Raw genomic sequence first — 54,071 nt, forward strand, 5'->3', positions numbered from 1 at the left:
TGATGACGCACACAGGTTATTGGACAGTGGAGACATACAGGTGGAGGGTGTCCTGGGCACCTTGGACTTCCCACTGTTAGAACCAGAGATGCAGGGGCCTATGCCAGTAGCCAAGGGACCCTCAAAGGAAACCTCTCCATCCGTCGCTCAAGAAGATGTCCCCCCTTCCCCTGCAACAGAGATTCTCAATAGACGAGACAGGGTAATAAGACCAGTAAAACGGTTAAATTATGATGCACCTAGGGTGCCTAGTGAGGAACCAATACGTTTAGCACACATGCTCGTGGAAGCCATAGTGGGCTTCCTGAGGCCTTTGGAGGGAACCAATGAGTTGGTATAATACGGAGTGTGATTTGTCGGGATGACAAATTCTCGGTTGGGGGAGGATGTAAGCAGAGTCAGAATGAGCTCTCTCCTGACATCTGGTGGTGAGCTGTGGAAAAGGACTTCAGGGGCTGATCTCTTTTGCATGAGCACACCCACCCTGTCTAGCATGATGGACGGCTTGCCCAATTGGTCACTTTGGCTGCTGTGGGATCCCCAGTCTCTTTGTTCTTGGGGCAGGAGTAATAAAGTGTTATCCTGGTTATGTGAATCAAGGACAGATTCCGTTAGGAGTCTTGTTATTGCTGCAGAGCTGAAATCGTTAATTCCTAGGTCTAAGCATTAGTCCTACTTTGGGCTAGTGGTTCTGATTGTGTCAGCACTGAAGCTCCCTTACTAAGAGCGGAAATCACTGAGCGCTGCGTTAAGAGGGATGACGTTGCTGAGCAGCTAGCAGGATGGCTGGTGCAGAGGAGTGGCGAGCAGGATGGCTGGTGGAGAGTTGCGGCTGGCAGGGAAGATTGCAGCAGAACCCCATGGAGACCTGTGGCCATCGGCCGTCGACCCAAGCAGCGGAGCATGTAAGGTGCCCCCCATACCTCCCCCCTTCCTCTCAGGCTGGGAGGCAAACTCTGCAGATGAACTCTGGGGCTGCACTGACCAAGGACAGAAACAGTGGGTGGGGTGACTGTTCAGTTGCTGGACTTAAGACCCGGAGGGGAAAAGGACACCGCCCAATGTACTTTGGGGGTGGGTCCAGGTCCGCTTCAACCTTTGGCCTGATGGCATATGGCACAGGTCGGGGTTTCAGGTATTTTGGTGGACTGTCAGGTTTAATGTCCAGTGTCACAGTGATTCCCTTCATACTTCCCAGATCCTCTCCAAAAGCAGCAGCATGTCTCCTTAGTACAGTGGGCAGACTGGTTTCTTCTTTAGTCACTCGGTGCACTTCTGACCAGTTCAGCTGGATCTTCCCAAGCCAAGACCTACTCATTAAGGCTGGGTAATTACCTCTCATTACAAACAGTGGCAATTTGGCAGCGTGTCCATTGAGCTCCACCTTAACATCCGTAGTGCCCAACATGGGCACAGCTTCTCCCGTATACATCTTCAGCACTGGTTTTGTTGCTTTAAGCGAAAGATGCTCTAGCTTTTCTTTATACACAGTCTCAGAGACCAGCGAGACGGCTGCACTGGTGTCCAGTTCCATGCGTATAGGTTTGCCAACCAACAACGGGGTTACCCAGTATTCATGTGAGCCCACTGCCAAAGACAAAACATGGAGTGGCTCTTCTTCTTGTGATAAGGTGTCTCCTGGGTCTGCTCTAGGGTATGCAGGGTTCCCTTTTTGGACGGCCAGACCACAGGCCTCTTTTTCTTTTGTTTACAGACACACTCAATGTGTCCCTTTTTGCCACAGTGTCGACCCACCAGGTCCTTACACCAGCATTCTGATGCCCGGTGACCCGGCTTACCACAGCGGTAACATTCCTGACTCCCCACAGTTTTGTGGGTAGGTTCTCATGACACCTTATGCACGATGGATTGCGCCTCCTTTGTTGCCAGTTCCATTGAGACCGCAATGTCAACAGCCTTCTGTAAGGTAAGCTGAGCCTCTGTCAATAGGCGCTTCCGAATAGCTTCACTGTGCAGGCCACACACTAACCTATCACGTAGGGTGTCATTTAGCATCTCCTTAGATTCACAGTGTTCTGCAAGCTTTCTCAAAGTTGCTACAAATTGTACAACTGTGTGCAGTTCTAGTCTCCCATGTTTAAGAAAGATGAATTCAAACTGGAACAGGTGCAGAGAAGGGCTACTAGGATGATCTGAGGAATGGAAAACCTGTCTTATGAAAGGAGACTCAAAGAGCTTGGCTTGTTTAGCCTAACCAAAAGAAGGCTGAGGGGAGATATGATGGCTCTCTATAAATATATCAGAGGGATAAATACCAGGGAGGGAGAGGAATTATTTAAGCTCAGTACCAATGTGGACCCAAGAACAAATGGATATAAACTGGCCATCAGGAAGTTTAGACTTGAAATTAGATGAAGGTTTCTAACCATCAGAGGAATGAAGTTCTGGAACAGCCTTCCAAGGGGAGCAGTGGGGGCAAAAGACATATCTGGCTTCAAGACTAAGCTTGATAAGTTTATGGAGGGGATGATAGGATGGGATAACCTAATTTTGGCAATTAATTGATCTTTGACTATTAGTGATAAATATGTCTGATGGCCTGTGATGGGATGTTAGATGGGGTGGGATCTGAGTCTTGCCCACATGCTCAGGGTTTAGCTGATCGCCATATTTGAGGTTGGGAAGGAATTTTCCTCCAGGGCAGATTGGCAGAGGCCCTGGGGGGTTTTCACCTTCCTCTGCAGCGTGGGGCACGGGTCACTTGCTGGAGGATTCTCTGCACCTTGAAGTCTTTAAACCATGATTTGAGGACTTCAATAGCTCAGACATAGGTTAGGGGTTCGATACAGGAGTGGGTGGGTGAGTGGGTCTGTGGTCTGCGTTGTGCAGGAGGTCAGATTAGACAATCATAATGGTCCCTTCTGACCTTAAAGTCTATGATTCTATGTCAGGGTAGAGCTCATTCTGACTCTGCATACACCAGTAACATTTGGTGCCCTGCACGGGAGTGAAGTGCAGAGGTTCCAATGCTAGTAGGCATCTGTGTTTGCTACGTATGATGCACCGACTTGCAGTGCCTGTTGCTTTCCTGGGCTATGGTCTCTTTTACTTAATGCAATAATAAAGAATGTTTTCAAAGCCAAAGAATTCATTGATTGAAAAGAAACAAAACTGCTGGGGAAACAGAAAGGGTATGACACATCCGTGCTGTGTGGGAGGAGGGAAGGGGACGGGGTGGGGAATGTGATACCAGTTATCGCCTGTCTGACTCATGAGGGACACCCCGCCCCCTCTCCCGGTCTCTGCTTGAAGATCAATCAGAAAAAAGCCTTGCAGAAAGCAATGAAGGGCGTTGGGAGACACACCTAGACCCCTCCTGACAAGGATGACAAAATTAAGACATCTCATTTGCATACAGAATGGAGAGCAAAGACAACTCCCCTAGCCTCATCTGCATAAAAGATGGGACAGGGATTAGCACACAGAATGAAGAACAGAGAACCGCACTGAACTCTGGGACCAAGAAAAGCAGGGAAGCACTGCATCATGGGAATAAACATACGCCTGACCATGCCCAGCTCAGCAGTTATCAGACCAATTCTAGTAATGAATCCTTGATTAATATCCAAAATACTGAAGCAGCCTAGTAACGGGCAGATCTGGTAACAAATTGGTGGAGAATGCGGGCGTCATATGACCCTAATCACATGGTAATTGTTAAGTAGTTGCTGTGGAGTAGGAAAACTGAGGCACAGACCTGAGTAAGCTTTCTTTCTTTTCCTTTTTCAGACCAAGCTCCTTTAGCAAGGTCTCTCTCTCATAGACTATTTGGTAACCTTCTGTTAAGAATCATGCTTAGAATACCTGTAGAACTGTGCAATAAGAAGTTAAGAGTAGTGCCTTAAAAGTAAAGGTTTTAGAAAGAGCTGTTGGTGGGGATCATTAGTGAAATAAGGAAATAGAGATGGCTGAAAAAGCCCTTTCTGCTGCTCGCTTGAGACAGAAGAAAACCGACAGGTTAGAGAGATGGGTAATGAAGAAGGGAAAATGCCCCTGGGAAAGGGGGTGTTTTAAGGGTGAGAATCCCCTGACTGAAGCTGGTCTGAGCTTTGAACAGTACTGCACAACCTTTAAGCCACATGGTAGTGCAAAGGATGCAGCTGTGTATGAATCTACTTTGTTTTAGAAGGATCCAGGGTGGAAGCCATCCCTACTAAAACCAACACTGCCGCTGTCACTGCTAAGCAGCTCTTTACACACACCTGGGATGGCTGCAGCTCTATTGTGAATCGGGCCAGCCCCAGTGTGTGTCAGGTAGAAATCCTGAATGGGAGAAATGGAAAACCCTGGCGGAAATGGTTTCATTCTTCACAGCTCAAAGAATGGAAGGATAAACCACCTGACCCTCAAGACTGTCTTCTCCATCCTGTCGGCCACCCTTCTTGGCCAGCAAGAAGGAACGGTTTTGAGCTGTTGAAAAATACGCATCAAGTGGGCTGGTCAGTGCCTACCCCGATGTTGAGACAGGAAAAGTCCAGAAAAGTTTTACTTATTAGGGCCACCCTCTCGTAGGTCACTGCTTCTTGTTCACCCAGTAATATTGGTCCCAGATTCTCCCAGTATATATGGGGGGAGTGTGGGAAGTTGTTCTCTCTTCTCTGCCCCCTCACAGGTCTTGAACACGAGCCATGACATCTCACCGGTGCACCAGCACCCTGCTGTTCATAAGTGTCTGGAGTCTGATGCTGTCCAGGCTCTGTGCTGTACCTGTGATCCCTCTGAACCTCGGGAGGTGTTTGCCAGCGGAGCCCAGGAAGTAAAATTGCGGTGCCACATGCATGGATTCTATGGGAATGGGAGCAACCCCCTGGCCCTGCAGCGTTGCTACCAGTTCTACACTGTTGGCAACTCCTTGGGTTGCCCCTGGGAAAGCATTGCCAATTGCACACAGAGTGCCACTGGAGAGTCACTCAAGTTTTGTTATGAAACTACGACCACCCCAGACTCTGTCCCATTCTTCTGTAAGCCATTGTGGTCTTGAACGGGACGTACACCTTCAAACACACCCAGTGACAGCCTCCGGGGTGGCAGAAGGTGCAGGGTAACCCTGGTTTCCTCTGCTGTTTGGAGAACTACCACCCTCCTATGTGTCATCATTATCATTGGAACTCGGACACCTCCGTTACCTAGAGATGAACTGCAGCTGTCTCTGATCACGCCAGCAGGCAAAAGTATCACACGGTTCCTCATAAACTGGAAACTGCTGAACTGAACTTTATCTGGACATGACTTGATTCATCAAGGTCCCCCAGACTGGGTAGTTCCATTAAAGGGCACACATGGTAACAAGCTCATGCCAGCAATTTGGTTTAAATTTTATGGGCATATTGCCATTTCGGAGGGATTTCATGAGCCCGGTTGGTACAGAGTGGAATTGGGACAACAACAACCATTTTTTTTTAAATTTTCAACCCTCTGATCACAAACCTTCCTCCCCGCCGACATTTCAGAGACCCAATTTCAGGACCCCATGTGTGGATCAACAAGAACATTTGGTTCTTCAACCTCAGACTTCTCTGAAGGAGGTTCAAATCCACTTAGAGGGCATGAATATCTCTCACATTGCCCCTGTATGTGCTCCCTTGATTGGAACTAGCCATAAGGGTTGGGGCGAATGGGTAACCTGGGAATAAGTCTCACTGTTCCTTCAATGTTATCCAGGAAGAGGGGTCTGTTATTGTCTATGTTGGTAAAGCATATGTGTGTGTGAGGACAAGATGCAATATTGTATGGATTGATGGACATTGGATCCAACCCATGGTGGCTCACGTTAATCGCTGTTTCTGTAATGTAACCACCATTGTTAGTTGTGATATTAAGTGTACTGTGCCGATATGGACTGTACAACATCTAAATGCCGATCCTGAGCTCTACAAGGAGGTTTCCCCCATTTCACTGGGAATGGGTCTCACTGCCATTAAGGGACTATTACCTCATCCCTCCTTACAGGCTGAGCGGCAAAGGCTCCGAACTTTGGGGGCGAATGACAAACTCGAGATTCAACATCACAACCAGGAGATCTCTAGGCTGGCAGCCACAGTCAGAAACACAGGCCACCACTCCTGGTGGGAGACTTTGCTTGGGTGGAGCCCCAGTGCAACAGGTCTTTTGAATATCATGCTTCACCCCATTGTGGTGATCATCGGTTTCCAAATGATACTAGCAATTGGTCTGGTTCTGCTGGTTTGTTGGATACAACGACTGATGCGGCGGCTACAATGGACGGAAGATCAGACCCGGTACCACAGAGTAAGGATGTGATGGGGATACTCGCTCAGCGCAAGCACCCCATCAACGGGGGGACTTGATACCAGTCAGCTCTGTGTTTTTTGGAAAACCAGGGCGCAGTGTCTGGCCTGTCTGACTCATGAGGGACACCCCGCCCCCACCCCCGGTCTCTGCTTGAACCAAGACCAATCAGAAAAAAGGCTTGCAGAGAGCACTGAAGGGTGTTGGGAGACACACCTAGACCCTTCCTGACAAGGGTGACAAAATTAGGACATCTCCATTTGCATACAGAATGGAGAGCAGAGACAACTCCGCTAGCCTCATCTGCATGAAAGATGGGACAGGGACGTGCTGAATCTGGGACACAGAAGGGTGGCAGCTTGAAAGTGCTGCTTCATCCAGCCCATTGAGTCCAGGGACATATAAGGGGTCAGCTTGAAAGTGCTGATTGACCCGGTCCGCTCAGACTTTCTCTGTTAGAGAGAGAGAGAGAGAGAGTGTGTGTGTGTTTTCATCCGGGTCCGGGGCTGGAGGAACGTAGCCCCGGGGAACCTCGGTCCTGCAGGGTAGCTCCATTGGGAGGGGACTTGCAGCAGGGAGAAGTAGAACTCCATATAAAAACACAAGTGACCCAAGCAGTACATTGATAGAATTACAGAACCCCCCCCACCCCCAGAAGAGTAACCCAAATAAATGAGCGTACCCCAAAGTAACGGGCAGATCTGGGAACAAACGGGACAATCACAGATTTGCGTATGTCCTGTCTGGAGTGCCGTGCAATAAGTGCTGCACTTCAGGCTGGCTAAAATGCATGGTGATGGGAGTTGAGTGCAGTGGGTAAGGGTTGTAGTTTGCCGGTTGGCTGGTGAAGCTACAGGTGTTCGAGGCAGCTGGTGACGATAAGAAACCCGATGTTGGGGGAAGTGGGTTGGCAGTGACATGGGGGCACAAGGGAAAGAGTTTTGGGACAAGGGCTGCGGGGGTGGGGGGTGGGCGAGGATCTGCTCCGTCTGCAGTGCTATGAGCGCCTGGATTGAGTCTGCTTGGCGCTCCACGATGCTTAGGAGCTGCTCCGTGCTTTGGTGCCAGCGATCCGCATTCTTCGTGCGGAGCCTCCTTTCAGTCCTCTGGCTCTGGGCCCCCCTCCTCCTCAGCACCCTCGCTCCCACGTTCCTCCTCCTGCCTTGTTGAACTCTGGGCTGCTACGGACTCTGAAGTGTCCATGGTGCTCTTCGGCGTGGAGGTGGGGTCGCCCCCAAGTATCACATCCAGCTCTTTGTAGAACCGGCAGGTTGTGGGGGCAGCACCGGAGCGGCGGTTTGCCTCGCGGGCTTTGCGGTAGGCGTTCCACCGCTCCTTCACCTTAACCTGCTCTGCACTGCATCCCAGTCATGGCCCCTTTCCATCATGGCCCCTGATATCTGCTCAAAGGTATCGTAATTCCTACAGCTGGAGCTCAGCTGGGACTGGACAGCTTCCTCCCCCCAAACACTGATGAGATCCAGCACCTCGCATTGCTCCATACTGGGGATCGCCTGGCGCGTGGAGGCATGGTCACTTGGAAAGATGTGCTGAGAGCACTCCACGCCAGGCTGAGCAAACAGGAAGGGGAATTTCAATTTGCCAGAGAATTTAAAGGGTGGGTCTGACGGTTGGTCACCTGAGGCCAGGGCAGTAGAATTCAAAGTGATGACCAGAGTGGCTAGAACAGGCATTGTGGGACACTTCTGGAGGCCCATCCGAGCGCATTAACAGACCAGGGCGTCCACACTGGTGCTGAGGCACTCCTGCCGGGGTGCAGCAAACTCTATGCTTCTCGTGGAGGTGGATTACCAGGGGTGCTCCAGCCGCAGGATCCGGGCGCTCTACGTGCCTTGCCAGTGTGGACGCCTCAGGAGTTATGGCGCCTGGGGCTGATTTAATGCGCTCTAACTTGCAAGTGTAGCTGAGGCCTAAGGAGCTGCTTCTCAGCTTCTAGCCCCAAGCTGCGTTAGCCAACGGATCCAAGAGCGCTCTCTGGCTTTTCCCTGGGTCACACTGAGCTCACAGGGCTCTGCTTGGTGTCCCAGGTCAGGGCAACTGCCCCTGTATTTCCCCCATATGGTCCAGCAAGGGCTCCCATTCGAGGCTCCCAGCTCCTCGGCCGTCACCTCTCCTGGACACACACCTGTGTCTCGTTTCCTCCTGGGTATTTCCAGGCTGCACAATTCCCTGCCTACACTGTGAATTCACCAGCAGGTCAGACGGTCTCTGCAGGCCTGCGTTGCCTTCTCCTCAGAGGCTATAACCAGCGTCAGTGCCCACAGGTACACCACCCAGCAAGCACATTTATTCTTAAGGTGAAAGCGTTACACAGAAAACGTATTGAGAACAACACAAGAACCTTCACGCGTGCAAATAAGCTACCCAGAGATGACCCGAACCCCAACCAGGGCTTGGGAAGGTTTTTAAGGCACACCCGGGGGTTTGTTTGTGGTCACAAGTTCATAACAGCTGTTAGCTCAGAAGAAGAACCCCCCGGAATCTGAGTCTCTCCTTTCATCCACTCAGGGCTCAGGTCTTGTCCTCCCGTAGCAGAAGATCAGCCGACAATGGATTTCTCCTCTGGAGGTGAGATGTTGCCTTCCCGTCCTCCGAAGTATCTCCTAGGGATCCCTCTCAACTGACAGTTCATCCTTAGCTGGCCCGTTGTTCCAGAGTCTTTCAAACACTTCCCAGAGTTTACGTTAGCCAGGATCCTTCTAGAGCGGGTCCATGCAATCCCACAAGAATGCGGAAACATCTGCCTGTTTAATACCATGAACTTCTAGGGTACTTCAGTAAGGTTTGTCCAGGGTATTGCAGGAAGTGACCGTCTCGGTCACACCTGGCTTTCTTGCTTTTTGCCTCCGCTTCTCTCTCTGTTCTATGTGTTTTCCTTTCACACACACATGGGGCAGGGCTCATCCCTCCAGCAGGAGGCAGTAGGACAGAGAGATCCACACACACACACACACACACACAGAGCAGGACTCATCCCTCCAGCAAGGGTCAGTAGGACAGACAGATGGACACACACACACACACACACACTACTCACTGAGTCCAAACCCCTGATGGTGGGGGGCTTGCGATCCAGTCCTCCTGAGTTATATTAGCTGAAGGGTGTGTTCCCACCCAGTCTCCAAGAGGACTGTGATCAATGCTGTCTCCAGGACTGTGAAGCAAAACCTATCCCTATTTTATAGATGCGGAAACTGAAGCCTAGAGCAGGGATGGCGCTTGATGACAGTCACATAGGAAGTCTGTGGCTGAACCAGGAATAGAACCCAGGAGTCCAGGCTCCCAGCCAGAGCCGCCCAGAGGATTCAGGGGACCTGGGGCAAAGTGGGGGAGCTTGTACTCACCGGGCGGCGCTCCAAGTCTGCGGCGGCATTTCGGCGGCAGGGGGCCCTTCAGTCGCTCCGCATCTTCGCCAGCACTGAAGGACCCGCCACCGAAATGCCGCCAAAGACCCGGACTGCGACTGGGTGAGGAAAGGGATTCTTGGCCAGGGCTCATGGGGCCCCTGTGGGGCCCGGGGAAAATTGCCCCACTTGCCCCCCCCCCGGCGGCCCTGCTCCCAGCACCCCCCTTGCCTAGGTCCAGCCTCTAGGTGTCTGGCTCTGTCCCCTTATAGGTGCCAGGCGATTGCTGCAGTACTGATGAGCAGAGGGATCACGGCTGCAGGCCGCAGGGTGGAAGAGGAGCTGGGGGTGACTCGGAGGGCTGCCGAGGCCTGCACTTGGCGATTCCCAAGGCTCTGCAGAGGCCGGTAGTTGTTCTGCAGCCGGGGCCCAGCATCTGAGTTTGTGGAGCGGAGGATGGAGGGGAACGCAGCCACCTGTGGGGAGGGAGTCCGATTAGTGGGGGAGGGGCAAATTGAGGGGGGAGGCAAACTTGGGGTGTCCTACTTAGTGGAGAGTAGGACACCCCGTCAATGGAGAGAACTGAGAAGGTTCTGACGGGGATCACTTTGGAGCAGAGAGAGTGGGGGTTTGAACAGGAGAGGGGAGGTGAGCTCCCTTCCCCCCACACTCACACTCACCACGCCAGAGAGACTGGGGGTTTGAACAGCAGAGCAGAGGTGAGGTGGAAAAAGGACCCAGGAGTCCTGACTCCCAGGCCCCTCTGCTCTAACCCACTGGGCCCCACTCCCCTCCCAGACTTGGGGAGAGAACCCAGGAGTCCTGACTCCCTCCCTTCCCCCCACCCCCACACTCAGCCTCACACTCACCACGCCAGGAGGCACCAGGATGGGGCTGGGGAAGACAGTCCAGACCACGACTTCGTCACAGTAGGGGGTGGTGAGGGAGCCGTGGTAGCGGTAATAGCGGGCTAGGTCCACCGAGCCCAGGAGCCCGCGCAGGGAGAAGGAGCCGTCCAGATTCGTTTTCTTCTCTGGAGGGGCAGAGGGAGAGTGCCCAGCTCAGCCCCTCCCAGAGTTGGGGATAGAACCCAGGAGTCCTGGCTCCCAACCCCCCTGCTCTAACCCACTAGATCCCACTCTCCTCCCAGCTTTAGGGACAGAACCCAGTAGCCTGGAATCCTTGCCCCCACTCCCCTCCTCTAATCCATTTCTCTCTCTCACCCCCTGGTGGCACAGAGCTGTACTGTCCCCAGCCCCAATGCTAGGCCAGCCATAATCCACCTCTCCCGCACCCCAGTTCAGGGGATACTCACCCTTCAGAGCCACGTTCTTCAAGTGCCGGGTGAAGGAATCCCAGGAGCGGGAGGGGCGTGCGTGGGCTGTTGCCTGAGGGACAAGATCACATGAGTACAACAAATAGGGAAACTGAGGCGTGGGGAGGCTGGGAGTCAGAGTGACTCAGAGTAAGACTCCAGTTCCTCCTCGAATCATTAGATACCACTTGCCATCCAGAGAACCCAGGAGTCCTGATGCCCAGCCCCTGCTGTTCTAACTTACTAGACCCCGCTCCCTGTCCCGAGCTGGGCATAGAACCCAGGAGTCCGGGCTCATGGCCCCGCACTGCCTCACCTGGAGGAAGAAGGCCAGCACAGCGATTCCCTCGGGATCCTTGAGGGCGTCAGCCATGCTCAGGTTGTTCTTGGTATGAACAATATGGAGCTAAAGGGGGAGAGAGAAAAAAATTGGAGAGCGCCCCCTACGGAGCCCTGCCTGCTCCCTGCAGGACAGCGCCCCCTGCTCATCCCTTGCCCACCCCCTCCAGCACAACGCCCCCTGCTGAGCCCCCCGCCTGCTCCCTGCAGCACAGCGCCCCCCGCTGAGCCCCCCGCCCGCCCCCTGCAGCACAGCGCCCCCTGCTGAGCCCCCCGCCCGCCCCCTGCAGCACAGCGCCCCCCGCTGAGCTCCCCGCCCGCCCCCTGCAGCACAGCGCCCCCCGCTGAGCCCCCGCCAGCCCTCTCCAGACCGCACAGCACCCCCTAGCTCTGCACTGGGGCATTGGGGCCAGCGCTGTGCCCCCTGCCTCTCTCACCTCCATGGAGAACTGTTTGTGATTGATGAAATGCTCTGAGCCAGGCCGGGCTGCCCCCTGGCCCCAGTGGAGGTGGAAGGATTTGGCTGTGTAGATAGCTGGGAGCCCCTGGGCGCTGAGATGGAGCCCATCCGCTAAATGCACCTCCACTGTAGCGGGGGAGAGAGACCGATGCAGGGAATGGGACCCAGGCGTCTGGAGTGGCAGCACTGGGCACTCACCCCTGGGGGAGAGACCAGGGTGGGGAATGGGACCCAGCAGGGCTGTAACATGGGCGGGGTGAGCGGGGCCGCCACCCAGGTGTGCCCCAGTGTTTGCAAACTGTCACCTCCTGCCAAGAGCCAGGAGCCAGGAAGCTGGTGGGCCCCTGGCTCTCTGAGCTGTGAGAGCCCGGGTGCTGGCTGGATGTCAGGCGCCCCGCCCTGCCCTGTGCACCGAGCCAGGCCACCTCTGCACGGCCAGGTGCTCCCCAGGCAGCTCCTCTCCCCTTCTGTGCTAAATGGAAGGCAAAATCGGGTGGGGGGCACAAGCCCCCTGCCTGTCCCCCAATGTGTCGCCTCTGGGGGGCACAAATATGTTTGCTCACAACAGGTGCTAAAATGCCTAGTTCTGGCTCTGGGACCCCGGCATCCGGCATGGCAGCGCAGGGTGCTCGCTTTAGGGATCAGTCTGTACCTACCTGTCGTCCCCTTGTTTTTCATGTAGATAAGCTTCCTGGCATCCCCATAGCCAGCGAGGGACACAGCCCCCAAGTGGGGATTGTGGACAGCTGCAGGGGTGACGATGTTGATCGGGGACTGCCTGGTGCCGTTACAGTGCCCCAGAGCTGCCCATGTCTCTGGACCTGCCGAGAGGGGAGGAGCCAACAGGGAGGGGGAAGGGCCAGAGAAGGAAATGGGGGAGGAGTCAGAATGTTAATCAGCTGCTATCACCCACCCCAGAGGTGGCTGCATGATGCAAATTTTAGACCTGGAGTCAGGATTCCTGGGTTCTGTCCCTGACTCTGGCAGGGGAGTGGGCTCTGGTGGGATAAAGTGGGGGAAATGGGAATCAGGACTCCTAGGTCTTTGCTGCAGCTACTGCCGAGGAATGCTGTCTAGTGAGTTAGAGCAGGGGAGTCTCCTGGGTTTTACATACAGCTCTGGGAGGGGGTTGGAGTCTTGTGGTTTAGAGCAGGGGGGTGGGGCTGGGAGTGAGGATTCCTGGGTTCTATCCCTGGCTCTGGAACGCTGACACTGCCCTTCTCTGTGCCTCGGTTTCCCCACCCATCCAAATGTGGGAAAACAATAATTAACTCCCGCACTGGGTGAGGTCAGAGAGTGGATGTCTGTGTCGCAGGGGATGGATGGGTTCTCTTACCGCATTTTGGGTCTTCGTAGCACCAGGTATCTGCAGAAGAGAGAGAGAGGTGGGGGAGGGGGTCAGAGTTGGGAGATGGCCAATAAATAACCACATCCTGCTGCCCCCTCCCCTGGGCTTGGCCACAGCAGGGAGGGTCACTTTAGAGCAGGATCAGGGGCGGGCTGGGGAGCAGCGTTACCTGCTGTATCGGTACTGGTGTAGCCGGCTCCCAGCAGCGTCTCCAGCACAATGAGGTGCGGTACCCAGGCGAGATTCATGTCTCCGATGTCACCTACTGAGAGCAACTTGGAGGAAGGATTGGAGAGACTGGATTCAACTCCCCTGCCCTGAGCCAGCCAGGCCCCACTCTGGGGCCAGATTGGAGCCGGTGCCCTAGAGGGGACGGGCCCCATGCTCCATTTCCCACACCTAGGGCCAGTAGCGCCCCTGGGGGAGACGGGCTACGTGCCCTATTTCCCACCCCGGGAGCTGGTGACCCTAGAGGGGACAGACCCCATGCCCCATTTCCCACTCCTGGAGCCTATGCCCTAGAGGGGACGGGCCCCATGCTCCATTTCCCACACCTAGGGCCAGTAGCGCCCCTGGGGGAGACAGGCTACGTGTCCTATTTCCCACCCCTGGGCCAGTGGCGCCCCTAGAGGGGACGGGCCCCTAGGGATGCTCAGCAGCGAGTAGCTCTCACCTGCGCTGTGTCTGGTGGAGGAAGGTCACACTGCAGGGGTGAAGGCTCCTCGCAGCTCCTTATATACACGGGGTCACCGCCCAGCCCAGCCCTGCCCAGCCCAGTGTGGCCGGGGGTGGAATTACAGGGAAGGGATGAGTTACATCCACGGGGTGGGGCAGGGACAGAGAGAAGTCGGGGAGGGAGGGAGAGAGAAAACCAGGGAGCAGAAAGAGAAAGGAGGGAAGGAAAGAGGGGGACGGTGGGAAAGAGGAGAAAGGGGCCCCAGCCTGGGTGTGTCTCCCTTAGGGTGCCAGCCCCCAGTGCCAGGGCCACCCCCTGGGAGGCCGTGGGCACCCCCTGTAGGAGGAGAGCTGGTCCCAGATATCCACGTTGACTTTCGCTCTTCTTGGAGGGGATGTGCGGGAGAGATGGCGCAAGAACTAAGTGACACAGGGTAGCCCGGCATGGGGCACAGCACGTCCCCCACTGCTGGAAGGGCACCTCGCACCCACCTTGGGGTGAACGGATGTCCCTGAACCACTGCCCTCAGTGATTGGCACTCAGAAGATAGAGAGCGCCATCTATTGAGCCCCTCCCACCCCATTCCCTGCAGCACAGTATCCCCTAGCGCTGCACTGGGGCCTTGGGGTCAGACTGATGACAATGGGGGAGCGCCCTCTACTGAGCCCCCACTCTGTTCCTTGCAGCGCAGTGCCCCCTAGTGCCACTCTGGGGCATTGGGCCGGCACCCGTTGTTCCAGAGTCTTTCAAACACTTCCCAGAGTTTATGTTAGCCAGGCTCCCTCTAGAGCGGGTCCATGCAATCCCACGAGAATGCAGAAACATCTGCCTGTTTAATACCATGAACTTCTAAGGTACTTCAGTAAGGTTTGTCCAGGGTATTGCAGGAAATTACCGTCTTGGTCACACCTGGCTTTCTTGCTTTTTGCCTCTGCTTCTCTCTGTTCTATGTGTTTTCCTTTCACACACACATGGGGCAGGGCTCATCCCTCCAGCAGGGGGCAGTAGGACAAACGAGAGGATGGACACACACACATGAAGCAGGGCTCACGCCTCCAGCAGGGATTAGTAGGACAGATGGATGGACGCACATACACACCACTCAGCAAACCCCCCTGTTACGGGTTTGGTCACAGGGACCTCTTGGGACTGTCACCTGATGTGCTGAAATTACCTCCGAGTCCATTTTCCCTGCCAGCTTGGGACTCCAGAACCCTGCCTTGTTGAGCCAGACATGCCAGCCTGCTACAACACAGACCCAGGTCTGAACCACGCCCTCAAAGCTGCAGACTTTCACCAAAAATTGCTCAGCAGGTTTCCTATCTCCAGCACCCAGAAACCCAGCTCCCAATTCAATCCAAACCCCAAATAAATCCATTTTACTCTGTATAAAGCTTATACAGGGTAAACTCATAAATTGTCTGCCCTCTATAACACTGATAGAGAGATATGCACAGCTGTTTGCTCCCCCAGGTATTAATCACTTACTCTGGGTTCATTAATAAACAAAAGTGATTTTATTAAGTATAAAAAATTGGATTAAAGTAATAACAGGCAGAACAAAGTAAGTCACCATGCAAAATAAAGCAAAAACACACAGTCTAAGCCTAATACATTAAGAACCTGATTACACATACTATCTCACCCTCAGAGATGTTCCAATGAGCTTCTTACACAGATTAGACTCCTTTGTAGCCTGGGCCCAATCCTTTCCCCTGGTACAGTCCTTGTTAGTTCCAGCACACATCTTAGGTGGAAAACAGGGGCTTTCTCATGACTGGCAACCTTAGGTGGTAAGCAGGGCTGTTCTCATGACTGGCCTTCTTTGTCCTGTTCCATCCCCTTTTATAGCTTTGGCACAAGGTGGGAATCTTTTGTCTCTCTGGGTCCCCACCCCTCCTAAATGGAAAAGGACCACATTTAAGATGGATTCCAGTATCATGTGACATGGTCACATGTCCTGTAAGACCTCATTCTTCATTACCCAGGGTCTGCCCTATACATACACAGGAAGGCTTGCAGTAAATAAACCATCTACAACCAATTGTCCTAGTCAATGGGAGCCATCAAGATTCTAAACCACCATCAATGGCCCATTACAATAGGACCTCAAAGTTATACTTCATATTTCTAGCTTCAGATACAAGAATGATACATGCATACAAGTAGGAGGAATATATTCAGTTGGTTATAACCTTTGTAAGACACATGCATCTTTTGGATCACAGGCCTGTTCAGGAAGCTGCAAGCCGGGACTTTCTTCCCAGACCAGAAGATCACTGTGAGGGAAGTCAAAATGCCCATTGTGATCCTTGGAGACCCGGCTTACCCTTTAATGCCATGGCTCATGAAACCCTATACAGGGAGCCTAGACAGCAGCAAGGAGCGGTTCAACAACAGACTGAGTCGGTGCAGAACGACTGTTGAGTGTGCTTTTGGCCTTTTAATGGGCCACTGACGCTGTCTGTATAGGAAACTGGACCTGGCCGATGACAACATCCTCACGGTTATAGCCTCGTGCTGTACCCTCCATAACATTTGTGAAGGGAAGGGTGAAAGCTTCACTCAGGCATGGACCGCGGAGGTTCAACACCTGGAGGCTGAATTTGAACAGCCAGAGAGCAGGGCTATTAGAGGGGCCCAGCGCAGGGCTGTAGGGATTAGGGATGCCTTGAGGGAGCAATTTGAGGCTGAAAGCCACCAGTAATGTTTGGTGCCCGGCACGGGAGTGAAGTGCAGAGGTTCCAATGCTGTAGGCATCTGTGTTTGCTGAGTATGATGCACTGACTTGCAATGGCTGTTGCTTTCCTGGGCTATGGTATGTTTTACTTAATGCAATAAGTAGAGTGAGAATGAGCTCTCTCCTGACATCTGGTGGTGAGCTGTGGAAAAGGACTTCCAGGGCTGATCTCGTTTGCACGGGCACACCCACCCTGCCTAGCATGATGGCACTGCTTGCCCAAATGGTCACTTTGGCTGCTGTGGGATCCCCAGTCTCTTTGTTATTGGGGCAGGAGTAATAAAGTGTTGTTATCCTGGTTATGTGAATCAAGGACAGTAGAACTGTACTTGGCATTTTATGATGGAGGGATTCGCCCTCAACTAAGTAACGCTTGCTAGGCAAGGGACATGGGTTCCAAAGCCCAGTGAATTGAAAGAGGTTGGGTTCTGTTATCATATTCAGCCTTCCTCCCTGGAGCGTTGTGTAATGAGTGCTGCATTTCAGGCTGGCTAAAATGCATGGTGATGGGAGTTGAGTGGAGTGGATAAGGGTTGTAGTTTGCAGGGCTGGGTGGTGAAGCTACAGGTGTTCGAGGCAGCTGCTGGTGATAAGAAACTGGATGTTGAGGGAAGTGGGTTGGTGGTGATATGGGGGCACAAGGGAAAGAGTTTTAGGACAAGGGCTACAGGGGAGGGTGGGCGAGGATCTGCTCTGTCTGCATTGATACAAGTGCCTGGATCGAGTCCACTTGGCGCTCCACGATGCTTAGGAGCCGCTCCGTGCTTTGGTGCCGGCGATCCGCATTCTGCTGCCAGAGCCTCCTTTCACTCTCCCGCCACTCCTGTACTTCTTGATTTTCAGTAAGGGAGAGCTCCATGACTTCATGCAGCAGGTCCTCTTGGGTTCTTCGCGGACCCCTCCTGATTCTTTGCAGTCTTTCGGCCGGTGACCACAAGGACGGCTGGGATCTCAAGGTTGCTTCTGTAAAGCCAAAATGCAACAGTTAACAGAGGCAGCGTTGTTCATACTAGACAGAGCGATGATTCGGCCGTATTTAAAGACAGTGTACACAATAGCAGAATTTGCCCGTCCCAAAGCGAGCGCGCATAACCCAAAGGAGCCCCAAAATGGTGAGTGAGCACAGGGGCAAGGGGGACTGATTGTTTCAGGGCCGCACTGTCCTCTGGGGTTCTGTGCCTTGGGGAGAGCCAACAGCTGTAGGGAGCCCATATACTGAACACTGTCCCCACATTTTCCACAGGATGAGTTAATCCTGGAAGATATTACACCTGGCTTTCTTGCTTTTTGCCTCTGCTTCTCTCTCTTTTCTATGTGTTTTCCTTTCACACACACACGGAGCAGGGCTCATCCCTCCAGCAGGGGGCAGTAGGACAGATGGATGGATACACACACATACTACTCAGCAAAACCCCCTGTGATGGGTTCAGTCACAGGGATCATCTTGGGACTGTCACCTGATGTCCTGAAATCACCTCTTAGCCCGTTTTCCCTGCCAGCTTGGGACTTCAGAACCCTGCCTTGTTGAGCCAGACACGCCAGCCTACCGCAACACAGACCCAGGTCTGAACCACTCCCCCAGAGCTACAACTTTCTCCAAAAATTGCTCAGCAGGTTTCCTATCTCCAGAACCCAGACACCCAGTTCCCAATGGGATCTAAACCCCAAATAAATCTATTTTACTCTGTATAAAGCTTATACAAGGTAAACTCATAAATTGTCTGCTCTCTATAACAGTGATAGAGAGATATGCACAGCTGTTTGCTCCCCCAGGTATTAATCACTTACTCTGGGTTCATTAATAAACAAAAGTGATTTTATTAAGTATGAAAAGTAGGATTTAAGTGGTTTCAAGTAATAACAGACAGAACAAAGTCATCAAGCAAATTAAAGCAAAAACACACAAGTCTAAGCCTAATACATTAAGAAATTGATTACAGGGAATATCTCACCCTCAGAGACGTTCCAATAAGCTTCTTTCACAGACTAGACTCCTTTGTAGCCTGGGCCCAATCTTTTCCCCCGGTGCAGTCCTTGTTAGTTCCAGCAGACATCTTAGGTGGAAAACAGGGGCTCTCTCATGACCGGCAGACTTAGGTGGTAAGCAGGGCTGTTCTCATGACTGGCCTTCTTTGTCCTGTTCCATCCCCTTTTATAGCTTTGGCACAAGGTGGGAATCTTTTGTCTCTCTGGGTCCCCACCCCTCCTTCTAAATGGAAAAGCACCAGATTTAAGATGGATTCCAGTATCATGTGACATGGTCAAATGTCCTGTAAGACCTCATTCTTCATTACCCAGGGGCTGGCCCAAATGTACACAGGAAGGCTTGCAGGTAAATAAACCATCTACAACCAATTGTCCTAGTCAATGGGAGCCATCAAGATTCTAAACCACCATTAATGGCCCACACTTTGCATAATTACAATAGGACCTCAGAGTTATACTTCATATTTCTAGCTTCAGATACATGAATGATACATTCATACAAATAGGTGGAATATATTCAGTCAGTTATAACCTTTGTAATGATACCTTACAAAAGACCTTTTTTCATAAACCATATTCCAGTTACATCATATTTACATTCATAAGCATACTTTTATACAGCATATGGAGTGCAACGTCACAGCCCCTCTGCCCACTCAGTCCAAACTCCTGGTGGTGGAGGGCTTGCAATCCATTAATCCTGAGTTACATTAGCTGAAGGGTGTGTTCCCACCCAGTCTCCAAGAGGACTGTAATCAATGCTGACTCCAGGACTGTGAAGCAAAACCTATCCCTATTTTATAAATGGGGAAACTGAGGCCCAGAGCGGGGATGGTGCTTGATGACGGTCACATAGGGAGTCTGTGGCTGAACCAGGGAAGGAACCCAGGAGTCCAGGCTCCCGGCACCCCCCTGCCTAGGTCCAGCCTCCAGGTGTCTGGCTTTGTCCCCCTATAGGTGCCAGGCAATTGCTGCGGTACTGATGAGCAGAGGGATCAAGGCTGCAGGCTGCGGGCTGGAAGAGGAGCTGGGGGCGACTCGGAGGGCCGCCGAGGCTTGCACTTGGCTATCCCTAAACCTCTGCAAAGGCCGGTAGTTGTTCTGCAACCGGGGCCCAGCATCTGAGTCTGTGGAGTTGAGGATGGAGGGGAACGCATCCACCTGCGGGTAGGGAGACAGATTAGTGGGGGAGGGGCAAATTGAGGGGGGAGGCAAACTTGGGGTGCCCTGAGTGGAGAGGAGGACACCCCATCAATGGAGAGAACTGAGAAGGTTCTGATGGGGATCACTTTGGAGCAGAGAGAGTGGGGGTTTGAACAGGAGAGGGGGGGTGAGCTCCCTTCCCCCCACACTCACACTCACCACGCCAGGAGGCACCAGGATGGGGTCGGGGAAGACAGTCCAGACCACGACTTCGTCACAGTTGGGGGTGGTGAGGGAGCCGTGGTAGCGGTAATAGCGGGCTAGGTCCACCGAGCCCAGGAGCTCCTGCAGGGAGAAGGAGCCGTCCAGATCCGTATCCTCCCCTGGAGGGCAGAGGGAGAGTGAGGACCCAACTCGGCCCCTCCCAGAGCTGGGGATAGAACCCAGGAGTCCTGGCTCCCAACCCCCCTGCTCTAACCCACTAGATCCCACTCTCCTCCCAGCTTTAGGGACAGAACCCAGTAGCCTGGACTCCTCACCCCCACCCCCCTCCTCTAATCCATTTTTCTCTCTTGCCCCCTGGTGGCACAGAGCTGTACTGCCCCCAGCCCCAATGCTAGGCCAGCCGTAATCCACCTCTCCCGCACCCCAGTTCAGGGGATACTCACCCTTCAGAGTCACATCCTTCAAGTGCTGGGTGAAGGAATCCCAGGACTGGGAAGGGCGTGCGTGGGCTGTTGCCTGAAGGACAAGATCACATGAGTATAATAAATAGGGAAACTGAGGCATGGGGAGGGCTGGAAGTCATAGAGTGACTCAGAGTAAGACTCCAGTCCCTCCTCAAATCATTAGATACCACTTCCCTCCAGAGAACGCAGGAGTCCTGATGCCCAGCCCCGGCTGTTCTAACTTACTAGACCCCGCTCCCTGTCCCGAGCTGGGCATAGAACCCAGGAGTCCGGACTCATGGTCCCGCACTGCCTCACCTGGAGGAAGAAGGCCAGCACAGCGATTCCCTCGGGATCCTTGAGGGCGTCAGCCATGCTCAGATTATTCTTGGTATGAACAATGTGGAGCTAAAGGGGGAGAGAGAGAAAAATTGGAGAGCGCCCCCTATGGAGCCCTGCCTGCTCCCTGCAGGACAGCGCCCCCTGCTCATCCCCCGCCTACTCCCTCCAGCACAGCGCCCCCTGCTGAGTCCCCCGCCTGCTCCCTGCAGCACAGCGCCCCCTGCTCAGCCCCCTGCCCGCCCCCTCCAGCACAGCGCCCCCTGCTCATCCCCCGCCTACCCGCTCCAGCACAGTGCCTCCTGCTGAGCCCCCCACCCGCCCCCTGCAGCACAGCGCCCCCAGCTGAGCCCCCTGCCCGCTCCCTGCAGCACAGTGCCTCCTGCTATGCCCCCCCAGCCCTCTCCAGACCGCACAGCACCCCCTAACTCTGCACTGGGGTATTGGGGCCAGCGCTGCACCCCCTGCCTCTCTCACCTCCATGGAGAAACTTTTGTAATTGATGAAATGCTCTGATCCAGGCTGGGCTGCCCCCTGGCCCCAGTGGAGGTGGAAGGATTTGGCTGTGTAGATAGCTGGGAGCCCCTGGGCGCTGAGACGGAGCCCATCCGCTAAATGCACGTACACTGTAGGGAGGGGAGAGAGACCAACACAGGGAATGGGACCCAGGCGTCCAGAGAGGCAGCGCTGGGCACTCACCCCTGGGGGAGAGACAAGGGTGGGGAATGGGACCCACCAGGGCTGTAACATGGGCGGGGTGAGCGGGGCCGCCACCCAGGTGTGCCCCAGTGTTTGAAAACTGTCACCTCCTGCCAGGAGCCGGCGGATCAGAAGCTGGTGGGCCCCTGGCTCTCTGAGCTGTGAGAGCCGGGATGTTGGCTGGCTGCCAGGCGGCCCGCCCCGCCCTGTGCACCGAGCCAGGCCACCTCTGCACGGCCAGGTGCTTCCCAGGCAGGGTGGGGGCACAGCTCCTCTTCCCTTCTGTGCTAAATGGAAGGCAAAATCTGGGGGGGGGGGGCGGAGGGCCACAGGCCCCCTGCCTGTCCCCCCATGTGATGCCTCTGGGGGGCGCAAATATGTTTGCTCACCACAGATGCTAAAATGCCTAGTTCTGGCTCTGGGACCCCGGCATCCGGCATGGCAGCGCAGGGTGCTCGCTTTAGGGGGCAGCCTGTACCTACCTGCCTTCCCTGTGTTTTCCATGGAGATAAGCTTCCTGGCATCCCCATAGCCAGCGAGGGATACAGCCCCCAGGTGGGGATTGTGGACAGCCGCAGGGGTGACGATGTTGATCGGGGACTGCCTGGTGCCGTTACAGTGCCCCAGAGCTGCCCATGTCTCTGGACCTGCCGAGAGGGGAGGAGCCAACAGGGAGCGGGAAGGAAGGAAATGGAGCAGGAGTCAGAATGTTAATCAGCTGCTGTCACCCACCCCAGAGGTGGCTGCATGATGCAAATTTTAGTCCCGGATGTAGGATTCCTGGGTTCTGTCCCTGCCTCTGGCAGGGGAGTGGGCTCTGGTGGCAGGGCTGCCCAGAGGATTCAGGGGGCCCAGGGCATAGCAATTTCAGGGGCCCCTTCCATAAAAAAAAGTTGCAATATTATAGAATACTATATTCTCGTGGTGGCTCCTCCGGGGCCGGGGGCCTGGGGCAAATTGACCCACTTGCCCCCCCCCTCTGGGAGGCCCTGTCTGGTGGGATAAAGTGGGGGACCTGGGAGTCAGGACTCCTGGGTTCTTTCTGCAACTAGGGCCGGGGAATGCTGTCTAGTGCAGGGGTCGGCAACCTTTCAGAAGTGGTGTGCCGAGTCTTCATTTATTCACTCTAATTTAAGGTTCCGCATGCCAGTCATACATTTTAACGTTTTAGAAGGTCTCTTTCTATAAGTCTATAATATATAACTAAACTATTTTGTTGTATGTAAAGTAAATAAGGTTTTAAAATGTTTAAGAAGCTTCATTTAAAATTAAAATAAAATGCAGAGCCCCCCAGACCGGTGGCCAGGACCCGGGCCGTGTGAGTGCCACTGAAAATCAGCTCGCATGCCGCCTTCGGCATGCGTTCCATAGGTTGCCTACCTCTGGTCTAGTGAGTTAGAGCAGGGGAGGCTCTTGGGTTTTATACACAGCTCTGGGAGGGGGTTGGAGTCTTGTGGTTTGGAGCAGGGGGTTGGGGCTTGGAGTGAGGACTCCGGGGTTCTATCCCTGGCTCTGGAACGCTGACCTGTCCCGTCTCTGTGCCTCAGTTTCCCACCCATCCAAATGTGGGAAAACTGTAATTAACTCCCGCACTGGGTGAGGTCAGAGAGTGGATGTCTGTGTCGCAGGGGATGGATGGATTCTCTTACCACATTTTGGGTCTTCGTAGCACCAGGTATCTGCAGGAGAGAGAGAGGTGGGGGAGGGGGTCAGAGTTGGGAGGTGGCCAATAAATCACCACATCCTGCTGCCCCCCCCCCCCTTGGGCTTGGCCCCAGCAGGGAGGGTCACTTTAGAGCAGGATCAGGGGCCGGATGGGGAGCAGCGTTACCTGCCATATCGGTACTGGTGTAGCCGGCTCCCAGCAGCGTCCCCAGGACAATGAGGTGCCGGACCCAGGCAAGATTCATGTCTCCGATGTCACCTGCTGAGAGCAACCTGGAGGAAGGATTGGAGAGACTGGATTCAACTCCCCTGCCCTGAGCCAGCCAGGCCCCACTCTGGGGCCAGATCGGAGCCGGTGCCCTAGAGGGGACAAGCCCCATGCCCCATTTCCCACCCCTGGAGCTGGTGACCCTAGAGGGGACGGGCCCCATGCCCCATTTCCCACTCCTGGACCAGTGGCGCCCCTAGAGGGGATGGGCCCCATGCCCCATTTCCCACTCCCGGGCCAGTGGCGCCCCTACAGGGGACGGGCCCCATGCTCCATTTCCCACACCTAGGGCTAGTAGCGCCCCTGGGGGAGACAGGCCACATGCTCCATTTCCCACCCCGGGAGCTGGTGCCCCTAGATGGGACGGGCCCCTAGGGATGCTCAGCAGCGAGCAGCTCTCACCTGTGCTGTTCCTGGTGGGGGAAGGTCACACTGCAGGGGTGAAGGCTCCTCGCAGCTCCTTATATACACGGGGTCACCGCCCAGCCCAGCCCTGCCCAGCCCAGCCCAGAGCAGCCGGGGGTGGAATTACAGGGAAGGGATGAGTTATATCCACGGGGTGGGGCAGGGATAGAGAGAGGTCGGGGAGGGAGGGAGAGAGAAAACCAGGGAGCAGAAAGAGAAAGGAGGGAAGGAAAGAGGGGGACGGTGGGAAAGAGGAGAAAGGGGCCCCAGCCTGGGTGTGTCTCCCTTAGGGCACCAGCCCCCGGTGCCAGGTCCACCCTCTGGGAAGCTGTGGGCACCCCCTGTGCGGGGAGCTGGCCCCAGATGCCCATTTTGAGTCTCACTCTTCTTGGAAGGGCTGTGCGGGGGAGATGGCGCAAGAAGGAAGTGACACAGGGCAGCCCAGCGTGGGGCAGAGCACGTCCCCCGCTGCTGGAAGGACACCTCGGGGTGAGCGGATGTCCCTGAACCACTGTCCGGTGTTGCCCGCCTGGGTCTGGGGTTGAAACCCAGGACAGGAGTCCCCCCTGCTCTAAGCCACTAGATCCCACTCCCCTGTCAGAGCTGAGGACAGAACCCAGGCATCCTGGCTCTCAGCCCCCACCCCTAAATTATTAGACTAGATTTTTGCCACCCTCAGCTATTGGCACTCAGAGGATAGAGAGCGCCCCCTATTGAGCCCCTCCCACTCCACTCCCTGCACCACAGCACCCCCTAGTGCTGCACTGGGGCTTTGGGCCAGCCCCCTCCACTGAACAGCCAGGTGTGTTCATAGCCCCCCGAGGGGGTTCGGCAGCTGGTGGTTGGGCAAGGCGAAGATGCTGATGTCATCTCCTGTCACCCCATGATACCCTGATCTGTTTCCCCATCTGCTGAAACTCAAGCTGGGCGGATGGAGCAACTGTGCTTCCTGGGTTTACAGCTTCTCATTCCCAACGCTACCGGCTGGGACTGACTCACAACAGCGTCGAGCTGGTGTCGTTCGTACACCCTGCTCGACAGGTGGGGAATACCCACAGGTCTCCCGGAGCCAGAAGACTTCCTTGATCCCCTCAGCTGGGGCTAGAACCCAGGAGTCCTCACTCACAACCTCCCATCTCACCTACTAGACCCCACTCCCCTCCCAGAGCCAGGGAGAGAACCAGGTATCCTGGTCCCAGGACGGGGTGCAAGAAGGGTCAAAGTTGGTCTCTCTCCCGCACCCCTGCCCTGACTGGTTCTCTAGCCTGGAGACGTGGCATCGCTGGGACTCTCTGGAAACAGGGCAGGAGGGCGAGGCTAGATCATTTTGGTGACACGCCACGGCCCCAACCAAGGGTTTTAAATTCGCAAGATTGGCTGCTTCCCCACTGTGACCTGTACTGACCATGACAGTCATGAATGGGGGGCAGGGTCTAGTGGGTTAGTGTAGTGAGTGGGATGGGGGAGGGCAGGGAGTCAGGACTCCTGGGTTCTCCTCAGAGCTCTGGATGGGGAGTGGGGTCCAATGAGTTAAACCAGGGAGTCTGGACTCAGGGCCAGTTGGGGTTGGGGGGGCTCAGATCTCAAAGGCATGTGGGGACAGGGGACAGAGGACTCTCTCTCTTTGTCTGTAGCATCCACAAGTCTGACTGGGAACCAGTTTGGATAACTGGGCCAGCTTGTGGGAACTGGTCTGTGCTGTACCCAGAGGGAAGTGTCTTCCTCTCCTAGCTGGGAGCCTATAAACAGGCAGCTGCTGACAGTGTAAACTCTGCTGCGCTTCACCCCAACAGGCCTGGGGGTGGTGCAGACAGAGGTCATGCTGTCCTTGCTTATAACCCCCGTCTCTCTCCAGGGGCCCAGCGCCCCTGAGGGGTTAGCGCCCTCGGGGAGAAGAGATGATAGGGATGGGGTCTAGTGGTTTGGAGGGGGCATGGGAGCCAGGACTCCTGGGTTCTATCCCTGGTTCTGGCAGGGGAGTGGGGTCTATTGGGCACCTGCAGGGGGTTAGGCCAGATGACGCTTACAGTCCCTTCTAACCCTATGAGTCTATGATCATACCCTGGGGCAGTGGGTTCCCGTCTTCTCTGCGGTTCCTCCCAACTCCCTGATGCAATGCTAGGGGAACTGGTGCCAAACAGGAGCTTAGGGTGCAGCTGCCCCGCCCCCCCCAACCTGTGGGCCCCACACCCAGTGCGTGTGGTGCTGATGCCTAGCTGGGCTTTCAGCCCTGCCTATGGTAAGTTTGCTCCCCACTGCAGTCGGGCATCTTCTCCTGGTGTTGCATGTGGGGAAAGTGAGGCACCGACAGGGGAAGGGAGTCAGTGAGTCAGCCAGTCAGCCAATGACAGAATCCAAGAGTCCTGGCTCCCACGCCCCCTCGAACCCACTCCCCAGGCTGCCTAGAGTCGGGGACAGGACCCAGGAGTGCTGGCTCCTGGATTAAAGTTAGCATCATGCAGCCAGCTCTAGGGGGGGTGACAGCAGCTATTTAACATTCTGACCCCGCCCACTGGTTCTCTGTGGCTCCTCCCCCTCCCTGTTGACTCCTCCCCACTCGTCAGCGCCAGGTAGATGGGAGACCCCAGGGCAGTGTAACAGCCCCCGCACGCACTCCCCCAGCTGAGGTGAGCATTGCTCTCTGCCCCGCCCCCCGCCGGCGCTATGCCTTCTGGGAGCTGTAGTCCTTTCCCTTTAGCTCCAGTGGGCAGCAGAACTGCAGCCCCCACAATGCATCGCGCTCTCCCCGCGCCGGCGCCGCCCCTCATGGGAGTTGTAGTTCCTCCGGTCGCCTTTAGCGCAGTCCCTGGGGGGGCCCGAACTACAATTCCCACAATGCCCCGGGGCCGGACCCCGTTCAAGGCTCCCCCTTCCCCCGTTGCTCTTGCCCTTGGGCCTCTCCCGCGATGGCCGCCGCAGCCGGGGGGAGCTGCCCCGCCGAGTCGCTGGGCTATTGCCTGGCCCAGCTGCGGGGCGGGGCCGAGCCCGCGCTGGGCCGGGCCCTGCTGGCCCTGCGGACCCGGCACATCAAGCAGCCCGGCGGGATCGAGCGGTTCCGGGCCCGCGGGGGGCTGGGGCCCCTGCTGGGGCTCCTGGCTGGGGCCCTCCGGCCCCGCCGCACCCTCGACCTGGCCCTCAGCATCCTGGGCAACTGCTGCACCGAGGGGGGGAGCCGGGCCCAGGTGCGGGAGCTGGGGGGGATCCCCTCGCTGGGTGAGTGACGCGGCGGGGAATCCCCGACGCGAAATGGTACGGTCCGGGGCCATCTGCCAGGCCTGGGGGTGCAGCCTGGGTCTTCCCCCCCCCCCCCCCCCGAGCCGGAGTGGCACAGTCCAGGGTTACCCTGCTCTGGGTTTCCCCGAGCCGGAGTGGCACAGTCCAGGGTTACCCTGCTCTGGGTTTCCTTGAGCCAGAGTAGTACAGTCTGGGGTTACACTGCTTCTGCCAGGCCTGGGGGTGCAGCCTGGGTCTCCCCCCCCCCCCCCGAGCCAGAGTGGCACAGTCCAGGGTTACCCTGCTCTGGGTTTCCCTGAGCCAGAGTAGTACAGTCTGGGGTTACACTGCTTCTGCCAGGCCTGGGGGTGAAGCCTGGGTTGTCCCCCTTAGCCGAAATGGTACTGTCTGTGGTCCCTTTGAGATGTAGTGGTATGGTCTGGGGTTACCCTGCAATGGCCAGGCCTCTGAGGCCGGGCCAAAGTGGTACAGTCTGCGTTCTCCTTGAACTTCTTAGCCTGGAGGTGCAGCTTAAATCCCACCGAGCTGAAATGGGACTGTCCAGGGTGCCCCTCCCTCCCCCCCCCCCCCAAAGTGGCATGTTTCAGGATTCTCTGCACCTGCCAGGCTGGAGTTGAGTGTGATGTTCCCTGCCGAGCCCCCATGGCACAGTCCAGGGTTACCCTGCACCTGCCTGCCCTGGGAGTTAGCATCTGGGGCCCCTGTACTCCCCCATTGTGGAATTTGGGCTCCCCCATTTGTGCCGCAATAGTGCTATGCCTTGATTTCTCCCTTCCCTGGGTATGGTGTGGCTTGGCGTTCCCCCCCGTGCATGCATGCGTCCCCATTGGTGGTACGGTCCTGTGCCCCCTCCATCTCTCCTTGGGGTGGAACTACATTGTGTTCTCATGTCCCCCTACTCCACCCCAGAGGCGGCTACATCTCAGCACCGGACAAGGGATCACTGTATAAACAGCCCCCGTGTTCCACCCCAGAGGTGGCTGCATCTCATTACTGGACGAGAGATCCCTGGATAAACAGCCCCTGTGATGCACCCCAGAGATGGCTACATCTCAGTTCTGTGCGAGGGATGATGCCCTCACCATGGTTCACAGATGATTTCTCTCCCCAGTTATGATCCTGAAATCCCTTGGAGTCGAAAGTATCCACAACCGGACAGCACGGGCCCTGGGCAACCTGGCCATTGATGTAGAGAACCTGCAGGCTATCCATGATGCTGGTGAGTGGGGTCATGCCCCCCCTGCCAACCTGCGAAAGGAGGGTGGGGGAAGACTGGGAACTTGCCCCATAGTGGGGAGCCCCTCTGATCCTGCTAGCCGAAGGGTAGTACTGCAGCTCACCCCATACTGGGCATCCCCTGTGACCTGGGCTGGGATAATGGGAATCATTCCATACAGGGAGCTCCCCTCTGCTTCCTTGCATGGGGGTAATATTGGGGCTCACCCCCATACCAGGGAGTGCCCTGCTGACCTGGGGGATAATGGGGTTCACTCCTATATTGGGGAGCACCTTCTCTGATCCCTTGTGGGGTTCACCCCATACTAGAGAGGAGCCATGTTGGGGTTCACCTCCATACTGGGGAGTCCCCTGCTGACCTGGGAGGGGGTGATTGAGGTTCATTCTCTGGGTTTGGGGCTCACTAACCCCCTTTCTCTCTCTTCCCCCCCCCCCCCCCCCCCCAGGTGCAGTGGCACCCCTGGTACAAGTCCTTGCCAGCTCCCAGGACAGCGAGTGCCTACAGAGCATCATTCGGGCCCTGCGCAACCTGGGCGCCACCCCAGCGCACCGTCTGGCGCTGGCCCAGCAGGGCGCAGTGCGAGTCATCTCCGAGCGCCTGGCTGCCAGCCCCGACGACCCCGCCCTGGCTGCTGCGGCTGCCCGGGCCCTGCTAGAGCTCACCAAGGGCTGCAGCCGGGACTGCGCCGAGCAGCTGAGCCTGGGGGGCGGGGTGGCGCCCCTGGTGGCGTTAGCCGGGCACAGCAAGCGAGCGGTGCGGGAGGCGGCCGTCTCGGCGCTGTCCAATCTCTGCCTGCAGGGGATGCTGCGGCCGGCGGTGGGCAATGCCGGGGGCGTGGCGGTGCTGGTTGGGGAGATCCAGCGCCGGCGCGGGGCAGGAGCCGCCGGCGCCATCCTGCAGCCCCTGGTCAGGGCGCTGTGCCTGCTGTGCCGGGAGGCAATGAACCGCAGCCGGGTGCGGGAGGCCGGCGGGCTAGAGCTGCTGCTGGCGCTGCTGCAGGATGGGCGCCAGCGAGGCTGCCACGCCCGCGTGGTTGTGGCCTTCGTGGCCTTCTTCTACGACCAGGAGGCGCTGGAGGTGCTGCAGGCCGGCGGGCTGGTGGCCCTGCTGGTGGAGCGGCTGGTGGCCCAGGGCCAGTGGGCTGCGCGCTGCGAGGAGGAGGACAAGGAAGAGGAGGGAGACAGCGAGGACGAGCGGGACGCTGCCTCCTTTGACTTCCCCCACGAGGGGCGACGGGAGAGCGGGGCACCAGAAGGGGAGTCATCCAGCTTCCAGAGACTCAGGTGAGCATCTCTCCCGGTGCACTTGGGGCTCGCTTGAGGGGTTCTCCTCCCCACTCCCTAGTGCTCCCTGCCGGCCCCGGGGCTCCCCTGGTTTCCCCGCCCCCTGCTTGCTCCAGTGCTCCTGGCTCACTAGCTCGTCTCCTTTCCCTGTTCTTGCTTGCTCTGGGCTCCCTTGGTTCCCCCTTCCTCCCTGCACTCAGGGCTTGCTTGACCCCCACCCCGGCTCTCACTCCTTCCCTCTTGCCGCAGGTCCTGGCTGCTCTCCGAGGGTTACATTGCCAGTCCCGGCGACCTCTCCCCGCAGTGGTCCCCCGACGGCTCCCTCAGCCCCACCCTCGAGCTGCAGGACGACACGCCGGGGCCTGGCCGGCTGCCTGCGGGGCTCGGCTCGCCCACCTGCTTAGCTCCTCCGTCGCTGGATCCGGCTGCCAGGGTGCAGTGCTTGGCACCCGTGGCAGAGCCGGACTCAACCGTGGCTGATGGGAGCCATGTGGCAGAGACGCCAGGTGCTGAGGCACCAGTCGTGGCACGTTTGGCTACAGCCAGAGCTGCCAGGCACCATCCAGCGGAGTTTGATCCAGGCACGGCACTAGATTTGGCTGCCAGGCACCATACAGCATTGCCAAATCCTGCCAGAACGGGTGACCACAGCGCAGCCCCCGTGGTGCTGCTGGCTACACCAAAGTCCACTGGGACCAAGAAAGACCATCCGGCACAGATTGCACCGGATGCTGCCGGCAGCGCCCGGAACCTGCAGGCTCAGTTGCTGCTGTCGGCGACCCCGAATGAGGAGCTCCCGCCAAACTTCGCTCTGACTGACCTGCAAAATCCAGCACGGTTCCCGGCTGCGGCAGCCACCGAAGAGTTGTGTCCAGGCATGCTGGTTCCAGCCGGGCCTGGCTGGCACGTCATGGCACCATCAGACGAGCCAGGCCCAGTGCTGGCACCGCCAATTCCCGCCGGGGCAAGCCAGTCTGATCGGGCACCAAGCCCCGTTCCTGAGCATCTGGGTCCGGTGTCACCAATTCCCGCTGGGGCCAGCTGGTGTGATCGGGCACCAAGCCCCGTTCCTGAGCATCTGAATCCAGTGTCACCAATTCCCGCCGGGGCCAGCCGGTCTGATTGGGAACCAACCCCCGTTCCTGAGCATCTGAATCCAGTGTCACCAATTCCCACCGGGGCCAGCCGATCTGATCGGGCACCAACCCCCGTTCCTGAGCATCTGAATCCAGTGTCACCAATTCCCACTGGTGCCAGCAGATCTGATCGGGCACCAAGCCCCGTTCCTGAGCATCTGCGTCTGGTGTCAGCAGTTCCCACTGGGGCCAGCCGGTGTGATCGGGCACCAAGCCCTGTTCCCGAGCATCTGAATCCAGTGTCACCAATTCCCACCGGGGCCAGCCGATCTGATCGGGCACCAAGCCCCGTTCCTGAGCATCTGAATCCAGTGTCACCAATTCCCACCGGGGCCAGCCGATCTGATCGGAAACCAAGCCCCGTTCCTGAGCATCTGCGTCCGGTGTCACCAATTCCCACTGGGACCAGCCGGTCCGATCCGGCACCGAGCCCAATTTCCAAGGATCTACGTCTGGTTTCTCCGATTCCTACTGGGACTGAGCAGCGCCTCCTTGCCAATGACGTCCTGGAGCCCCAGCCCGCTGCTTTCTCCTCGCGGCGCCGCGGCAAATCACGTCCCCATCCAGACGCGGCCGCCTGCACGCCGGCTCCGTTCCGCCCCCCGGGCGAGGTCCTGGCCCCGCAGTTCTTGCTGTGGGGTGGGGAGGAGGAGCTATCGGCCCCCGAGGCGCCCGCCCTGTTGCTGCTCTCCCGCTTCTCCCAGGCCGAGGACCCCAGCCGCAGCCTGGTGACGGGCCCGGTGCTGCGGGGGCTGCTGGCCTACGTCACCGGAGCCCCCGCCCCGCTACCCCGCTGCCTGCGGCTGTTGCACCGGCTCACGTGCAACCCCGTCTGCCTGGAGGCCTTCGTGCGCTGCCACGCCCCCTCCCTGCTGCGGGCCTGGCTGGTGCTGGGCGTGCCCCCAGAGGAGGCCGCCGCCGTGGGACAAGAGACCCCCAGAACTCCAGGCAGCGGGCACCGGCATGGCAGGAGGTTCAAGGAGTTGGGTGAGTCCTCCCCCCTGCTGAGTCCTGGGGCATGGGGATCCCCCTGCTGCGCCCCAGGGGTAGGTGAGTGCCCCAGTCCTGGGCTGTGGGGATCACCCTGCTGCATTACGGGGCTCCCAGTATCCCAGTGTGAGAGCACTTTGTCCCCGGAGTATTGGGGTCCTCTCTCCGGTAGCCCTAACCCGGTGACGACCCTCCCCCACTACTGAGGGAACTGGGGTTTGCTCTAGGTCAGGGATTGGCAACCTTCAGCACACGGCCCCTCAGGGAAAGCCGCTGGCAGGCGGGGACGGTTTGTTTACCTGCAGCGTGCGCAGGTCCGGCCAATCGCGGCTCCCGCTGGCCATGGTTCGCCATGCCAGGCCAATGGGGGCTGCAGAAAGCCACAGCCAGCACCTCCATCGGCCCACGCCGCTTCCCGCAGCCCCCATTGGCCTGGCACAGCGAACCGCGGCCAGTGGGAGCCGTGATCGGCCGAACCTGCGGACGCTGCAGGTAAACAAACCGGCCCGGCCCGCCAGCCGCTTTCCCTGACGGGCCGCGTGCCGAAGGTTGCCGATCCCTGCTCTAGGTTAATGGGGTCTCCTGCTCCCCACCTCAGGGTGAGCCTTGTACTTCCGCTGCCGGGTTCAAAGTGCCCCAGCGTGGCACTAGGGGGAGCTGTGTGGCGGGGCTCGGCCAGGAATGCTGCATGGTGGGGGCTGGGCGCCATGGGGTGGGGGGGATTTGGAGGGATGCTGTGCCTCAGGAGCTGTCATCCCATGGGGTGTTTTGAGGGGGGGCTCATGGGGCGGGGGGATGGGGGCTCTGTGTTGGGGGAGGGGCCGGGCACTGACGTGCTGCCCCTTCCCCAGGCGAGACCCTGCTGTGCAATCTCTGCGTCCAGGCTGAGTCGGCGTTCGGGGCGGGCGTCCTCACCCACATGCTGCTCTCGGGCGCCGAGGCCGACCAAGTGGCTTGTGCCATGGCCCTGCCCCTCATCTGCAGGTGGGTGGTGCCAGGGGGGGGGGGGCGGCGGGGTGAGTGGTGGGTGGGCGCTGGTGTGGCTGGATGTGGTGGTATTGGGGGGGCTTAGGGGGCCGGTTGGGGAGGGGGCCGGGCCCAGCTGGTGGAAGGAGGCTGTTCCGGGGGAGGTGGTGGGAATGGAGGTTGTGGGGTAGATTCTGGGCCCATTGGGTGCGGGGGGGGTTAGGGGGCCGATCCGGGGACTGATCCATTTCCTCTCCTCCCCCCAGGAAGAAGTCCCTCTGCCGGAGGCTGCTCCTGGAGCACTCTGGCCTGCGCCTCCTGCTGGCTGCCTTGACACGTGGTGCCGACCCGCCCTTCATCTTCTACGCTGTGGACTCGCTCTCCCTGCTGCTGGGTGCTGCCGCCCCCCTCCCTGCCCCGCCCGCCCCCAAGCGCTCCCGGCTGGCAGCCTCCCCGCCGTGCCCCTACGAGCGGCTGGTGAAGGCGGGCGGGGCGGACCTGCAGTTCCGGTTGGACTCGGGCGCCCTGGTGCTGGCCTCGCGCCAGGCCGCGTGCGCTGGCTCCGACGTCCTGCGGGCCATGCTGGCGGGCGGGTTTGCTGAGGCGCGCCAGGCCCTGGTGCCCATCCATGGGGTGGCGCCTGCCCCCTTTCTGGTGCTGACCCACTTCCTGCATGGCTGCCGGGGTGAGCCGTGCCCGGCCCTGGGGGGCCCGTTCCCACCCGGCGAGGGGGAGCTGGCGGAGCAGACGCTGGCGGTGGCCGAGCAGTTCCTGCTGCCCGAGCTGCAGGAGCTGGTAGAGGCGGCGTTGTGCCGGCAGTACCTGCGCCCTGGCACCAGCCTGGACCAGCTGTACCGGCTCGGGGAGCGGCTGGGCCGGGGGCAGCTGCTGCGGCGCTGTGCCCGCTACGTCCTGCTGGGGGCGTCAGAGGAGCCCACCAGCCGAGCGGCCGCGCTGGCGCGGATCCTCCGAGTCACCAGTGACCCCAAGGGACTGGCCCAGGAGCTGCTGGCGGTTGCCATGGAGACGCCATGGGGAGTGGGCACTGATGGGACCTAGGCTAGGGGGCTGGCTGAGGGCACTGCCTGTGCCCCTCTGGATGCGGGGCTGGGCTTAGGGCACTCTCTGTACCCCTCTGGGTGTGGGGGTTTGGGAACAGAGGGGTTTGGAGGTCAGGGAGCTGTCTGGGGGGAAATGGGGTCATGGAAAGGTAAGGAATGGGGATATGGGACCCCGGTGGCGAGAGGAATCAGGGCAATGGGGACTAACCACTGCCCCCCAGGAAAATTTGGGATCCCTTCTCTGTTGGGTGAGTTGTTCTTCCCCACCCCCTCTCCCCCCCAGGCCATGGCACAGGGTGAGAGCCTGCCTGCAGCCTCCCCCAAGGAAGGGATTGTGGTGTAGTGGGGGGTGCCCCTACTTTTGCAGCACAGGGCACCCCAATTCCCCACCTGAGGCCATGGAGAGCAGTTTGGGGGGGCCTTGACTGGAGGGGGGCTCAGTCCCTGATCTGCAGGGTACCCCTCAGTCACTGGGCAGGGTAGTGTGTGCTTTGTCTGCACAGAGAGATGCCCACACCTTTTTTTCTAGGTCCCAGGTAGGGCAGCTCCGGGGGGTGCTCAGCGGTACCCCCCCATGCTGCAGGGAGCGGTGACAGGTGGCCGGGGGCCCTCAGCGGTACCCCCCCATGCTGTGGGGAGCGGTGACAGGCGGCCGGGGGCCCTCAGCGGTACCCCCCCATGCTGCGGGGAGCGGTGACAGGCGGCCGGGGGCCCTCAGCGGTACCCCCCATGCTGTGGGGAGCGGTGACAGGCGGCCGGAGGTGCTCAGCAGTGACAGGCGGCCAGGGGCGCTGCTTTCTGCTGGCGAGGGGATGGGTGTGTACGAGTGGAATGTATTGAATAAGCTATTGTACGTGGAGAAATACAGGCTGGGCTTCACCATGTGCATGTGTCTGTGTGTCTTCATTCTGCGGCCTCCCCAGAGCTGGGAAGCGAACCGAGGAGTCCTGGCTCCCAGCCCCCCCTGGGGCTAGTCTCCCATCTGTGCTCCTAGCTGGGGTGTGGCAGGGGCAGCAGCAGCATGTGATCCCGCCGGGGGGGGGGGGGGGGAGGGTGCTGAGCTGAGCCTGTCGGAGCTGGCTGGGGGTGGGGAGGAGGTGGTGGGTTGAGGGGGAACCAGGCTGTGGACTCCCTGCTTGGCGCTGGCTGCCCTTCCAGCTGCGCGACCCCCCTTCCTTTCTCCTCCCCTCCACAGGAAACGCCTGCTGCTCAACTGCTTCCAGATGGGCTGGGGGGGGCGGGAAGGGAGGGCTGCTTCCTGAGTGTGGGGCCTGGGATGTGTCATCCTCTCCTCCCCCCCCCCCCCCCCCCGCCTCTCCTCTGTCCCCTACCCCTGGGAGCCCTCCCAGCCTCTTCCTCCCCCCCCCCCAGCCTCTCCTCCCCCCAACCTCTCCTCTGTCCCCTGCCCCTGGGAGCCCTCCCAGCCTCTTCCTCCCCCCCCCCGCCTCTCCTCTGTCCCTACCCCTGGGAGCCCTCCCAGCCTCTTCCTCCCCCCCCCGCCTCTCCTCTGTCCCCTACCCCTGGGAGCCCTCCCAGCCTCTCTTCCTTCCCCCCCCAGCCTCTCCTCCCCCCAACCTCTCCTCCGTCCCCTGCCACTGGGAGCCCCCCCCAGCCTCTCTTCCTTCCCCCCCCCAACCTCTCCTCTGTCCCCTGCCACTGGGAGCCCCTCCCCAGCCTCTCCTTCTCTGTCCCCTGCCACTGGGAGCCTCCCCAGCCTCTCCTCCTCCCCTCCCGCCTCTTGTGTCCCCCCAGCCTCTCCTCCATCCCCTGCCCCTGGGAGCCCCCCCGCCTCCTTCCCCCACCGAGCCTCTCCTCTGGCCCCTGCCCCTTGGAGCACCCCGAGCCTTTCCTCTCCCCCCCCCCCAGCCTCTTGTGGGGGGGGCTGCTTCCTGAGTGTGGGGCCTGGGATGTGTCATCCTCTCTGCCATCCCCTGCCACTGGGAGCCTCCCCCCCCCCCCAGTCTCTCTTCCTTCCCCCTGAGCCTGCCCTGCCCCCACTATCCCTGCCGGGGTCCCTCCTGGCTCCCCGCCCTGCCCCCCCCCGTGACCCACCTCCCTCGCTCCTGGGCTCTGCCCTTCGCTCCCCCCGTCTCTCCCGGCTGGGGGACCTGCTCCCGCCCCTCTCCCCGCATCCTGTGACCACTCAGCCAATTCTCTCGGCTGGTGACAGTTTTTTCCCAACGTCCCAGCCAGAAAAGGCCGAGCCGGAGCCCCCCTGGCTCCGCGGCCTCCCGGCTTCCCTTAGCGTCAGCAGCAGCAGGCGGGGAATGGGAATGGCACGAGAGAGAACCCAGGAGTCCGGGCTCCCCGCCCCCGCTCTAACCCCCAAGCCGCACTCTCCACCCAGCGCGGCGCTGGCCCCCTGGGGGCCCTCAGCAGGAATAGCTGCCACCCCCCCCCCCCCCAAAACGAAGAAGGGACCCCCGGGGGCCCTATGCAATGGCTTAGTCTGCTTATGCCTAGCTTGGGGGGGGGGGGGGCGGGTGGGAGAGAGAAGAGGAGTCTGGGCTACCAGCCCGCTCCCCTCCCTTGTGGGATGGAACCCAGGAGTCCGGGCTCCCAGCCTCGCTCCCCTCCCTTGTGGGATGGAACCCAGGAGTCCGGGCTCCCAGCCTCCCATCCCCGCTCCTCTCCCTTGTGGGATGGACCCCAGGAGTCCGGGCTCCCAGCCTCCCATCCCTGCTCCCCTCCCTTGTGGGATGGAGCCCAGGAGTCCGGGCTCCCAGCCTCGCTCCCCTCCCTCGTGGGATGGAACCCAGGAGTCCGAGTTCCCAGCCTCCAATCCCCGCTCCTCTCCCTTATGGGATGGAACCCAGGAGTCCGGGCTCCCCGTCCCTCTTCTGACCCGCTGGCCCCTCCCTCGGGGCTGGAACCCAGGCGTCCGGGCTCCCAGCGCCGAGCGATGCCCCGTTGCCATACATGGTCAGCACGCAGGGGCCGGAGCCGGGCTCCTTGGCTCTCCGGGAAGACGCGTCACGGGGCGGGGGGGGCCGGGGAGGGGGGGCTCTGCCTCCATCCGCCGCTGGGGCCGGGCCGCCATGGACGACCTGGGTAAGGGACCCGCTGCCAGCCTGGGACCCGCCGCGCCCAGCCCGGCCCCAGCCCCCGCCCGCGGCCGGCACCTTCCCCGCAGCCCCTCGCCCCGCTCCTCCACCGCTCCCTGTTCCTCCCTCCTCCACTCCCTTCTTTTTCTCCTCCACTCCCCTCTTTTTCTCTCTCCTTCTCTCTTTTTCTCTCCCTTTTCCTCTCGTTCACTCTCTTCTTTTTCTCTCTCCCTCGTTTTTCTCTTTTTCTCTTTCTTATTCGCTCCCTTCTTTTTTCTTTCTCTCTCTTCTCTCTTTTTCCCTCCTGTCTTTCTCTTTCTCTTTCCCCCTCCTCTTTCCTCTCTCGTGGGCTGCTTTTTGCTCCCATCCATCCATCTTTCTCTTACCCCCCCCCCGCCGTTCCCCAGAGCGGGCAGGGCGTGGGGGGGGGGGGGGTTGGGAAAGTGCACGTCCCCCCCCCGTCCCCCCAGCCTGTCCCGATCGGAGGAGACGGAATTTCTCGCCATATTCCTGTGGCTTCCTGGTGCCTGCGGTGGGGCCCAACCTGCAGGGGGCGCTAACAACCATGGACACCCCCCGCCCAGCAGCACCCTCCCTGCTACCCCCCCCCCCCCCGAGAGTTCTACCCATGTGCCGCGGGGTCCCGTCTCTTCCACCCTTAACACGGGGGGCAGAGCTGGGGGCCGGAAGAGATGCCGGGGCTGTGTCCCGGGAATGGGGGCACAGGGCAGGGGTGGGGTGGGGGCAGGCTGTGGGAGGGCTGTGTTATTGGGGATGGGTGGGTGTGTCCTAGGACGGGGGGTGGGGGCTGCATCCCAGGAAGGGTTTTGGGGGCTGTGTCCTAGGAAAGAGGCTGGGGGGAGCAGTGCGGGGGGGCTGTATCAAAGGAAGGGTTTTGCAGGGGCTGCATCCCAGGAAGGAGGTTGGGGGCAGGGCTGTGGGAGGGGGTCCCAGGATATAGGATCTGGGTTGGGGGTTGGTCTGAGTCCTGGGGGGGGGGCTGGATCCCAGGGGAGGGAGCTAGACGGGGGGATGGGGTGCTGAGGTTGTCCATCCCCTCCCCAGGTAAGAGCCCCAGTGAGTCCTGCAATGAAGACATGTGTGTGCCGGGATAGAGGTGTGTGAGGGGGTCACTAAGCTCCCACCCCAGGATTCACCCCCCTCGCCAGATTTCCCCAGCACCCCCTCCCAGCAGGAGTGGAGCTACCCCCCTTCCTGGCCCCAAACCAGCTGGGGGGGCTGGCAGCCCACAGCAGGTGTGGCCAGGACTGGGGGAACCACTGGGTGAGGGGGAGTTCTGGCTGTGTGGGGGGGCGGAGCCATAGAGGCTGGATGGGCAACCCCCACCCTGGCTCACTAAACCTGAATCTCACTTTCCCCCCTCTATCACCAGGTCTGGTTTGTTATTGTAGGGTCTCCTGTGATTGACAGAGGGGCTGTATTCATCATGGTTTGTTGTTGTAGGGTCTCCTGTGAGTGCTGCAACTACAAGCAGTGGTTTGCTAGTGTAGGGTCACTTGGGAGGGCTGCCCATGCTGGGTTATTATTGTAGGGTCTCTTCGAGATCTCCAGGGCTGCTGGCAGTGGCACTCCTTTGTTATTGTAGGGTTGTCCACAAGGACTCCTTTATTTTGATATGGTTGCTTGTGGGCCTTGGGGCTGACCACTCAATTGTTTGCTGCAGGGACTTTGACACGATTGCTTTGTTATCGTAGGGTCTCTTGTGAGCACAAGGCTGTATACACTGGTTTGTTATTGTAGGGTGGCTTGTGAGCAGCAGGAGCTGTTTGCTTGGGTGGGGCCGCGTGTGAGATAGGGGTGGCATGTGCTGGTTTGTTATTGTAGGGTCTCACATTTACACATGTTGGTTTGTCGTTGGGACTTGTATTTACGCATGATAGTTTGTCGTAGGGATGTGAATTTACACACAATGGTTTGTTGTTGCAGAGTGCTCATAAGCACTGGGGTTACAAGCACTGCTTTATTTTTGTAGGGTCTCCCATAAGCAATTGCTGAGAATACTGCTTTGTTGTTGTAGAGTGGCCATTATTGTAGGGCCTCCTGTGCATGCTGTGCAGGTTTGTTATGGTAGAGGGGCAGTGGGCACTCTGTGTTATTGTAGGGTCTCCTGTGAGCACAGCAAGGGGTTGTTATGGTAGAGGGGCAGTGGGCGCTGTGTTATTGTAGGGTCTCCTGTGAGCACAGCAAGGGGTTGTTATGGTAGAGGGGCAGTGGGCGCTCTGTGTTATTGTAGGGTCTCCTGTGAGCACAGCAAGGGTTGTTATGGTAGAGGGGCAGTGAGCGCTGTGTTATTGTAGGGTCTCCTGTGAATGCGTGTGAGGGCTGAATCAGGCCGGTGTGTGATCCGTGGTCTGCCCCCTCCCTGGCTTCGCTGCTCCTGGCTGCTGGGGAATGAAAAGGCCTCTGTAGGGCTCAGTCTGTGGTGGAAAATGTTCCCACAAAGGAGTGATTGTAGGAGCGGGGGGAGATCTCCAGGGAGAGGGGTAGGGGCGCTCTCCCCGCATAGGCAGCGGAGGCCCCGCTGTGGTGTTAGGAGGTGCAGGGCGTGGGCAGGGGGGCTCAGCGGTACAGCGGGTGGGCGGGGAACTGTCCCTTCATGGAATGCGCTAATCCCAGTGCCCCTCTGTCCCTCCTCCCCATCTGCTCCCCCGTCTCCTTCCGTCCTGTCTCCTTTTCCAGGTGACCCTGCCTCCCCTTCTTTCCCGCTTCGCCCCCGTCTAGTGGTGTTTGGTATGTACCGTATGAGCGCCTCACCCAGCCCCCCGTCCCAGCACAGGTGGATACTTCTAGGGCACTGCCGCCCTTGGGGAACTTGTATTGCTAAAGGTTGAATCTCTTCTTGGGAGAGGAGTGGGGTCTAGTGGTCAGAGCACGGGGCTGGGTGTCAGGACGCCTGGGTTCTAGCCCAGCTCTGAGAGGGCAGTGGAGTCTTTTGGTAAGGGGGGGTGGGCTGGGAGTCAGGACTCCTGGGTTCTATCCCAGCTCCAGGAAAGTAGTGGGGGATAGAGGATCAGGACTCCAGGGGCCTTCCCCCCGCTTTGGGAAGGTCCAGATCTTGATGCTAATTCCGCAGCCCCAGAGCTGGGCGTCCTCTCTTCCTTTTCTTGTCCCTTGTCTCTGCTTCCCACAGCCCCTGCTCCCTCTCTGTGCCCCCGTCCCCCCCAGATCCATCCTAGCCTCTCCCCGACCCCCCGCCTCTCTCTGCTCCCCCGACAGATGCCCTGCTGGCTGATCTGGAGACCACCACCTCTCACATTTCCAAGCGCCCAGTACTGCTCACGGACTCTGGGGCAGCCCACGCCAACGGGCTGGGGCAGGATGGGATGCCTGAGGCCAGGCCCCCCCCGCCGCCCTACAACCCTCAACAGCAGGTAACACTAGGGGGGGTACTGCAGGGAGGAGGGGGGCGGCTCAGGAGGAGGCTCTTTCTCTTCACAGTCCGTGTGACATTAGGGAGCGCTGTACTTCATGGAGTGGGGTGAGGGCTCTGTAGGGGGCGCTCTCCCCTCTCAGTGCTGGCCTGGCCCCAATGCGCCAGTGTGGTGCTAGGGGGCGCTGAGCTGCAGGGAGCAGGGTGGACCCCAGAGGTGGCTGCATCTCCTTGGTTACTCTGTGATGCAGAAAGCTCATGTCACTGGTGAATAGAGGCCTATTGAGTGACTCCTCGCACCCCCCACCCATGTCTCTCTCTTTGCAGGCCATGTCCGTGGCCCCTCCGCCTGTCTCTGCCCCGCCTAGCGGGGGTGACAAAGAGCATCTCTACAGGTGGGTCCCTAGCACTGGCTGGGTTAGGTGTACAGGGGGCAGTGCTGGGAGGGAGTGAAGGGTATGCGTGTGGGTAAGGAGCTGGGGGGCAGCTCACTGGGGGAAGGGAGGGAGAGACTGGCAGGGGTGGGGTGTGTAGGGTGGGGGAGAAGTGGGTGGGGGTGGAGGGGTGAGGTCAGAGGGAGGGGAGAAGAAGCGGGCGGGTTGGGGTTTCTGGGGCTGGGGAGGATGGGGTGGGGAAGGAGAAGCAGGCAGGGGTGGGGCAGGGGTAGCAGCAGGCAGGCCTCCCCTTGGCTCTGGCCCAGTCCCTGCTGGCCCTGGTCCAGCCGCTCCATTAAGAGGCTCCCTATAAATAGCTTCTCCATCCCGCCCTGCCTCCCCACTGCTCCCCGGGCCAGGCGGGAGCTGGCTCCTCCCTGCGAGGTGGCTGGGGGGAGGGGGGCTGCTCCCTGCACTCTGCTCACCCTCTGCTCACCCCCAGCACTGTTTGCAAGCCCCGCTCGCCCCGGCCCAAGGAGCCAGCCGCGCCACCCTTTTCCTCGTCCAGCGGGGTGCTGGGCGCCGGCCTCTGTGAGCTGGACCGGCTGCTGCAGGAGCTCAACGCCACGCAGTTCAACATCACAGGTAGGGCACTACCCCCCTTTCCCCTGGCACTGCCACTCCGGGGCACCGCTGCCCCCTGCTGGGCTGGGATCCGGGCTCCCTCCGGGGCACTGGCATGCTCTGCTGGACTGGGATTGGGGCCACTCCATGCCCTAGCGCATCTCTGCCTATGATTGTGAAATACGTCCTCCTGGTGGATACGCTTGGTCACTGCAGGCAACTAATGGAAACACTGTGTATGTGTGTGTTTGTCTGTCTGTCTTTTCCCCAGATGAAATCATGTCCCAGTTCCCATCCAACAAGGGCCCTGATGGGGAGAAGCGGAAGGAGAAGTCAGAGGATGCTGGGGAAGGGGGGTCCCCAAGCCGGTGAGTGAACCTCCCATTTCTGGCCATTGGTCCATGGGGTTAAATATCCCTCAGTGCTGAATGGGGAACACCCCAGAGGTGGCTGCATCTCAGTGCCAGGCGAAAGAGCCCTGTATAATCAGTCCTGGCGCCCCACCCCAGAAGCGTATGCATTTCAGGCGGGGTGAGGGATTCCTGGGAGCCGTTGGGGGACCCAATGACCATGCTGTTGTTTCCCCCCTAGCTCTGCTGGCTCCACCCCACCTCCTGTGAAGCCATCAGCCACATCTGCTACCCTGGAGCTGGACAAACTCATGGCCTCCTTGTCGGACTTCAGAGTCCAGAGCAACGTGAGTCTGGCACACTACGGGGGATGAGGCTCAGTCTGGGGGTGGGGGTCTAATGGGATTAGGGCTCTTCCTGTCCCCCGATGGGAACCAGTAAGTGTGGGAGTAAAAGAAGCAATGGGGAGGGGGAGTGTGTGCAAGAGGAGGGACTTGTGTGTTTGTGTGTGTGTGAGAGAGAGAGCAAAGGCTGGTATGTGGATAAGGGAGTATGTGTGTGCAAATGTGTGCAAGAAGCGGTGAGTGTGCATGCAAATGTGTGTGCAGGAATGGGGGTAGAAAAGCATGTGTGAGAAATGGTGTGTGCAAATGGACACACAAATGAGGGTTAAATTGTATGTCTGAGTGTGCCTCTAAATGATAGTGGAAGAGCATGTGTGCCAATGAGCATGTGCACATGAGTGTGCAAGATGCAGTGCATGAGCATGGGAGAGTGTGTGTGCAAGGGGCAGTGTGCAAATGAGCACACGGGCGAGTGTGGGTGCAAGGGGCAGTATGTACAAATGAGTGAGCAAGGAGCTGTGTGCACACATAAGTGTGCATAATTAGTGTGAGAGTCAGTATGCAAGGGATCTTGGGTCTGTGTGGGGGTGGAAATGAACATGTAAGAGAGCAGGTGTGGGAATCAGTTCATGAGCCCACAGCCGTGCACGCAGTATGTGTGTGCAAGCAAGTGCAAAGGCGGATTGATGTGTGTGCAAATGGGGGTGCAAGAAAGAGCGACCCAGCAGGTGGGCAAGCGAGTGTGGAAGTGGCTGCAGCGCCACGGAGCACTAGTACAAGTATCCAGGAGTGGGAGAGAAACCACAGGTGTTGGTGCCAACGTGGGCGACGGGGGCTGTGATCGTGAGTGTGAAAAAGGACATGCTGGCGCACAAGCACGTGCCCTCCCACCGGGGGAGCCAGGAGGGATGAGTCTGGGGGAGAGCTGGCAGCCGGCTGGGATCAGAAATGGCCTGGCGAGATCACCCATGTGGCGGGCGGCTGACTCTGCTTGTCCCCTGCCTAGAGCCACCCTGCGGGAGCCCAGGCACTGGGTACATTCCTGCCCTGGCACCAGCCTTCCGGCAGCCCAACCGCGGGTATGTGGCTCAGCCTGACCTGCTGCTGTTTGCCGTGTGGTGCTGTTTGGCATTGGACAGCACTGGGGCGGCGAGCTGCCGCTGTGGGGCCGGGCTGGGTGGCATTGTCCTGGGTGTGGTGATGCACGGGGCAGCATAAGGCTCCGTAGCTTGCTGGGATGGCACTGCATGGCATTGGGCATTGTATGGCATGGTGCAGCCTGGCGCTGCCCGTTTGGCCTGGTGAACAGGTGAACACAGCAAGTGCCCGGTGTGGGATTCTCTGTCGAACCGGAACGGGTGCGGCACCGAACTCCGAGGTATGTGACGGATGACCTGGCGGGGTGCCCCATATCCCAGCAGCTGGGTACAGCGTAGAGCAGAAACCTGTATTAGCCTGGAATGGCACCTCCTGGTGTGGAATGGCGGCTGGCCTGGCCTGTGGCATGAAATGGATCGGGGTGGCCCTGGCGTGGGTAACGGGGGTGCTGCGGCATTGACTGGCCAGCACACGCCATGGCTGGGTGGCAGAGGCTGTGACCGGGTTTGGGGTGGCGGGTCGGCGGAATGCCTGGCACAGTGAGTTGGGGGCAGGGAGTCAGGGCGCTGGTTGTGGCCATGGGGCACTAGGCGTTGTGGTGCTTCAGATGCTGTGTGGCAGGGACGGGCACGATTTGGTGGCCTGTCGCGTTCCTCCTGGTGGTGGGGGGAAAGGTGGGGGCAATGAATGGGGGGGCAACCGGTGCTTTGTGGAACAGTTTCGTGTCATTTGTGGTTATGGCTCCTGCAGGGCCGTACAACCTGCCTGGTGCCAATCCGGGCAGCTTGGTTCGGTGCCGTGGGGCGGGCGCTGCCTCGCTCGCCGTTGGGACCCAGCGTGGTTCTGTATCGCCCCTGGGCGCTGCTTGGTGCATGGCTCAGCACCTCGTATCACAGCTGCTTCCCTTCCAGCTCCCGGGGGTCTCGGCTGCGCCGCCCCCGGCCCCCACCCGAGTCTCCCTGGCGCAGCAGCTGGTGGTGTCGTCCGTCTGCCCCAGCCCCTCTGGCCCGGCCCCCACAGCAGCGCCGGCCCCGCAGGGTGGCAATTTGGACAGCATGCTGGTGATGCTGCAGTCGGACCTGAGCCGCCAGGGGATCTCCACCAGCACCAAGGGGCTGTGTGCCTCCTGCCAGAAACCCATCGCGGGGCAGGTGAGGACAGGACTGGGGGAACCCAGGGGGAGATGTGGGGGAAATCGGAGGTGGGTACAGAACTCAGGGGCTGGGGTGGGGCAGAGGAGCAGGGCACTTGGGAGCAATCAGGGGCAGGATTGGGGAGTGGGCATAAGTGGATTAGGGGAGGGATAGATTGGGGAGGGGGCGGGGTCAGTTTTGGGAGGGGCAGATTAGGAGAGTGGGTGGGAGATGCGGAGGATGTGGTAGGACACAGAGTGGAGGGTGGGGTGGGACCATGCAGCACTGGGGAAGGGGCAGGGGGAAAAGGAGGAGCACCAGGTGGGGTGTGAGGGGGAGGGGAGGCAGGTAAGGGGAGGGGCTATCTGGAGGAAGAGAAGGGGTTGGGGGACATGGGGGGAGGGAGGAAGGGGCCTGTGGAGGGGGGAGTGGAGGACAGGAGAAGGGAAAGGGAGGGGCCAGTGTGGGAAGGGGGAGAAGCTGGGTCTTTTCTTCTCTCGGTAATGGGTGTGCGTCCATCCATCTATCTGTCCGTCTGTCCCCCCCCCCTGCACTTGCCCAGGTGGTGACGGCGCTGGGCAACACCTGGCACCCCGAGCACTTCGTCTGCACCCACTGCCAGAAGGAGATGGGGGGCAGCAACTTCTTCGAGAAGGATGGCGCTCCCTACTGTGAGAGGGACTATTTCCATCTTTTCTCGCCCCGCTGCGGCCTCTGCAACGAGCCCATCCTGGATGTGAGTTGGCCACGCAGTGCCCGGCTGGTGCCATTCCCTCAGAGCACAGTGCGGTGCAGGAGAATGCAGTGCCGTACAGTGCTGTGTGAGAGAGCGCAGTGCCGTGCAGTGTTATGAAGTGTGAGCGCTCAATACCACACAATGTGATGCAGTGTTAGAGTGCTGTGCAGTACCTTGTAGTGTCAGAGTACAGTGCAGTGTTGGAGCATGCAGTGACATTCAGTGGGAGAGCACAGTTATGTTCAACACAATTCAGTGCAGTGTTAGTGTAGTGCCACAGAAGGCAGCACATTGCAAAAGGGTACCTCAGTGTGAGACAGCAGAGTGCTACACAATGCAGTGCATGCAGTGATACACAGTGTGACAGAGCACTGTGCCACATGGTGCAGTGCAGCACTGTAGAATGCAGTGACATATACTGTGGTATAGTGCTATAGAGTGCAATGTGAGCAATGCAGTGACTGAGTGCAGTGAAACACAATGCAAGGCAGTACTGTATGTAGTGACTGCATGCAGTGAGACCCAACAGCATGTGTGGTGAGGCTATAGAATGCAGAGGCGGCCGGAGCCCCAGGCCCTTTAATTCGCCCCTGAGCCCCGGGGTTTCCATCCGCCTCTGCAGCTGGTAGCTCTGGGGTGATTTAAAGGCCGTGGGGCTCCCAGCCACAGCTGGAGCCCCAGGGCCTTTAAATCTTGAAAGGCCCCGCCTCTTCCGGGTGAGGCCACACCCCCACTCAGGACTCCGGCATAACGGTAAATCCTTTAAGTTACTTTCACCCTGGGGAGGAGAGAGGCCAAGTGATGATGTCACTCTCCCTCTTTTGTTACTTTCCTCCAGCTGCCAGAATGATCCTTGCTGTGATGTGGGTTAGGTGGCTTTCACTGGGTAGGTGCCCTCTCTGAGCAGTCTCTGGGATGGCCACTGGACGAGTCGATTCCCCTTAATGGACCATCAACACATGTCTGGCTGGTCCTGATGTAAATCTGTCTTACTAGGCGCTCCTTTGGATCTAGACTGTTCTCAGTGGTATCAGATGACAGAACAAGGAGTAATGGTCTCAAGTTGCAGTGGGGGAGGTTTAGGTTGTATATTAGGAAAAACTTTTTCACTAGGAGGGTGGTGAAGCACTGGAATGGGTTACCTAGGGAGGTGTGGAATCTCCTTCCTTAGAGGTTTTTATGGTCAGGTTTGACAAAGCCCTGGCTGGGATGATTTAGTTGGGAATTGGTCCTGCTTTGAGCAGGGGGTTGGACCAGATACCTCCTCAGGTCCCTTACAACCCTGATATTCTATGATTCTTTGTTGCCACTGAAAGGCCAGTTGTGGGCGATTCCCAGCCTCACCACATATTCCAGTAACACACATGTAGCAAAGCTTCATAACTTCAGACACAAGGATCACACGTCCAATCCAATGGGATAACAATGTTCAATGGCTCAAGACTTTTTAAATGATACCTCACAAGGCATACTCTGTACAAAACACCTCATCATCATATCGCAGTGGTGAATATCGGGGGGGCCGGGATGCTATTTTGAGGTACAGAGTGTCACACCCTGACTCTGTCCCTTCCAGAAAATGGTGACAGCTCTGGACAAGAACTGGCACCCGGAGCATTTCTGCTGTGTGAAGTGTGGGAGGCCCTTTGGGGAGGAAGGTGAGTGAGCACCCCCGCCCCACTGCACCCCACATCTGAGGGGACCTAGGCTGCGCCCCAGTAACCCCTCCGTGAGACAGACCAGTCCCCCAACTAGCATTGTCCCCATTGCTTGACAGAGACTGGCCCCCAACTAGCAGTGCCCCCCACTGCCTGACAGAGACCAGCACCCCCAACTAGCACTGCCCCCCACTGCATCCTCTCTGTGGGAGCACTCAGACCCCTTGCTTGCAGTGACCCTGCTGCAGTGTGGCCGGTCACTGAGGACCCCACTGGACCCTGCTCTCTGTCTCCCCCCACAGGCTTCCACGAGAAGGACGGCCAGCAGTACTGCCGCCAGGACTTCTACGAGCTCTTCTCCACGCGCTGCCAGGGCTGCAGCCAGGCCATCCTGGAGAACTACATCTCGGCCCTCAGCGCCCTCTGGCACCCCGAGTGCTTCGTCTGCAGGGTGAGCCCTCCCCCCGCCCGGGCACAGCTGGAAGGGAGGGGGCAGTGGGGGAAGGGGGCAGTGCAAGGTTGGGGGAGGAGGGACCGTGGAGGGAATGGGGGAGGGGCACTCTGGGGGATGGTGGGAGTGCCGGGAGTATGGGGAATGTGCAGTGCCAGGGCGGGAGGAGGGAATGGGGGAGCGCAGGGGAAGTGGGGGAGGGGCAGCGGGGAAATGGGGGGGCAGTGCAGAGGGAAGGTGCAATGTGGAGGGAGGTGGGTGGATGGGGGAGGGGGCAGCATGGGAGGAAGTGAGGGGAGGGAGCAGTGCGGGAGCAAGAGGGGGAGGGGCAATGAGGGCGGATGACGGCATGCGGGGGGTGGATGGGGGGGGCAGTGTGGGAGGAATGAGGGGAGGGGCACTGCGGGAGCAAGAGGGGGAGGGGCAATAAGGGGGGAGAATATGGGGAGGGGCAGTGTGGGAGGAGGGACGAGGGCAGAGGGCAGTGTGGGAGGAGGGACGAGGGGAGGGGGCGACGCAGGGAGAGGCGAGGGAGGGAAGCAGGGGTAGCGTGTGGAAGGTGCGGCGCATGCACTCACCCCTCCTGCCCCTTTCCCCCAGGAGTGTTACGCGCCGTTCCTGCAGGGCAGTTTCTTCGAGCACGGCGGGCGGCCCTTCTGCGAGACGCACTACCACAAGCAGCGGGGCTCGCTGTGCTGGGGCTGCGAGAAGCCCATCGCCGGGCGCTGCATCACCGCCATGGCCCGCAAGTTCCACCCCGAGCACTTCGTCTGCGCCTTCTGCCTCAAACAGCTCAACAAGGGCACCTTCAAGGAGCAGAACGACAAGCCCTACTGCCACCCCTGCTTCCTCAAGCTCTTTGGCTAAGCCACGCCCTTGTCCGGGCAGGCCCCGCCCCCAGGCCCAGCCACACCCCCGCAGGCCCCGCCCCTGACCCAGCCATGGTGGGCAAGCCACGCCCCACCCCACAGCCGCACTTCAGCAGGCCATGCCCTGGGCACATTCACGCCCTGGCAGGGGGGGCGCCCCATGGCAAGGCGACTCCCCGGCAGGCTCCTTACCTGGCATAGCCACACCCATCATCTCTGAGTGGGCGACGGAAAGGCCATGGCCCCCAGCACAGCCACGTCAATCATTGCCAAAGGCTGGTAAGCCACGCCTTCCAAGCCAACCTGGGAAGCCCCGCCTCTTTCAGAGCCACACCCACAACCGGCAGGGGGCAGCACATCTGCCATTCCTCCCATGCTGCTGATAGGTCTTGCCCCATCAAGCCGCCTGGAGGCCCCGCCCCCGTGCTAAGCAGAATTTGAACCCCAGGCCCACAGGGGATGGGCACTGGTCATGGATCTCCTCATCCAACAAGAAGGCATGGCCGTGGGGGGCAGAGAGGAAGGGCCACTGGGCTAAAGCCTGCCTTCAATGGGGTGTGGCTGTCTGGGCTAAGCCCCGGCCCCTGGGCACAGCAAAGGGGAGCGTGGCTTTTTTCCAAAACTCCCGTTGAAATGTCATAGGATCACAAAGTGTCTTCAGCTCTGGGCTGGGGGTGTGTGTGGGTGGGGAATGGGGGGTGTAAAATGGGGCAGGTGGGAGATAATTGGGGAGGAAGGGGTTTATTACAAGCACAAATAAGGGAGGTATTTTATACTCATGCTGATGTGTTGCTGTTTAAACACAGTGGGGGTCACTCCAGACTGGCACCAACAATCCTCATCTCCAACACTATGTGGCTGTTAAACAGCCCTTGCGTCCTGCCCCAGAGGTGGCTGCATCACAGCACCAGGCGCGGGATCTCTGTATAAACAGCCCCTGTGCGCCACCACAGAGACAATGGGGTGGGGAACAGGATGGGAGGCCTTTCCCCTCTAGGGGACGCTGGTGTGTGGAGGAGTGATTGCCTGCTTATGGGGCCCCTACCGTGTTCCACAATGTGTCTTGTCTTTTATTTTGCTTTTTATACACTCAGTTATGCTGAAGCGTTAAGTATTTATTGTAATTTTGGGCTCTTTTAAGGAGCGTTCATGACAGCACTCTGGGCTCTGTTCCAGCTTGGAGACAGGATCGGGAAGACGGAAGAGCCAGAGAGCCTGGGGGCCGAGAGTAATGGGTCCTGTGTGGGGAGAGGGATTGTAGGCAGAGAGCTTTCTGGTTTGAAAGAGGCCAGCGATAACGGTGATGAGACAGAAGAGCTCAGGGAATGAGACACAGGGCCTTGCCCCTCTAAGGGGCGCCAGGTCTGATCCATCCTAAGCACTGGCTGGCTCAAACTGTGGGCAGTGGGCCAGTGGCCTTTCCCTTCTGGGGGGGCTGGTCCCAGCTTACTTGCTGGGGGAGCAGGCAGGGCCCGGGTGGGTTTTCTTGCTGAGCTAGGATTGTATCAGGGTCACATTTTTTTTTTCTTTTACTGTATAAGCCCAAAATGCTTCTTCACTCTCACTGCTGTCCGGTGCCCAGCGGGCATTGGCACACATGGGTCATTTCTACCCAGCGTGCGCTCACTGCTGTATCCATGGGTATTACAGAATAAAAGCCACGTTTGAATAAAACTGTGTGTGTAAGAGGGAGAGCAGAGTGCTGCCCCCTGCTGGAGGGAATCGGGGCCCTCTGTGTGTGTATCTGGTGCATAGGATCATTGTGTGGGTGTATCGGTGTTCGGGGGCGGGGAGTGTCAGAGATTCTTTCTCCCAGTCACATTCCCCTTATTACTTGTTTCATCTTCTTAGTCTTCCATGGAGCCACATGGGAAAATGTTCCACACCAGGTGTCGGGGTTCCTTCCCCACTCTTGAACTCTGGGGTCCAGATGTGGGGACCCGCATGAAAGACCCCCTAAGCTTATTTTTACCAGCTTAGGTTAAAAACTTCCCCAAGGCGCAAATTCCACCTTGTCCTTGAACAGTACGCTGCCACCACCAAGTGATTTAGACAAAGAATCAGGGAAAGGACCACTTAGAGTCCTATTCCCCCAAAATATCCCCCTAAGCCCTGCTCCCCCTTTCCTGGGGAGGCTTGAGAAGAATATCCTCACCAATTGGTACAGGTGAACACAGACCCAAACCCTTGGATCTTAAGAACAATGAAAAATCAATCGGGTTCTTAAAAGAAGAATTTTAATGAAAGAAAAGGTAAAAGAATCACCTCTGTAAAATCAGGATGGAAAGTACTTTACAGAATAACAAAAGATTCAAAAACACAGAGGATTTCTCCACTAGGCAAAACTTTAAAATTACAAAAACAGGGATAAACCTCCCTCTTAACACAGGGAAAATTTACAGGCTAAAACAAAAGATAACCTAACGCATTTCTTTGCTATTACTTACTACTTCTGCAATATTAGATGCTTAGTTTAGATATGGCTTAGGGAAATGTATTTTCCCTGCCCTGGTTCCTTGTTGACTCCAGGAGACACAGACCAAAACCTTCCCCCACAGATTTGAAAGTATCTTCTCCCCTTATTGGTCCTTTTGGTCAGGTGCCACCCAGGTTATCTGAGCTTCTTAACCCTTTACAGGTGAAAGAGGAATGAACCCTTTACAGCGTAAAGAGGGATTTTATGCTCCCCTTAGCTATATGTTTATGACACTAGGGCAATAAATGGGGATAGATTCAGAATCCGAGGCCCAAAGAGACCGTTGTGATCATCTCATCTAACCGCCTGCATAGAGCAGGTCAGAACTGTCCCCAAATAATCCCTAGAGCAGAGCTTTCAGAATGGGGCTGCATGGATAGACAGAGGGGGTCTGTATGGGGGTGGAGAGAGAGGTCAGTGTGGGGAATGCACAGATAAGGGTCTATGGGGTTGCACAGATAAGGGTCTGTATGGGGATGGAGAGAGAGGTCTGTATGGCCCTGCATGGATAGAGGGAGAAGGACAACAGAGCCACAGTCTAGGGCCTGGGGTGAGGAACAGTCTGGTCGCTCATGGGCGGAGGCATCTGCACTGAGCCGCTCTGTGTGACCCTCTTCCTCCTCATCAGTGCCAATCCCACGCGGCCCATCATTGGCTTGTAACTGGGGTTCCTGAGGCTACAATGCAAAGGGAAACCAGCAGCCATTCACAAGGGGACTAGAGGAGATAAAATCTCACCAGCCCTAGGTCCGGATCAGAGGCAGCACCCCTAGAGGGGACAGACTCCATAATCCGCTCCCCCACTCTGGGGCCAGATTGGAGCCAACCCCTCCTAGAAGGGAAAGGCCCCATATCTCATTTCCCATCCCCCTGACCCAGCCAGTTCCCCACTGTGGTATCACTTGGACAGAGAAGTGTCCTTCATTTCCGCCCCTGAACTGTTGGGCAGTGTTGCCCTGTGTCCCCCACGTCCCATGGCTGCATTTCAGCACTGGGTGAGGGATCTCTGTATAAACAGCCCCTGTGACACACCCCAGAGGTGGCTGCATCTCAGTGGCAGGCGAGAGGAGTGTATGAGCTAATCAGGACTCCTAGGTCTGGCTCTGGGAGGGGAGTAGGATAAGCTGGGGTTCCTCAGCACAACTGAGAGGGGGCCAGGGGCAGCTCATGCCTGGAATGAGACCCCCATTCTCGGCTGGGTCCCCAGAGGAGGCTGCTCCCACCTGAGCAACGGAAGAGGGGATGGGAGGTGGAGTGAAAATTGTTACAGACCCCCCCTATCTCTGTAAATATCAGTGTGTGCTGGGGGTGGGCGGAGCAGGGATCGGAGCGCTGGGCTGTGGGTGCTGGGGAGGGGTCAGGGATTGGGGGGCTGACATATCTGATGGATGTCTCCAGTGCCAGGTCATCCTGCAGCTTGTACAGCCCCCCACCCCCAGCCAGATTACCGGCCCCAATTCCCCTCCATACCACCTGGTGCTAGAGACGAGAGAGACACCCCATGGGGCGAAGGGTGAGATCGGGGAGAGCAGGAACCCAGGAGAGACGAAAGGGAACCTAAGAGGAAGCTCCTCCCCAAGAACCTCCACAGCCCAGGGCCCTCCCTGGCCCCCCTGTAACTCCACAGCCCAGAGGCCTCCCTGCCCCCCCTGATCCCCACATCCCAGGGCCCTCCCCAACCTTGGCCTCTTGACCTATGAGTCCATATAGACCCTTATATCCATTCTCATCTAGCCCCCTCTATCTAGCCGCACTATACTGTGTGTATAAATATTTGAGGCTTATGCTTGTCTATGAGACAATAAACATTCCCGCCCTGCAGCGCGTTTGATTAGGTTTTTTTAACCCTCGCAGTGCCACCACCTTTAGTGTGGGTTGCGGGGGGCTGAGTGGGAGCATTAGCAGCACAGCCATGGGGCAGGGAGGCGGCAGGTTTGGCCGATGGTGAAAACATTTGCTATTTCAGAGCGGTGTCAATGACTGGGCTCTCCCCTGACCGAGTGCTGAGCTGGGAGCAAAGACGTCAGGAGCAGCCCGGGTTTGCTCTGTCTGGGTGCGCAGCGTGATGGAGCCGCTTTGTCAAAATGATCCATGTTGGCTGGTGCTGGTTACAGGATTTCCGTGTTTGTGTGTGCAGGGGGGAGGCAATGTGGTTAGCCCTATTGTCTGAGGAAAGAGCAGCAGACTTGTACTTAGCCTGCCCTGATTGACAGGGGGGGCGGGGGATGTCTCCCTAAACTCACTCGCTAAGCAGGGGGGAAGGGATGCCAAATCCCAGTAAAAATGGGAGCGGGGGTGGGGGGCAGGTGTTCTCACCTGGCCGTGTGGGTGCTGTGCAAAGAGTCCTAGCCACCATTTGATCTGCTCCGTTCTGGGGTTTAGTGCCAGAGCTCCATTAAGAGTCCTCGTTTGGGGTTGGGGATTCCTCGTGTTATGCTCATACAAAGCACACGGGATCTTTATAGAGGAAGGTAAATACACACAGCGTTTATTGAGAATACCACAGTTAGCATATGCTTTTTAGACACACACACACAGTCCTGCAGTGATGTTTATAGTTACCAGTCCAGAGTCTGGATAAATCTAGTGGCCAGCCAGATTGGTCGCAGAGGGGAGCGGGGCTCTATCGGTCGCGATCCGATGCTCCTGGAGTGTGGCAAGACGAACCCAAAGTCCTATGGCAAAGCACCCTGTTCTTATAGGTTTTCTTCTTTGTTGAAGTCTATGGATTCTGCTGTGTCACTTTGTGACCCGTTACTTCTTAATTGGTGTAAACATTTCAATACACCTCCGAGAGGGTCATCCTGTCCTTTGTTCCGATTTAATCAATTGTCTTAATCAATTGTCTTTAGGGGTGCCAGCCTTTACCTCAGGGTCTTCAATCTGCCCTTCATTATGGATACGTGTTGATGATTCTTTGATGTCCTTTAAGTTTCTTCACTCCTTCTTCCTTGACTCTGGCTATAACAATGGCCGTCACACCTTATCTTGTCCAGATGCATACATTCCTCATTCACACAAACAGATTGAGAATACAAACAGTAGTATTTTATATTGAGCAACAGGGCATTGCAAATTAAACCTTGCTAAGTTTTACAATCAATAACCAAGACAATTTACATTGAGACCCAGGCCTTCAATGTTCCGCTAATCTACTTAACATAGACACAATAGAGAATCCTGTCTCTTACTTCCTAATTTGTAATACATATAGGAAACCATAGTAGCTTTATAACTTATTCTAAAACAAAAGGATGACCATAATTAGTCATAAGGATTGTTCTGGTCTGTCATTCCTTTCTGCTATTCAAAAGGGGTGGCTGACAAGATGAAATCAAATCATACATTAATTCTCATAGTACATTATAAAGTCCAGCTCCTACACTCGAGCTGTTCTCGTGGTTAAGCACGTTGAGGGACTTGAGCCTTAGACCCTGTGTGGGGACAGTGAAAGACAACACCGAGGCTGCCCTGGCCGCCAGGTCCCCCACGACCTGCTGAAATGACTACGCTGGGGCACGTGGTGGAACCTCAGAATGGGAGGTCGTGGGAGAGGCAGCAGCCGCTCAGGCATTGCATGATGCCCCCCTGGGGCGGGCTCCTGTGACCACATCTCCGAACTCTGGGTCTTCGCTAAGCAAGGACAGTCCTCGGTGGGTGCGGTGCAGCAGAGGGAGAGGGGAGCAATTGTTCATTGGACTTTCACACCGCAAGGTGGGAAACTGAGGCAAAGGACACTGCCCAACGTGCCGTGGGGGTGGGTTTTTGCTTATGGTCACTTGCTTTTGAAAGCGGTTGTGGTGTTTTCTCACACTAACGCTTGGCTTCCTTTGCCTTTTAATAAAAGTTCTCTTTCATTAGACAGACCCAGCGCTTGCCAGAGGGGAAGTATTGCCTCTTACAGGCACCCAGGAGTGGTGTTAAATTTTC

The 54,071-nt window shown here is 58.0% G+C and overlaps 4 protein-coding genes across 17 annotated transcripts; 2 read left to right on the forward strand and 2 right to left on the reverse strand.

Moving 5' to 3' along the window:
- Positions 1–8,577: 8,577 nt before the first annotated feature.
- On the reverse strand, positions 8,578–13,511 carry LOC112060641 (carbonic anhydrase 4-like). Its single transcript, XM_024111966.3, has 8 exons — positions 13,267–13,511; positions 13,086–13,115; positions 12,406–12,570; positions 11,727–11,875; positions 11,267–11,356; positions 10,951–11,023; positions 10,505–10,668; positions 8,578–10,111 (listed from the first exon to the last, which is right to left on the reverse strand). The coding sequence occupies exons 1-8, from the start codon at positions 13,478–13,480 to the stop codon at positions 9,902–9,904; spliced, it is 1,095 nt and encodes a 364-aa protein (XP_023967734.2). The 5' UTR covers positions 13,481–13,511; the 3' UTR covers positions 8,578–9,901.
- Positions 13,512–15,202: 1,691 nt separating this feature from the next.
- Positions 15,203–24,265, reverse strand: LOC135983330 (carbonic anhydrase 4-like). Of its 2 annotated transcripts, XR_010600917.1 has the most exons (10): positions 23,684–24,265; positions 23,180–23,286; positions 22,998–23,027; positions 21,831–21,995; positions 21,127–21,275; positions 20,629–20,718; positions 20,311–20,383; positions 19,862–20,025; positions 18,466–19,660; positions 15,203–17,476 (listed from the first exon to the last, which is right to left on the reverse strand). XR_010600917.1 is itself a non-coding variant. In XM_065594428.1 (9 exons), the coding sequence occupies exons 2-9, from the start codon at positions 23,256–23,258 to the stop codon at positions 19,451–19,453; spliced, it is 960 nt and encodes a 319-aa protein (XP_065450500.1). In that variant the 5' UTR covers positions 23,259–23,286; positions 23,684–24,265; the 3' UTR covers positions 18,232–19,450. The 2 variants fall into 2 exon arrangements, 1 of the variants encoding a protein (XP_065450500.1); XM_065594428.1 differs by lacking the exon at positions 15,203–17,476 and having other exon boundaries at positions 18,232–19,660.
- A 2,289-nt stretch (positions 24,266–26,554) lies between these two features.
- Positions 26,555–34,477, forward strand: ARMC5 (armadillo repeat containing 5). Of its 4 annotated transcripts, none has more exons than XR_010600877.1 (7): positions 26,555–26,899; positions 28,032–28,139; positions 28,603–29,440; positions 29,690–31,563; positions 32,418–32,550; positions 32,799–34,189; positions 34,242–34,477. XR_010600877.1 is itself a non-coding variant. In XM_024111946.3 (6 exons), exons 1-6 carry the CDS (start codon positions 26,593–26,595, stop codon positions 33,589–33,591), a joined length of 4,053 nt encoding a protein of 1,350 aa, XP_023967714.3. In that variant the 5' UTR covers positions 26,555–26,592; the 3' UTR covers positions 33,592–34,477. The 4 variants fall into 4 exon arrangements, 2 of the variants coding, with proteins under 2 accessions (XP_023967714.3, XP_065450294.1); XR_010600878.1 differs by having other exon boundaries at positions 34,294–34,477; XM_024111946.3 differs by having other exon boundaries at positions 32,799–34,477.
- A 1,800-nt stretch (positions 34,478–36,277) lies between these two features.
- Positions 36,278–49,339, forward strand: TGFB1I1 (transforming growth factor beta 1 induced transcript 1). Of its 10 annotated transcripts, none has more exons than XM_065594280.1 (12): positions 36,278–36,515; positions 39,338–39,388; positions 39,875–40,029; positions 40,356–40,423; positions 40,905–41,047; positions 41,298–41,394; positions 41,618–41,723; positions 43,730–43,969; positions 44,514–44,687; positions 46,264–46,345; positions 46,648–46,796; positions 47,397–49,339. In XM_065594280.1, exons 1-12 carry the CDS (start codon positions 36,293–36,295, stop codon positions 47,661–47,663), a joined length of 1,755 nt encoding a protein of 584 aa, XP_065450352.1. In that variant the 5' UTR covers positions 36,278–36,292; the 3' UTR covers positions 47,664–49,339. The 10 variants fall into 10 exon arrangements, with proteins under 10 accessions (XP_065450352.1, XP_065450353.1, XP_023967726.2 ...); XM_005294202.4 differs by lacking the exon at positions 36,278–36,515 and adding an exon at positions 36,553–36,644; XM_065594281.1 differs by lacking the exon at positions 40,905–41,047 and having other exon boundaries at positions 39,789–40,029.
- The last annotated feature ends 4,732 nt before the right edge of the window (positions 49,340–54,071 follow it).

The sequence above is a fragment of the Chrysemys picta genome, chromosome 4 (genome assembly GCF_011386835.1).
Source record: "Chrysemys picta bellii isolate R12L10 chromosome 4, ASM1138683v2, whole genome shotgun sequence".
Taxonomy (NCBI): domain Eukaryota; kingdom Metazoa; phylum Chordata; order Testudines; family Emydidae; genus Chrysemys; species Chrysemys picta.

What these genes read in the sequence shown, in the direction of transcription:
- LOC112060641 (XM_024111966.3), bottom strand. Translation starts at nt 13,480, where the DNA reads ATGGGGCCCGTCCCCTCTAGGGCACCGGCTCCAATCTGGCCCCAGAGT. An exon ending in ACAAACAGTTCTCCATGGAG is followed by an intron (nt 11,357 to 11,726) that starts GTGAGAGAGGCA and finishes CTCCCCCTTTAG; the next exon opens with CTCCATATTGTTCATACCAA. An exon ending in TGCTGGCCTTCTTCCTCCAG is followed by an intron (nt 11,024 to 11,266) that starts GTGAGGCAGTGC and finishes CTTGTCCCTCAG; the next exon opens with GCAACAGCCCACGCACGCCC.
- LOC135983330 (XM_065594428.1), bottom strand. Translation starts at nt 23,258, where the DNA reads ATGAATCTTGCCTGGGTCCGGCACCTCATTGTCCTGGGGACGCTGCTG. An exon ending in ACAAAAGTTTCTCCATGGAG is followed by an intron (nt 20,719 to 21,126) that starts GTGAGAGAGGCA and finishes CTCCCCCTTTAG; the next exon opens with CTCCACATTGTTCATACCAA. An exon ending in TGCTGGCCTTCTTCCTCCAG is followed by an intron (nt 20,384 to 20,628) that starts GTGAGGCAGTGC and finishes CTTGTCCTTCAG; the next exon opens with GCAACAGCCCACGCACGCCC.
- ARMC5 (XM_024111946.3), top strand. Translation starts at nt 26,593, where the DNA reads ATGGCCGCCGCAGCCGGGGGGAGCTGCCCCGCCGAGTCGCTGGGCTAT. An exon ending in GGGGGGGATCCCCTCGCTGG is followed by an intron (nt 26,900 to 28,031) that starts GTGAGTGACGCG and finishes TTCTCTCCCCAG; the next exon opens with TTATGATCCTGAAATCCCTT. An exon ending in CAGGAGGTTCAAGGAGTTGG is followed by an intron (nt 31,564 to 32,417) that starts GTGAGTCCTCCC and finishes CCCCTTCCCCAG; the next exon opens with GCGAGACCCTGCTGTGCAAT.
- TGFB1I1 (XM_065594280.1), top strand. Translation starts at nt 36,293, where the DNA reads ATGGAGCCCAGGAGTCCGGGCTCCCAGCCTCGCTCCCCTCCCTCGTGG. An exon ending in ATGCCCCGTTGCCATACATG is followed by an intron (nt 36,516 to 39,337) that starts GTCAGCACGCAG and finishes CTCCTTTTCCAG; the next exon opens with GTGACCCTGCCTCCCCTTCT. An exon ending in CCCCCGTCTAGTGGTGTTTG is followed by an intron (nt 39,389 to 39,874) that starts GTATGTACCGTA and finishes CTCCCCCGACAG; the next exon opens with ATGCCCTGCTGGCTGATCTG.